The following is a 72,089-nucleotide window of genomic DNA, read 5'->3' on the forward strand; positions in this document are numbered from 1 at the left end:
AAGAAATGTTGAAATAGCTTCCTTCTGCAAATTAGGAATATTTATCAAAGTCTCCTGATTGCAGAGCTTGGACAAAAGGTAAAAAAAAACAATGTCCCTGACTAGTCTGGGAAAAATCCTAATTGAAAGTTGTCAGTAAAGTCGTAAAAATCTTCAGTATATTTCTAATGTGAAATCCCTATTATATGAATATAATTTCCCTTTTTGTCTACGTCCTACCATAACTGCAATAACATGGGACTACATCGCTTACACTACTTTGTGGTAAGAATGTAATTCCTTCTGCCACTGTTATTTATGTCCTACTTCAGCTGGGCGTAGGTAGTTGTACCTATCTCACAGTTAATTGTTGGCTGTGACCCGTCTGCAGGTTATCCATTGTGATTATGTTGATTTATTATAAGCATGATTTATGTGAACCTCATAAGCTTGCTTATTACATCACAGCACGGTTTTATTGGTGACATCATTCACATTGATGCGTTCATGTTTTTTTAGAGATACCATAATGTTTTCTATGGATTACTATTAACTATGCAATTTTTTAATTGGATGTGATGTTACTTAATAAATGTTATTAAGGAATATGATTTCACCTGGATTATTTCTTGGACATTTTAGTGGTGGAATCGAGCTATAAATGGAAGTGCATTCATTTTTACCCATTCACTTTCCCACAAATAAACTTGCACCTGTGGATCTGGCTTGTCACTCATTGACTGCATCCTGCAAATTGCATGACTCTTTCATTTTCACTGACTTGATTCAGTTCTCCGTGTAATGGTGGCAATTAAACTTCATCCTTCTTACGCAAAATACTTTACTTGTTAGTACAGCCTGTGCAGAATTTGTGTGTTCTAAGTTTAGCTACCATTAAGATCGCCTCACTCACTCGCTCACACACACAAGCTAAAAATGCTTGAACATTACCATCCAAAGTAGAGAGCCCTGGCTTTAATTGTATGCCTACACAGTATAGTGACGTCTGCATCGGTTAATACTACACAAGCTTAAATCAATAAAGGGCATCTGCAAGGTTATACACTCTTCTTCTTATACCTCTGTTTTGATTCCTTGCATTACCTTGCTCAGTTTCTGTGTTCTGCTCATGGCTGCCTCTTTTTCATCCTTTTTGTATCTACTGTTCTCTCAGCTCTTAAGCCTTCACTCACTGCCCCTCACCTGGGAAACGCCCTTACCTTTTGTACAACCCAGAAACGTTATCTCCTAACCGGATAATGGTGAAAAGCAGGGTTGCAGACCTGTCTGAGATGTGAATGTGCTTACAAAGGATATTTGTATTTGCTGTCTCCTAACCTTCAAATCAAATGTAACAAAAAACCCACCTTCTACATGATGCATTTTGGTAGCTGTAACAGGGGAGTTATCCCTGTTCAGGTAATGTGCCTCTAATCCAGCAGTGTGGTGGTTAACTGCTGGTAGTCAATTAACAAACACCACCTGCCTGATTAGATTGCTTAGAAAAGCCTGTCTTTTGAGACAGGAAGTGAGACTCCTTAGCTCACACCTGAGTTGAACTTGGAGACAAACAGTCTTGAGCCCTGCCAGAAGAAACAGCAGAGCTGCTTTCAAGACATAGGGGAAACTTCTAAACCTGAATGCTGACAAAACCTGAGGAAAGGTAGCAACGCAGGAACAGAGAAGATTTCCCCTCCAAACCACAAGGAACAGATAAGACTTTCATTTATGAGACTTTTTATATCTGCTTATTTCATGCTATATGTTTGGGGCTGGGAGACATGCTTATCTAAAGGGAGTGGTGGATTGCATAGTATTTCACTAGAAATACTCCCAAGTGAATAGAAGCTTTGTTTACCCCTTGTTTGGATGGTTTCCTGATATTAAGGAAACAGGCGCAATAAAAGCCTTATTTAATTTCACTATAATCAGTCTCCCTTGCATACCTCTGCGAGCGTCCGCCTACATATGGTGTCAGAAGTGGGATGAGAGGTGGTTCTTGAAGTTTGAAGGAACCCGGAGTTTGGCCTGTGAAATATTTAATGCTTTTTGCCTACAAACAGCCTGACCAAAAATCTCATGCAGCAGAGACAGAGTTAAATGGACACACCCAGGCAGGAAACTTACACTGCACTGAAACTTACAAAACCACAGATGGACTCTTTTCCCCAATCCCAAGAGGAGAGAGAGAGAGACTGCTGAAGCAGGTAAACCTTATTTGCCTATCACAATAAAGTGTAATATGGTCATTGAAATAGGGGGTTTGCCTTCCAGCCATAGTCAGGGTTCAAGAAGTGAGTTAGTCCTTAAAGGGATACGCGTTTGTTGTTTTCAAATGTTTAGCTGAAGCAGTGAATACAGATGGTGACCCATGAGCGGTACTGATTCTGCAAGTAAAGGCTGCCACACCGCATAGGACTACAAGTTGTTAATGGAGTATATGCAGAAAAATGTGAAAATTGATGCAAGACTGCTGAAGCACGGGAATTTTCAGTAAACAAGTGCTGAGGGTAAAATTGTCTACTAGAAAAAAGGAATTGCTGAACTGTGGAAAAGGTATCCCAAAGTGTGAAGAGTGAATGTCATAATACCCAAAGTTGAGACTGAACTCAAGCAGAAAATCACATTATTTGGCTGAAGCAGAGAGATTGCACCTAGCAAGTAAATTGTGTAAAGCAAACAGAAGTTTTTACCTAGCAACTACACATCCAGCATACCTAATGAGAGATTACACCTAGCAAGTAAATGGTGTAAAGCAAATAGACGTTTTTACCTAGCAACTGCACATCCTGTATACCTGATGAGAGAAAATGCGTGCGCAGTACTGCTGATATTGTAAAACTTACCCAAGAAAGAAAAGTCTAAAGAGATGCCTGTGAGAGCTACGACCTCTACAAGCAAAATATGCCCACCTGTAGGACAATTGGGGGTTCTAGCAAATACAGTGGCAACAGCTGCAATAGCGCCTCCTGAGGTCAGGAAGAAAACTACACCTGAGAGCCCCAAAATGGAGGACAAGATGCAGCGTTCCTGTAATGAATCCTACCCCACGGAAGAGTAGCCCTTCCAGTCTAATAAGGAGGAAGACATCTCTTACGGGGAACCCGAACCGAGTCACACCCACAAAACACCCCAAGAATGGTGGGGGTGCCTGAACTCGGCACGAACAGAAAAGACTGCTCTCTATGATGATGAATATGGTCGACAAGAGAAAGAGCGGGAGAAGCAGATCACCCAATATTTCTGTCAGCTAAAGCAACTGCAAGAAAAGCCTGGCGTATATAATGAAGCTGCTAAAGTGTCAAATAAAGAAGGAGACCCCAGTATTCCTGATGGGACGGAGTCATCCAAAACAAAAAGGCGGAAAAAGAAAAGAGGTTCTTCACTTACCGTGGAAGGAACAGACACGTCCGCAGATCCTGTGGAGGAAAAGGGAGACCGAGTTGCCCTGCAGCCTAGAGAAAATGGAGAATTCGTCCCGCAGTTAGCCGAATATCCAGAGGGCCCAAGGCAGAAGTCGTGTACCCCAAAGAAGTGTCTGTCCGGTGCCAAAAGTGAGGAACCCTCAACCAACCGTCCCGGGGAAGTGGAGCCGGAACCAGTGAGTGACGATCCCTTGACCAGCCCTGAAGATGCCCTGAAAAATGCCAGGCATGACTGTGATATGCTCCGTGAACAATTGAAACAAAAGGAAGATAGTTACACAGAACTACAGAAAAATAACGTGAGGCTACAAAAAGATGTGCTCACAATTTACTCTTTAGCCAGGACAGAATTGGACGATCTCAAGACTGAGCTAGATACTACAAATGCTACTATTTCCGCCATGGATGAAAAGCGGAGCCAATCTGATAAAATGGTGGCTACGCTAAAGCGGAAGTATGAGGAGGCACTGAAGCAGATGACAGTCTTCCAGCAAGAGGTTCACACTCTTCGCATAGAGCTGAATGCCTCACAACAGGAGGTCAACAGTGTCCGGACAGAGGTGGACGTATCTCAGAAAGAGGTTCAGACACTCTGCAGAGCACTGGATGCCTCACATCATGAGACCAACAGCTGCCGCACAGACCTGGAAGTTTCCAGAAAGGAACTACACAGTCTCACTGAGGAGTTGGACATATCTAAAGAAACGATTGTCAATCTTAAGACAGATCTCAAAGTCTCTCAGAAGGAGCTTCAGACCCTCAACCTAGAGAAGGAAGTCTCACGCCAGGTCTCACGCAAGTCTCACAAAGCAGATGTGCGTAAATGGAAGGAGGACTGCAAGGAGGCCCTGAATAGTACAGAGACTGAAAAAGGAGAACATTTAAGATTAAAAAGAGAAAACTTAAAACGGGAAGAAGAAAATTTTCATTTGACAGAAGAAGTCAAGGAAAAGAATGAAAAGCTACACGAGCTTAAGGAAATAAATAGACTTTTGGAAGGTGAGACGTTTGAAGCAGAGCACTGACTGCAGAACCAACTGTCAGGTCTGCGTACGCACCTCAAGAAGGCCAAGGAGAAGCAGCGAACTCTGCAGGAAGATAATCTGCAGACTGTTAAAGAAATACAAGTGCTGCAGGAACGTCTGATGACCCAGTATGTCCCCGCAAAGCAGCATGAGAAACTGAAGGCTACCCTGAGCATCACCAAAGCATCGCTAGAGGCCATGCTTAGAACCCAGGTGACCCGGCACAAAAGGGAGCACAAGAAGGTCCAGAAACTAAAACAAGTAACTGTGGCCCGAGCAAAGAAAGTCATAGTGCTTCACAATGCAATAAAAATGTGGAAGCAAGCTCAGAAAAAGCAAAGCGTGCAGATAAATTCCCTGAGAAGAGACTTGCAAGACGCACTCAAAAAACGGATCTCTCGCGGATGAGATTACAGTTCTACAAGGACAAGTATTGACCCTGACTAAGCGTCAGTATCCCACAGCCACAAAAACCCATGAAGACAAGGGTACAGTGAGAGCTGGGAATACCGCTCGTCTGAAAGACAAGGTTGCAAAATTTGAACCACCTAAATAAGCACTAGCAAAACCTTCAGCCACCCAACAGGCAATAAAAGAAGGTACACATGCTGAATCAAAACCAGAAGAATCCTTAGCTGATGAAGCTGACAAGATGGGAAATTCTCTGGAAGTGGGTGTGGAATTGCAACTTAACCCCAAAGAGGCTGAACTAGCAACCCCATTGAGTGGGAAAGGCAGAGAGACAGCTTCAAGAGCGGAAAACTCAAAGGGCTGTTTTTAAACGCTCTGCAACTGCTGCCATACAGTATGCCTACAATAAGACGAGCAGCCGACGCGAGGGAAATCTCATGACCGCGCACGTAACAAAAAGACTATACTTAGAAAAAGTCCTCCTCGAGCGACTGAGGAGTGCTGATCTCAAGCACCTTCGGGAGGAGACACGAATAAACTGGAGAAAGGGGCTCCAATCCCAGCGGGACTGAGGGTTTTCTTCCTCCATCCACTCTCATTCAAGTCACAGAGATATCTAGAATGAGTGGAAGGATGGGCTTTGGCCGTGGCAAGCCCGAGCTTCCCACAAACAGGAGGTATGTAACAGGGGAGTTATCCCTGTTCAGGTAATGTGCCTCTAATCCAGCAGTGTGGTGGTTATCTGCTGGTAGTCAATTAACAAACACCACCTGCCTGATTAGATTGCTTAGAAAAGCCTGTCTTTTGAGACAGGAAGTGAGACTCCTTAGCTCACACCTGAGCTGAACTTGGAGACAAACAGTCTTGAGCCCTGCCAGATGAAACAGTAGAGCTGCTTTCAAGACACAGGGGAAACTTCTAAACCTGAATGCTGACAAAACCTGAGGAAAGGTAGCAACGCAGGAACAGAGAAGATTTTCCCTCCAAACCACAAGGAACAGATAAGACTTTCATTTATGAGACTTTTTATATCTGTTTATTTCATGCTATATGTTTGGGGCTGGGAGACATGCTTATCTAAAGGGAGTGGTGGAATGCATAGTATTTCACTTGAAATACTCCCAAGTGAATAGAAGCTTTGTTTACCCCTTATTTGGATGGTTTCCTGATATTAAGGAAACAGGCGCAATAAAAGCCTTATTTAATTTCACTATAATCAGTCTCCCTTGCATACTTCTGTGAGCGTCCGCCTACAGTAGCCATGACTCGTAACTAGTACTCCCCACACCAACCATTGTTACCAGGTACTGCTCTCCATTACTACTGCACCTCCTAAACTTCGCAACATACTTTAAAGCTCTCCCAGGCAGGGATACTTTTGCCTATAAAGCTTTTATGTTCTAATTGTGTTATAAATCTCTGTACTGCAATGTCTGTTTTTTGCAGTGATGTATACATCGCTATTTAAATAAAATATTTGAACACAAGTGGTCTAATTAGTCTGTTACTTTGTGGATTCTTCTGACTTTGCTTAAATATAGAAAAATGTCTGGACTAAACTGGCAGTGTACTGCATCATTTACAGGAACAAAGTTGGCCTGCTACATGTACATTGTACATTGTGCAGAGCCAGATTATAAGGACTGACATCACTACTGATCTGGTTACAAATCTCGCTGTTTAGCCTGTTTCACCGGGAAGGATACGCACATGCCATTTAGAGGTTCAACACGTGTAAGAACACTTCATCTCTTTACGTGTTGATGTCTGTAATAAACCAATGAACCCTTAATAAGCAATAATAACAGTAAATCAGTGAACCCTAAATAAGTGAACCACAGGCAAGACAGCATATATAAATAGAGGGATATTGTTTTTCCAGGTGCATTGTCAATCTCTTAAGTGGAGTTTAAAAATGAAATTGGCATCAACATTCAATTCACAAGAGTATAATTCATCCTGCCATATACTTAACATGTTTTATTGTTTATTGTGGATGACATTAACAGCCTTTTGATGGCTTATTAGTAAAGATATTTCTTTGAGATGAACCGAGTGGCAATATTGTCTATCCCATTAGCACAAGACCACCATGGAAAACAATAGTATTTACAATGATCTTTTATTACAACATAAATGTTAAAAGACTTTCCCCAGTTGTAATAAAACAATACAAATTCAGTGTGACTACTTTCAGTTGACCATTGATGGGGAAGGAGCGGCTCAGTGAGTAAAGACACTGACTGACACTGAGTTTGAAGCAGGCGAACCTGGTTCAATTCCTGGTGTCGGCTCCTTGTGACCTTGAGCAAGTCACTTTATCTCCCTGTGCCTCAGGCACAAAAACGTATATTGTTAACTCTATGGGGCAGGGACTGTGTCTGCAAAATGTCTCTGTAAAACGTCACGTAAAACTAGCAGTGCTATATAAGAACATGCTATAAAAAGGGAAAAGTGCATCATGCAGGTCCTGGGAGCACTCGGCATATATTTTCTATTTGTTGAAAATCACATGTAAAAAAATAAAATCTGTTTTATTGTTTTAAAAAACGAAGAAAAAAAACGAGGGGTACAAAAATATTAAAAAAGGGTGGGATGGAAGGATAGGATAGTGGTGTGGGAGCAAAAACAAACTAGGACTTGGGAGGGTGGGGTCGAGGTTACAACTCCAGCAATACAATTTCCCATTTGGTCACATTAATTTTATATAACAATAATATACATATATATATATATATAGATAGATATAGATATATAGATATACGTATAGATATAGATATGTATATATAGATGTGTGTGTGTGTGTATATACAGTTAGGTCCAGAAATAATTGGACACTGATACAAGTTTTGTTATTTTGACTGTGTACCAAAATAAATTCATGTTACAGTTAAATAATGAATATGGGCTTAAAGTGCAATCTATCAGCTTTAATTTGAGGGTATTCACATCCAAATTGGAGGAAGGGTTTAGGAATTACATCTCTTTAATATGTAGCCCCCTCTTTTTCAAGGGACCAAAAGTAATTGGACAATTGCCTCAAAAGCTGTTTCATGGACAGGTGTGGGCTATTCCTTCATTATGTCATCATCAATTAAGCAGGTAAAAGGTTTGGAGTTGATTCCAGGTGTGGCATTCACTTTTGGAAGCTGTTGCTGTGAACCCACAACATGCGGTCAAAGGAGCTCTCAATGCACGTGAAACAGGGCATCCTTAGGCTGCAAAAAAAAAGAAAATCCATCAGAGATAGCAGGAACATTAGGAGTGGCCAAATCAACAGTTTGGTACATTCTGAGAAAAAAACGCACTGGTGAGCTCTGCAACACATAAAGGCCTGGACATCCACGGAAGACAACAGTGGTGGATGATCGTAGGATCCTTTCCATGGTAAATAAAAACCCCTTCACAACATCCAGCCAAGTGAAGAACACTCTCCAGGAGGTAGGCATGTCATTATCCAAGTCTACCATAAAGAGAAGACTTCACGAGAGCAAATACAGAGGGTTCACCACAAGGTGCAAACCATTCATAAGTCTCAAGAATAGAAAAGCCAGTTTAGACTTTGCCAAACAATATCTAAATAAGCCAGCCCAGTACTGGAACAGCATTCTTTGGACAGATGAAACCAAGATCAACCTGTACCAGAATGATGGGAAGAAAAAAGTATGGAGAAGGCTTGGAACGGCTCATGATCCGAAGCATACCACATCATCTGTAAAACACGGTGGAGGCAGTGTGATGGCATGGGCACTGGGTCACTAGTGTTTATTAATGATGTGAAGTGGAATATTCTGCAATGGCCGAGTCAATCAAATGGTCTCAACCCGATCGAGCATGCATTTCACTTGCTGAAGACAAAACTTAAGGCAGAAAGACCCATGAACAAACAACAACTGAAGACAGCTGCAGTAAAGGCCTTACAAAGCATCACAAAGGAGGAAACCCAGCGTTTGGTGATGTCCATGCGTTCCAGACTTCAAGCAGTCACTGCCTGCAAAGGAGTCTCAACAAAGTATTAAAAATGAACATTTTATTTATGATTGTGTTCATTTGTCCAATTACATTTGAGCCCCTGAATGTAAGGATGCGGGGATCGTGGCACTCACTGCGCGACCCCTCCTTATCTCCGAATGCCCCCGCTGCCGTGAGACGGCTTCCTCACCTCCCTCAACCTGCTCCCACTGTGCAGGGGCGCCCCCCTCGTTTCCGACAGACCAGCACTGCCCCGTGGTCTCAGGGCTCTGGCGGTCCCCTCTGGTCCCGGACTTTACAGAGCGCGCGCCGGGCAAGGATAATTTATTCACTGCACTAGCAGTGAAACCACGCCCCCAACTCTCACACAGGCTGCTGCTTAACCCTAAAGCTCCCCACCTGGCTGCCTATCATAGGAACCAATCCAGGACAGCTCCTCATGTTCCTCCAGGACTGCCTCCGTTCCCAAATGGTCAGTCGCAATATATAGTACCAGTCTTGCCTCTCTCACTTTGCTCGACATAGTCTCTGCTTGCAGACGTCTAATCTGGCTCTCCCTTTGCTCTTCTTTATTCAGGTTGCGACCCGGCTTGGCGGACGTCCCTCTCTGGCTCTGGACCCCGGCTCCCACTTGACCTTGCTGCTTCTCTCATCCCTCAACCACAGCTTGGACCTCGACCTTCCGGATCTTCTCTCTCCCTGACCTTGGCTAACGGCAGCGACTACGTCTCTTCTGTTCCGGTACCGGCAAGTATTGCTACACCTATTCCCACCTGGCCTGGCAACGCCAAAACACCACACTCCGGACACGCTCCTTCTGCTGCGGGTGCGTGCACATATACGTCCCCACCTCAGTATAAGGGACGAGTCTGGTCTGCGGGCAGCACCGGCGTAACACTGAAATAAAGGGACTGTGTATGAAAATGGTTGTAATTCCTAAACGTTACCTACGATATTTTTGTTCAACCCCTTGAATTAAAGCTGAAAGTCTGCACTTCTTTTGCATCTCTGTTGTTTGATTTCAAATCCATTGTGGTGGCGCACAGAGCCAAAATGATGAAAATTGTGTCAGTGTCCAATTATTTCCGGACCTAACTGGGGGATGACTGAAGGGGAGTGTCTTCAGAGTGGAGGGTCAGGTTCTGCCCTGAAGGACCCATTTTGCTAGGCCACAGCTCCCAGGTATTGCTACATTTATTCAAGGAGTCATTGAAGTAGGCAGATATTTTCTCGTAATCGAGCACTTTCCACATTTTGTTGAGGATTCTGGAAATGTCTGGAATCGTTCCTTTCCATGAGGCTGCTATGGTACACCTCGTAGCCGCTAGAATATAGAGAATCAATTTACGCTCCTATAAACTCTCATGAGCAGGGCCCTCAATACCTCTCTGTATCTGTGCATGCTTCTCCTTATCTGTATGTAACTGTTTATGTAATGATCGAATCGCTGTACACCCCACTGTACCGCACTGCAGAATATGTTGGCGCTTTACAAATAAACGATAATAATAAACTTCTGTTTGAAGGCTTGATATTATTACAAAGAAGTAGCTTTAAAGATGATAGGCTCTTGGTTCTACATTCCACATGGGTTTGATAGACTGTAATACACAGTGTGGTTGCTGGGACAGCCACTTGAACATAATTCTGAATGTATTCAGACTTTCTTTAGAACAGATGCAATGAGTGAATGAGGAAGGAGGGGCCTGACAGTCAGCAAGAATTAGTTCATAAAGCTTAGCGTTAAGGTTCACTTGGCATTAATGTTACTGTGATCTGCAAACTATCAACACACACTGAAGGAAACAGAAATAGAACTGCTTTGCTTGTTGTAAGTACATATCTCTTTTCATTTAATTGTGTGTTATTTCGATGTGGAACACAGAGAAATCCTTATATAACAGCTGAGTACGAATGGTGATTTTATTTTTGATTAACCTTATATCAAACAAATATTGCACTGTATTTTAAAAACAAATCCGTATTATTGTTTCTAATAGATTGCATCCAGTTGCAAGGCTGGTGTTCCCTAAATAAAAATGTAAAACGTATTTTTTAAGCATCTACATTTACAATTATTTTAAATAATGAGATACGTGATTGCTAGTATAGCTATGAAAATGCTGAAATTCTGCCTGGCATTGCTGCGTTCTGCAGCAGTAAAGAGTTTCAGTTTGGCATCTATTTCTAATTGATCTCTACTTGTAATAGAGGTCAATATAATTCTGCCCATATAAACATGTTGTTGTTTTTTTTTTGTAAAGGTATTCACATATTTAAGTGGATGTATTTGTCAGACTCTTGATTAGTTAAAATAAAGCAACAGGTGTCAATCTTAATAAGACTTTCCAAATTATATAAATATTTATATATATTATTCATATATATTTATATAAATATATATATATATATTCATATACATATTGCAGATATATATATATGTATAACGATACCGTGTGACCGAATATCAGAGGCAGCACTCCACGAGGTAGTCAAAAGTCTCTTTTGACTACCTCGTGGAGTGCTGCCTCTGATATTCGGTCACACGGTATCGTATTACCTATTTGGTTTATATAGGATTTGCACCCACTTTCATCTACCTGACGGAGTGCCTTGCTCTTATCTATTTATTTTTTATATATATATATATATATATATATATATATATATATTGCAGATTGCATAAACTATTGTGAATACTATGCATCTGATTCATTGGTATATGAGTAGGTCGTATGATATTGCTGAAACACATTCTTATTCTGTGAATGTCTTTCTCTCTTACACGCTTTCTCCATCTGTTTTCCCTCCTGTTGTTTTCTGGTTCAGAAGTATTCCTTCTTTTGGGTCTCTTCTCCCTTATCTTTCCCTTCTCCGCCTGCACTCTGTTTCTCAATCCTTTTGCTGTGAGTGAGTTAGTTATTTATTCAATGGTTTCAGTGGAAAAGATACGGGGCTGTAAGGTGTATTCTAGCCCTGGAGTTGTCTTATAGCAGAAGACTAGTAAATATTAGTAGTCCTGGGAGGGAATATGTTACTCTGCAAAGGATAAGCGACGTATAATGATTCTTCATATATTTAAGTGAAGTAACGAAGGTTGGTGTTCAACCTCTCAGTATCTTTTTTTAATTGGTGGTGCATCGCATTTTCCCACTTTCATCATTATTTAGTCAATATTAACCACCATGTTTTCAAGAATGTCCTGTGATACAGAAACAGATACCGAACAAACGCGCAGAATCAATAATTACAGACATGCATAAAGGGGCAGACCAAGCTGGGCTTTTAAAAAAAATTATTGTAATTTATTTTTACATAAGATGGAAGCAGGGGGTCTCTGGAGCTGAATCCCATTAATTTCAGCTTCAGGGACCCCCTGTTTCCTGAGATACTTATCTCAAAGGAGGTGCTGGTATCGCTACGGATTAAATGTCCCGTGCCACGTGGGCCAATAGGAAAGCCTCACTGGAAGACGTCACGGGCCAAAGGAAACGGAAGCTTTAAAAAGCGGCCATTGCGTGAACACCAGCTAGCAAGCCGGTATGACTACCGTCGCCCCCTACCGGGGTCTGTATCTTAGGACGCAGGGGGTTCCTGGAGCTGAAATGAATGGGGTTCGGCTCCGGAGACCCCCTGCTTCAATGTCATGTAAAAAAACATCGCCCAGATTGAATTGACGCTTTAAAGTGCAATAGAGCAGATTGCGAGAATTTTCTGATAGCGTTGTGAATTTTACGGGGATTAGGTAGTCTATTCTAGAAGAGATGTGCTCAGTAACAACATCCGGCTTCCTTAGTAAACTAGGGGATTGTGTTCGTTTGATGGTTCTTTGTTTGAGAATAAATTACTTCACTAACTGTGAAACTCATCCAGGTAATAATAGATTAAGAAGGAAAAATGAACCTTAAGTCTGGACCGTAAGGATAACCAAACTAGTTCAGCATAAATATCACAGTGATGGTTGTTGTAGTTACATAACATAACAGCATATAGAATTGTACAGAGCGTACAGTTTACTGAGGTGAATCTGTAGGGCTGTTCTATAAACAATATTGCCATAGTTGAGAATTGGCTTTAACATTTGTTGGGTGATGCTTTCTCCGGCCAAATCTTTTGTTAGACTAGTGTTTCTCAACCCTTTCCTCAGGGAACCCCAGACAAGCCAATGAATTACCAAGCACACATAGTATGCTCTGCCTGCCTGTGTAATTGGTGGGTTAACCCCAAAACATAACCTTTATTTTTATTATAAAATGTTTTACCAGGAAATATAGAGAGAGTTAACTCTCATTTTCAAGTATGTCCCGGACACAGACGTATAATGGCATTAGAAGTGAAAACGTAGCAGCACAACAATTGGGCAATAAAATCACGCTCACTTACATAAGTGACTAAGTGAAAAGTGGTGTAAATGTATCAAGCTCATAAATGGAGCAATGTGCAACAGTGCCAATGAAAAATAGAAATAACAATAAAAATGGCTACCATAAGTGAAATGAGAGTGAAAAAGGGCATAAAAGACAATACAAAACCTTGTCCACCCAGGACTACAAGAGAGTGTCTGCAGCTATCCACACAGATGGCTCAACATCTAAATGGCTACAGAAAAAGGACAAGTGCATGACTTTCATAGTGTAGTAAGAACAACAAATATATATTGCTGTATCAAAGGTATAACACGTACAAGAAATCAGATAATTCAGGCATATCATGTACAACTTGGACATTGAATCAAGGGTTAGCCATGCACCACACGCATCTGGTCTCCACGGGCGGTGTCGGTCTCTCACACGGACAGCCACAATCAGGGTGACACTGGTTGCAGAGGCTCTGGATAGATGTTGGGACTTCCGATTCTCAGCCTCGGCATCTCCAGTGTTCACAGATGAACAAGGACACAGCACAGCACCTTTTTTGGTCATCTTTGCACTCAGCGAGTGATCTCCACAGGCAGTGACTGATGACGTCACTGAAGAGACCCAATGACGGATCGACAGAAGTTTAAAAAGTCTGTAAAGTCGCTGCATTGCGGCCTCCTGGAGGAAAACAACCACTCCGGCACTGGGTACGATCGAAAAAAGAGTAGGAGAGGTGTTGATTATGGAAAGGCTCACCGCCACTGTTAGACAAAAACTTCCGGCCCATGAGGATATCTGGGAACCCTGGAGCTCCCGCTACAGGACCAGAGATCCAGCCCCAGCGAGACGGAGGGCTACCCCCTCCCCATAGGAGTCAAAAAACAGCCCCCGACACGACATCCCCAACAGCCAGATGGGACACCCACCCCCCCCTCCAACCCCTCCCCCCCTCCCCCTGCCTCCCCTCTCTGGAGGCACTCCCCCCTCTTTACTGACAACCGCTGTTGTCAATCTCTTTCCCCCCCAAAAAAATTGAAAAATGTTAGGCTATATCGCTTGTTGTACCTGTAATAATATCTAATTGCCTAATAAAATTGTTTGAAAAAAAAAAAAAAAAGTCTGTAAAGTCCGTAATAGGTAGACTACAGTAGTGGATGGATTGTCCTGAAAAAAAGGGCTCAGAAACACTGGGCTAGAAGTATTACCATGGAGCTGGCCAAATTGGGCATATAGTTTAGTTTACCAATGTACAAATTGAATTTACTTTCTGCTATGACTTATTTTTTGTTTTTTAACCGGCTTGAAAAACGATTCTATTTTTCATCATCTTTATCAATGTATGAAACTTGTTTATTAAATTTCCCATGACACAAGTTTCATTACATTCGTACATTGACGTTTGGCTTAAGGAGCCCTTTATGATGTGTTGTGTTGGGGGTAAAGGAGGTGCACACTTGTGAGGTATAATAGTGGAGTCTGAAGAGAAGTGGCCCTTTTTCTATGGGACACCCCGGGGTTTGGCTTTTGAGGGGCTGGCACTAGTTTTGTTCAGATCAGTTGCTCTTGCTGGTGGTATTTAAGATACTTAAAAAGAAAGAAGAATATGTATGTGTAGCGCACTTTCCACCACCCCTGGGAGATGTAGCTACGGTGTGTGTGTGTGCGGAGCGATACCTGTGGCTCACAGGAGACCTGAGCCTCTGCTGCTGGGAACCTGGGGTGTACCTGGATCGATATTCAGTAGCTCCTCCACCTGTACGGGATTCTATGATGTAGAATGACTCCGTTACAGGACCCGCATGCAATAAAACACACACGTAGTGAGACTTCCGGTGACGTCACCGCGTATGGATACCTGAGGAGAGAGCTCCGGAGCCTTCCGTTGAATAGCCCAGCAAAACAGCGCTAATCGGAAGCCATTCTCCCCCCAAAAACAAAAAAAGAGCAGGAGAAAGTCTCAGGAATGAGCAATAGACCAAAAAAAGCGGCTCAGCAGAGTGTTTCAAACTATTTTCCGCCGAGCCAGAGGTCCGCAGGGAGCTGCGGGCCTTTCCAAGATGGCGACGTGACAGACATGATGGAAAACCCTGGCGGTGCAGCTGAAAGGGAAACGGACGGAGCAAACACAGAAATCAATAAAGAATACCTCGAAGCTCTATTTACCAAAATGAGACGGGTTTCAAGAAGACCTGTCAAAAGCTGTGCACACCCTTAGATCGGACATGAACCTACTGGCAGCGAAAACGGACACTTTAAAAAACAAAGTGGAAATACTGGAGCAGGCCCACTCCTCGGCGGAGGATGAAATTAACCGGATGCAGTTTGAAATCAAAGCACTCAGGGAAAACGCCGAAGAACAAGAGAACCGGGATCGCCGGCAAAACCTTCGGGTAAGATACATACCGGAGGCAGTAGAAGCTGAGATGCTACGTCCCTACTTAGTAGACCTATTTACATATCTGGTTCCAGATCTAACACCAGAAAAAATGGAAATGGACCGGGCCCACAGAGCCTCGGGCCCCAAATCTACAGACCCCAAGAGGGTGAGGGACGTCATAATAAGACTGCATTACTATCAAACAAAAGAAAAAATCCTAACAGCCAGTAGGGAAAAGGGTAATGTGCAACTTCGAAACACACATTTAGAAATATACAGCGACCTATCCAAGGCTACAATAGATAGGCGACGAGAATTGAAACCCCTGACACAGAAATTAAAGGACAATAAAGTGAAATACAGGTGGGGTTTCCCCTTCAAGATTGTGGTTCAAATGGGGGGAAGTTTCATACCTTAACATACCCAGAAGACAGCTCGCGATTCCTGAGAGTGCTGGGTCTACCCCACACAGATGACGAAGCAGCCCCTGAGGATGCAGAGGACGAACGGAACCAACAGCCGCAGACGAGAATGCCGAGAACCTCGCAGCGAATAGCCGCACAGAGGATCCCGGCTGGTGAGGAGTGAGGGATTTCCACTACCAAAGCAACCAGCCCCCCCGCGACTCCCAGCTGATCACTACGATCGCTCTAGACAACGAGAGCTACTCAGGCTGAACGGAGGCACCATCTGTCCAGGGACGATCCTGGGCCCGCTCTGAAGGTACCGGGGGCCTGGAGAGACTCCCCCGCCCCCGGTGCCCCTTCCTCTCCTTTCCCGGCCAAAGCCCCTACACTCCCCATTCCAGGCTTCTTACTTCCCGCTCATACCGATGCCCGCGGACGCAGCTCTCGCCGGCCATGCCTTCACCGGAGTTCAGCTGAGCAAACCAGCAATCGAATGCATGCGCGTCCCAGTCTCGCCCTCTCACCTTCTCCCTGGGGAGGGGGAAGCGGTGTTAGAGATGTGCCCCGCGGGCGTAGGGCTGCCGCCGCATCGGCGGGTGTGGGTCGGCGGGGGAGGGGGGGTGGGAAGAGGGGGTCTGGACTCAAATTAATTCCCCGATATAGAGGGGTGTTGGTGGGTTTGGGGGAAGCTCGGAGGGTCCCGCAAGGAATTAAGCGAGACTGAGCTCTCGGAGATGTCCCAGAAGGACAAAAGAAACAAACGGGAGCAACCAAAGGAGAAACTAACGAGGACTCAGGTTGTACAATGTTCATTTATATGTTTTGAGACCTCTCCCTTCAAATGGTAATTGAAGTTAGGCTACAATATGTCTATGTCCCCTATAATTAAGTTAAGACAAAGTAAAGTTGGTATTAGGTAGTACATGGTAACAAAACACTAGAAATATTAAAATCTGCCCTTACTGCAGAACAACTGTAATCCTCTAGCCCCACCTTGTGGCGAATTTAAGAATCGAGGATAATGATGGAACTCTCGTGAAGAGAGAACTAGAAGGGAAAGAAAAAGGGAAATAAATAAATCCCAGGGGCTCACAGTGTCCAGAAACAGCTAATCTCTACGCTAGACAAAACCACTTAACTCCCAGATACCAAGGTCCTGAACTATATTAGATTACACTGTTTCAGGTTTAACTTCAAGTCTGAATACTAAGTTCATCAGAATGGGAACATGGGGAAAAATCCATTACAGAAAAATCTATGACAGTCTTATCAAGTTGAATTTATTGCAAATGTTAGAATATGCTTTATCTGGGTTATAATGGTAATCCCTGAGCACCACCTTGAGGCGTACTCTGGAAATGTCGACCATGCTACGATGTATACATAAAGAGGGAACTAGAGGTAATAGACAAGTCAATAAATAATTTACAGATTCCCATAAGGTTTTAAAAAAATAACTAAATTCTATGGTATGCCCAAGTATTTCATTCCCTGTTGCCAATATCCTGTTTTGTATTTATACTACACTGTTGTTCTACAATCCCCTACAAAGTTCTGATTAGCTATATGATTACCCCCGGGGGGTTCCAGGTGCTCCCAAACGGGTGCCGAGGCGCGACACATCGAGAAGTCTCCAGTGGGCACTATGCCCAACTCTCTCACCCATAGCGCGGTGAGGGTCACTATGTTGGGGCGCAGTTATCACCCACTTTCTCTTTTCTTTTTCTTTTCTACTACTCTTCTTCCCCCTCCTCCCCAGCTGCCCACTCCTCCCCTCCCCCTCCCAGTCCCCCCCAGTACGGAACAACTAGGGTCCAGAGGAACCAGAGACACAGATGCCAAGGCCACACAAGGACGACACATAGCCAAGTATACAAGGGAAGAGTATAGGCCACCCCACCACCCTGGGAAAGTGGAGGGTCTACAAGGCCGCACCCAATTAAAAAAAAAAAATGGCCAATAAAACACTAAAACTAGTATCACTAAATGTAAAGGGACTGAACTCTGTAATGAAGAGAAAACTTGCCCTACAAGAAATAAAGAAAACAAATGGAGATATTCTATTCCTCCAAGAGACCCACTTTAACACTACATCCCCCCCAAACACGTTCAAAAGAATCTATCCCCAAGCATACTATGCGTCCTGCACAGCAAAAAAAAGAGGGGTAGCTATACTCTTCAAACACAATATTCCATTCACATTAAACACACACTTAGTAAAAAGATAGCAGTTTTACTTCAGGTAACAATAATGATAACTATATATATTATTGATATATATATATATACAATAATGATAACTATATATATTATAACGGAGTATTGGAGGGTACGGCCATGTGTGGCCTTGTTAGTGTATATATATATATATATATATATATATATATATATATATACACACTAACAAGGCCACGCATGGCCGTACCCTCCAATACTCCGTTCCCCTCCCTGGAGTCACAGTCCCCAAAGTATGAAAAGAGGCCCTTGTGCACCCAACCACCCTGGTGTCCGCAAAGTCAATACCCCACCCAATGTGTGGTACAGCGCTGCCCATTATAGTGTTTGTTGGTGCACGTGCTACGTTGGGTACCTGCCGGGTGCATCCACACCCAGGCGCGCAGATGCTGTAGATGGGATCGATGGATCCAAGATGTCCTCCGCGAAGCCTCCTCCTCTACGTTGGGTGGGTTCCGCGTGGAGTGTACCACCATGCAATGTCTCTGTTAATGGAGCAGGGGTCTGAAGACAGAATGCAGCCGCTCGTCTTTGTCCCTATTGCTAGTGTTACAGGGGCAGTGTCCTTATCTATGGGCCTGTCCCTGCAGCAACCACAAGCACAATCTGCCCTACTATTCTTAATAATGTTCTGCCCACAGGCTTGCCCTTGCAGTACTCAAAATAGTGGCTCTTTGGGTAGAGTCTCATGCTTCACCACCTCCAGGCCTGAAGGTGATATCATTCCTAAGATGATATCTCTGTTACAATCCCTAAGGATCTCTCCTGTTTCCTCAGGAGTAAACTCCCCCTCTTCCCACCAGTGATCCACTGTACAAGCATTCATTAGCAGGAACCTGGTTCTATTCATATGTGGCACGTACCCCTGGAACAGTGGATCCCAACATTGTACTACCTTCCCACATTATGACCAGGCACAAAAGCACATTCCTCAGTCACAGAACCCTTAGTTGATGGTGATCTAGAACTGACAGATTTACAGGACCCCTCTCTAGAGGACACAGAATAATCCGACATTCCCTGGGCACATCATCATCAAACCCAACCCACACTTTATTGTCCAGCTCAGGTTTTGAGGCCATGTCAGTGTCCTGGGCAGCATTCGATGGGGCCTTAAGTCCAGAATTGTGTCCCAATGTCTTAGGCACTTTGCGCCGACCTCGGACCAGTACCGCAAGTACCTTGTGGCCAGTTAGGCCCTCAGTAGCCTTACGCTCTCGGGTCTTGCCACGGACACGGCACTGCAGCAAGAAAATGTGCGCCATAGCCTTACTCACTGGAGCGCTGGTCACTGCTTCCGTATCCGCCCCGGCAGACGAATCCTGTATGACAATTTTTGGTTGCACCGGAAGGGTGGTGGCATCTGCAGGAAAAGAAGTACCGGCCGGAACCTCCAAGATGGACGCCTCCACGGGAACCAGCTGGGCTGAAGCACCCTAGTCATTTAGCGGGGCTGTTGTCTCCGCAGGAACCTGTGGATCGGATGCATCCTCACCGCTCTTCTTTCCATTGCATACTCTGAATACATTGGAGACCTAGCCTCTCCTGATTAACCCCTGCTACTCTGGATGGGAAGAAAATCATCAGTACAGGCCATATCTAAGTTTCCTAGCGTTTCCTGATTAACCCCTGCTATTCCAGATGGGATGAAAATTATCAGTACAAGCCACATTTAATTTGTAAGTGCAAGTACTTTATTATAAGTACTTTAGTAGGTACAGTATATAACCTTTATTGATATATTGTTGACTTCTTTTACATTTATCTGGACTATCCTCAACAACTCCGTCAACGCGATGCAGGACACCTTTTTCTTCCCAGTCCTTACAGGAAAACTCTTCTCTCTCCCCCTGAATAACTGCATACTAAGGCAGGAGTAAAACAACGGTGTCTTAATTCTCACAGCATAGATACAGTCTCCTAATCCCTTGAACAAAACCCAAGAAGCTTGAGGCCCCAAGAGTTCCTCCTTAGCTCCCTTAACCCCTGATGGGATAAGGGGTAGGTGCTCCGACTCCCCAGAGGGTGGGAAGGACAGAACATGAACCAGAGCCCTTGCTCAACACAAGAACAACCTATAATTTGAGCTGCAGCCCCTTTTTATTACCAGGGGAGGATCCCAGGTCTTAGCCCCGGTAGGTGGCAGCACCTCAGCCGTGAGTCCACCCCCCACCCCATGTAACTACTGGGCAGTACTTACTGCAGAAAGAGTAAGGGATTAACCCCAACACTGCCTGCACTGGTAGCAGGGCTTATATGTTAAGACAGGATTTTATATACCAGGGGCTACGTGGCTACATGTGATTTTTCATATACACTCTAAGTGGTAACTCCGTATAAGTGGGGTGGAGAACAGGTCAGACTAGTCTAACAGGCTATACCGGTCCCTATTATCTATAAATCCCCACTTGGGGAAAAACAACTGGTTTATTTTTTTCCACTAAATTCTGAGTGACAATATCATCACATACAATTACCAAATCAGATGGATTGAAAGGTTTATTCTGAACACCTTGAATATATAATTCTATTACTTTGACTCACATGGGACTTTGTATACTATGTATATAAACTTACTCTTCATAGGTTCTGTAGCACTGTTTTTCTGGATTTTTGTTCTATATTGCTCTCTATACATAGTATTAAAAATAAAAATAAGCAGAAAAATTATGAGATGTACATCTTGGTAATTCTTTTGGTTACATATATTTTGTCCTGTGGAAACGTTAACTTGGGTCACTGATTTTACCGGTAGATACAGGTCCCGCCCGCTACAGAGAGGAAGGGGTTAACTTTATGGAACACACGGTATACATGTCTTAGAAGACGGCTTTTCCAAGTTGCTATTCTTATGATATATGATATATACCTACATCTACTTCTACAAGGAATACCTTATAGCTGAGCACGGTTACGGGGGAATATTTTCCTATCTATCACTTGGGTCATTGCTGGATGCGGTTGACGGCTTCCAGCCATTGTTTAGTGAGACTTTGCCTCACTTAATATGGGTGAGGTGTGGTGAGCCCAAGATGTTGCTATAAAATGCTATTGTTCAACAGGGTGCTGAGCCGCAACTGATAGGTGTGAGGTGTAAGCAGTGGAAGAGTGTACAATGGGCTTGAAGGTGGCTACCCCAATCTGTCTTAATATGTGTTGTAAGAATACTATTAAAAAGCTGTGTCCGTTTCCACCATACAGTACCTGTCTGCATGGTGTTCTTTGGGGGTTTTGGGGAGTTGGGAGGGGGTGGAGCAGACGGAGTGTTTGGGGAGGTCCTGACTCAAAGGCTCACAGATAAAGTACTTTTCAGATAAATTCAAATGTTTAACATTCGATTTCAGATGATTACGTTTGTTTAAAAAAGTCAATTACATTGGTAATTTTTTCTTTATGAGTCAATCGCATTCTATACTCCTATAATGCAGCAATCCTCTCCAAAATCCATAGGGGCCTATGGTATAAGCCTCGATAAGCCACTTATCAAGACCTTAGCACGAAAAAGGCCTACTGCTATTCAGTAAGCCGCAATAATTGGCCGGTAAAAGCCTTTATCGGCTTTTTAAAAAATAAATAAATAATCGATAGGCGAGCCGCGATAAGCCACTTATCAGCAGTTTCTCACATTCGTGCAATTCTAGTAGCCGCGATTAGGTTATCACGGCTCTAAAGTGGCGAGTTTCTCCCAAAATCCTCATGCCAGGAAAAGTTGGCGTGAGGCTGGTGAGAAGCTGCAGAGGCGGCGATACAGGATTTAGAAAAAAAATGCTTTTTTTAAAAATCGGATTGATGCCGGGAGTCTCCGGAGCTGATACACAATATTAGCACCGGAGACCCCCGGCATGAATCCCATGCAATAAAAATGCATTTACATGCAACTTCATTACCTTAGCAGCTAACTGCTACGGCAATGAAGGGTTTAACCCCTCCCGCTACCCAACAAGGGCCAAATACCCCTTTCACTCACCCCCGCTACCCACAATAAACACAAATAGCCATCTCCTCTACCCCCACATGATTGATACCAGAGTCCGTAGGTGTCCTCAGGTGGTCCCCATGGGTGTCTGGGGGCCCTCAGGTGGTCCCTGTGGGTGTCTGGGGGCCCTCGGGTGGTCCCTATGGGTCCCCACTGGCCTGCGGTACCAATTCTGTGGCAAAAAAAAAAAAATATGCAATACATTGAAAGAAATATACCCCTCTCCCCCCAACACGTACAGTACAGTAATGGACAAAATAACTATTATCCAGACATGGAGAATAGCTCATTTGCCCATTATAAAATAAAACATTAGCCAGCATAAATAAAGTAAATAAACCTTTCTACTTATCCCTGCCATCATGAAGGGAGTCCTCATCAGCATACTGTAGGTCCATGTCCTCCATTGCCAGAAAGAATACAAGAAAAAATACAATCTAATAGCCCCTAACCCCTTAATCACCTTAGTGGTTAATAACTGCTAAAGAAACTGAGGGGTTAACCCACCCTCCCCCACTATCCACCTGGGAGGTCTAACCACCCACCCCGGGACCACTATACCCACCCTGTACCCATTGATTGGCATAGTGATACATCATACCCATATAATATGGGCATGATAAGCCACTATAGCAGTCAATGGTCACCCTAATAAAAAACATGAAGGCCAAAAATACACAATAATAAAAGATATACACAAGTACCTAAACACTCCAATTCAAGAAATAAATGCACTAGCCAACCAATTAAATAAAAGCACTAACCAACAAAACAATTAATTAATTTTAAACACTAGCCAACAAAACAATTAATGAATTTAAACCAGTAGCCAACAAAACAAATAAATAATTTAAAACGCTAATCAATCCTAAAATGTACTAAAAATAAGCCATCCAAATTTCAAACAACAAAAACAAATAGAAAAAATTACAATCAATTAAAAACAAGCGTTTGGCAAAAAATGCATTGGCTGTCACTGTATTTATCTGTACCCTAAAGGGGCATAGATGAATACATTATCAGTCAATCGGCAATCACAAATATAAAAATAAATAAATACAATGAAAAAAAACTGAAATAAAGACATTTACATACATTCAATATTTCTCTTACCTTTAGAAGTCTTCACCCTCCGAATCCCGTTGTATCTGCAAGCTCTCGTACCTCGACGTCATCACCCGCGATCCAACGCCATCCACCTTGGAGACCAGCATCAGGTTAAAAAAAATCTTCTATCATCGTCTTCTTTCTTCCTCTGTCATTATTTTCTTCTTTTCTTTAATCTTCTTTCTTTATCTGTCAATCCAAGGCCCCATGGTAAATCCAGAACAGAATGTTCTCATGTCGGCTTCTGTAGGTAAAATGAGATGTACAGGCCTTATATATTGCCAGTGATGTCACATTTTATGGTCAGATGTTACAGCTCCAATCCGATTGGACGCTGTATCATGTGCCCGCCTCTTTTTTTTTTAAGGAATTTATGTCATCTCCAAGGGAGGTACGTCAAATCTTTAAAACCACATGGCTATATCACATGGTTTTGCAGCCAATGGGATTGAAGACAATCCCATTGGTTGCTGTACCATGTGATAGGTCACATTTGTTCAAAAGGATGTGAAGTCACTTTAAGGGACGATGTCAGAGTGTGTTTTTCACATGTTTGTTATATATATATATATATATATATATATATATATATATATATATATATATATATATATATGTATATATATATATATGTAGCGCACTTTCCCCCACCCCCTGGGAGATAGAGCAGCTACAGTATGTGTATGGTGCAATACCTGGCGGCTCACAGGAGGTCCGAGCCTCCGCTGCAGGGAGCGTAGGGTGTATACTGGTACGGTGTCCTTCAGCGCCTCCACCTGTAACAGATTCTATTTGTGGAATTACCCGTTACAGGACCTATATACATATATACTTAAACAATAACCACACACACTGGATAAAACATAAAATAACAGCTTTATTGCAGGACGAGAGTATGGCTACTGGTTACAGCCTACACGCCAGGCCTCGCACGGCCATAACCACCTGCCAAGTGTCTCACACTTCTTTCCACAGTCCCCACAGTACCTGACGGGGCCCTCGGGCACCAACCCACCCTAGTGTCCACAAGGATATAACCCCTCACCTTATATGTTGTCAGCGGTGTCACTACCGTGTGTGTTGGTGCACTTGTGCGTAGGGTACCTGCCGGATGCGTCTTGCGGTGGTGTACATGGACCCAATGATGATCCGCAACTTCGGTGCTTCCACCTCCACGTGGGGTGGTCACCTCAAGGATAGTTTCTTCCGTGGGGTGGTCTGGTCCCAGACCACCAAGGGCCAGGATGCCGCTGTGTCCTGGCTGTGTACTTCACTACAAACTACAGGGGCAGTATCCCTATCTATGGGCCTGTCCCTGTAGCAACCACAACCTGAGGGGAGTTGGGCCTAGCTGGGGCCTATCAGGGGTCTCTGGCAGGCAGGCATCTGCACACTCACATCCTACCCCTTCGGTGTCCAGCTTCCAACTAACTAACGTGGTGCAAGCGTGCCAAATGTATCTTCTTGGAAGCAGGGAATCCTCTCAGCCCTATTGGCTGTGCTTAGGCACCTGACTGCCTGCCCGCCCCTATGCCTGCTGAGGGCTGTAGTCCCCGCAGAGCCTCTCTGTCTCATCGCCGCCGTTTTCCACTGTCTGCTGCGCATGCGCGAGCTGAAATGGCTGCCACCTGACTGCGCATGCGCAACTCTGCACAAGATGGTGGCGCCCTGCAACGGGAGCCACCGAAACGCGATCTCCTCCTCCCCTCCCCCTGCACACGGTGAACGCACCCCTCCGATGCCAATCAGAAGGTAGATAGGGGCAGGGGAAACACAGAGAGGACACGGGAAAGCCCAGAGTGGGAACCTATATATATATATACACAAAACATTTTCAAAACAGGTAGGGGCATGCATCCCACACCTTTCTGAGCGGTTGCACTGATTTTAGTTTAGTACTTAACTCATGCACATTTCAAGGGTATGTGTAACAGTATCAAAAACTCTACTGGCTCATAGTAAATCCTTGTACATATGTCACATATTGTCTTTTTCTAACTTAATATGTACTGTTGGCATACAGTGTGTATTATCCTAAACATATCTTAATTTTGAGACCTGACATCTTTTATCAGATCTAAAAGTTACTAGAAAAGACTTCAACACACCCTTCGTCCTACTGCAAACAGATTAATAATGTAAATTCAAAAAAATCTATTCACAGATATAAAAAGAAAATAAATCAATATTGATATAGTGATATGCACATTAAAACCCTGCCAAACAAGCTGTCACACTAATATGCTTGCTCCATTTATATTTGAATGTAAAAATGATATGATTATATTGACTTACTTACAGGGCTGCCGACAGCTTTCCAAGGGCCAATAAGTCTCCACCCGGGCCCTGGGTCGTTGAGCGGGGTGGAATTTTTCCGCTACCCCCCAATCGGCAGCCATGTAAGAGCCGCCCCTCCTCTTTCTCTGTCTCCCTCTCTCTCTCTCTCTCTGCTCAACATAGTGGGAAGAGTGTGACACACATAGGGGAGAGGGGAAGGGGGAGTGAGTGATATTGAGGTTGTAGGCGGGTAGTGGGATATGACATGGAAAGGGAAGCTCGGGGCATCCCTATCGGCACGGTCCTCTGCGTATAAGGCAGGTGAGGGAGGAGGGAGCCCTATTGCAACGCTTCCTCCTCCTGCCTCCTCACATGTTTGCTCTGCTATCAACTTTTTTTGTGCAGTCGAGCGCTTTTCCTTTTTGTTTTTATGTCACAGGCAGCAGCCAAGCTCAAATTAAGTGTTCAGTCCAAAAAGACAAAGCAGATTTTTTTAAAGTGGATTTTCCCACTCTATACTAACTAAGACGTGCACTCTCATTGATTTTCAAGAGACTCTCACTGATCTAGAGAGTCAGCCTCACTGATTTCTGCAATCAGCGTTTTTTGATAGGCTTCATTGGAGTCTCACTTTTAAGAATCAGTTCTTTTCCATTAAAATAAAGTTTTCTGCCCCCCAAATCTCACAGATGTTGGTGCTTGAAGGCTGACATCGCCGGTTCCTTAATTGAGTTGTACAAACTGTTTGATGCGGCACGTTAAAGCTTTTGGGATTTCTCGGAAATGAAAGAAAGCAAAAAAAAACACACTTTTTCTGTCCAAAATGAATGCCCGATGACCTTTAGCCAGGGGTGGCAATTCCACACGGACACTGGCCAGAGGGAAATTTGGCAAACGCCGATTGGCTGTCAGTTCCACTTGGCGGTTGCTAATAGGTGGCGGTGAGTGACAAGTCGCGCATTGATTGGTCCGCACAGGTGGCTGGTGGTCAGCATGTAGTCACCTGTGCGGTCCACAAGGTAGAAAAGCTGAAGAGTGCTAAGAAACGCATGTGAGGATTGGGTGCAGGCTCCGACCCCGGCAAGCTCCAGTCACGTGATTGGCTTCAGTTTCTGTCCTGCCTGTGGAGCAATCCTGCGCCTGATTCGCTGGTCCTGCTATTTAGGCTCAGCCTCTTCCTCCTGGATGTTGGCTGAGCCTAATCCTTGTGACTTGTGCTAGTCACATTCACTGTTGTGTAATGGAAAAAAATGAAAGCAGCGCTATCTACTAAATTATAAAAACTAGTGTAGGGTTAAAGATTACTGTGTGAAAGGGTGAAACTCATATAAGTGAAACACACCAATTTTTCACAAGGTAGTAAATATTCCAAATGGGATGATGCTTAAATCCGGCAGCCAGAGTCCAAAGAGAGATTTCCACATCCCTCCAAACAGTAAACAGGAAAAAAAGAAAAATGTCCTCCGGCGCACAAACTCAAGCAAGAGAGATTTCCAAACATGGGAGAAATACAAGGAAAAAACACAGAGAAAACAGTATATTAATAGACAGATTGCTGTGATTGACTAATTAGTCAGACCAGTATAGTCATATATCAGCCTCGATTTTGTCTCTGTCAATATAATTATTGCTCAAATGAGTAAGTAATGTCAAAGCAAACTCAATCTGAAATATAATGAAAATAAGGAGCTGGAAGAGCTTTCAACATCTATCAGGCCGAAAGCAGAGTTGGTGGAGTTGGGGACAGGCTGCGGAGCGGTCTGCTGCGCTCTGCATCACAAACACTGACTGGCACTAAGTTGGAAGCGGGGGAACCTGGTTCAATTCCCTGTTTCGGCTCCTTGTCACCTTGGGCAAGTCACTTTATCTCACTGTGCCTCAGGCACAAAAAAAAACATAGATTGTAAGCTCCACAGGGGACCTGTGTCTGAAAAATGTCTCTGTAAAGCGCTATATAAAACTAGCAGCGCTATACAGAAAATGCTAAAAAAAAAGCCCTCTAGTGGCGAGCAGAGCCAGAACACCGCTGAGGTTCATGGAAATGGAGATGGAAACACAGAGTCTGTGTCACCGGAAGGGAAAAGAGGGCATCCTGGGAAGAAGTCACTGGGTGAAGGTGAAAATAGATTAAATGGCCTGTTGGCTAAAAATGTATCCTGAGAAAGAGAAAACGAAATTGTTATGGGGAGTTTTTTTGTGGGGATTTTAGATCCTTTCAGGGGATAATAAGTTTGAATGGTAGTTGAATAACTTAAAATCTGCAGTTATGCATGGTAGTATTGATGAAGTAAAGTTAAATAGAGAGATACAGTAGATTTAGGAAGAGTAACTGGTCCTTTCTATTCACAGCCATTTGAGGATTTTAGAGTATCTCCAGGCACTTAGTGGTATCGGCCGCCTCCTTGCTGACGCCCTCTATCTCCTTTGGAACCACAGCGTCAAATGATGCTGTGAACGTCATCAACGTGACGGCACATGGTGCATTGACGCTGGGGTTCCAAAGGAGACAGAAGGCTGCAGCAAGGAGGCAGCCGACACATGTAAGTGCATTCCCATTAGTTCCGACAGACCAGAGAGCGCGGCAAATGCATATGGGGGCGGAAATTTTAGCAGCTCACAAATGTTACCAGCCTAGACCAGGGACTAACAGGCCAAATGGGAAATCCACCACTGAGTATCTCCATTGGGTGTTGTTACCAAGAAAGGGAAAGGGGCATATAGATTAGGATGATAACTCAGTTATTATATCCTGAGGGGTTATCGGTAAATGATGGAATTGACAAAAAGTTACGTCATGTGTCGTACGCCACTTTTGATCAAACAGTGAATTTAGTTCATAAGTGTGGAAGGGGAGCATTTATAGCTGAGGTGGATATCGACGCAACATTTAGGTTATTACCTATTAATCCATTTTATTTTAATTTATGATGTTTTTTATTCCAGAACCTTTTTAATTTTGACCAATGTTTACCTAGGGGATGTGCTTTGTCATGCTTTTATTTTGAGTTTTTTCTTTTATACAGTGGTTTTTAGAATTCGAGACAAATTGCAATCAGTAATTCACTATTTACATGCCTTTTTGTTTGTTGGGCCTAAAGTGAGTAAGCGATGTGTTAAGCTTTTATTAACATTCCAATGGTTTGCAAAGAAATGTGGTATTCCGCTGGCAAAAGAGAAGACAGTAGGCCCCGTTTCTATTATTATCTTTTTAGGAATCTAAATAGATTCCGTTTTGATGGAATTTAGATTACCAATTAAAAAGAAGATTGTGAAATTGCGTGGTTTCATTTGTTTAGCATTGTAAAGGAGAAAGATGAAGTTAAAATAGTTACAATATGTTATTGGGCATTTGAAATTTGCCTGCAGGGTAATTAATGCCAATGGGTAGAATTTTTGCCAGGCGTTTATAGGGTTGCCAGATGGCTTCTCCAAAAATACTGGACACAAAGGTGAAAGGTGCGATGCACCTTGAAAAAAGTTGGCGTGGAGGTATGTTATTTATAAATGAGCTGAACGTTACATCATTTTTAATAAAAAATTCCACTCCAAGTACGCACCAATTTCCACCATTTCATATTCTATTTTGGAAAAATAAATTGAGAAGGGTTCTGGGGAGAGAGCGCCTTCCCAGAATTGTTTTATGGTATAGAATATGAAATGCATACCTGGAGTGAAATGTGACAAAAATTACGGTCAGATAATTTATAAATAACATACCTGCAGTCATACAGGCCTATGGCGAGCAATACTGACCTTAATGATCCTCTCCCACAAATTCCAATATTTTTGCACCCCTGGTCATCCTCTCTCATCCCCCCTTCATCCTCGCTCCATGCTGTTTCCTCCTCTTCTTGGCCCCACCCCAGGTTCCTAACACCCCACCCCCCTCTGATTGGCTGCATTACCCTGCAGTAGCCAATCAGGATGGAAGAACCCACCCAGCCCCCTAGCAACAGCCCTTTTTTCTCTCTGTTCGGGGAAATTCCATGGCCCCAAGCCATTCAGGTCCCTACGTCTAGAGAGGTAATACCGGACACATGCATGTCCGGTATTACCTCTAATTGTTCACTGGACAGAATGACCAATACAATACCGGTTCAATACCGGACACCTGGCAACCCTGGCGTATATCAGCAGCGACATCAGGGTTAACTAATCCTCAGCATCACGTCAGATTGAGTAGGCCTTTGAAAAAGATCTGAGAGTCTAGGATACATTTTTATTACATTATAATAGTCATTCTTGCTGTCAGGAAGAATTTATTTCAAATTCGATATTGAGGTGTTCACTGTTGCTGCAGGAGCAGTTGGTTTTGGGGCTTTTAAAGGACCAATCTAAGATGGCAAATTCTCTTTCACATTGTTAAAAAATATAATTATATAGCATTGAAGCAGGAGGTCTCTGGAGCTGAAACCTTTCATTTCAGCTCAGGGGGCCCCCTGCCTCCAGAGATACTTATCTATGAAGTAGGAGCCAGTAGCAGCTCCTTGCTGAGCAAGCAGAGCTTTAAAGTTTAAAGATCCCGCGTCACATGGGCCAATAGGAAGCTGCACCGATGACGTTGTGACTTCCTATTGGCACGCAGGCCACGAAAAATTTCAGCAGTGGACATACTATATTGTGAACCCTGCAGCAGAAGAGAGCTGCTACCAGCATCTAATTCGGAGGTAGGTATCTCTGGAATCAGGGAGCGGAAATTATTGGGGTTCAGGTCCGAAGACCCCCTTCTATGCTATATATAAATCACAAAAACATTTGACAGCTTGGATTGCCTCTTTAAAAGGGACAATGATGTGTAGGAAAGTGACCAGATCATTGGGTAAAGGAGAGTTTAACAAATAATCTTATGTTGCTAGAAATGTTTCTCATAATTGCAGCTGTGGAAGTTTGGGGGGAGGTTTTAGCAAATAAGAGGGTTATGTTTTGGTCAGACAATCTGGGTGTAGTTTTTGCCATCAACAAATTAACGGCTAATTCCCACTCCTTTGGTTTGTTTATTACATTATCTGGTTTTAAAATGTCTGCAAGTGAACATATGATATAAAGCAAAGCACGTTCCATGAGTTTTTCATGTTATTGCAGATTTTTGTGTCTCGTTTCCAGTTAGAAAAGCTCTGAAGACTTGTGCCGAGTGCGGAAAAAGAAGGCAGAGTTTGTCCCGCTTTCTTATAAGAGGTAGTTATACTGGGGGAAAAAATGGGGGGGGGATGGGGGGGGGAGGGAAGAGGAAGTGACCCCTGCTCAGCAAAGTCTAGTAGTGCTATGGTGCTATTCCCAGGATGTATATAATGTAGGAACCAAAGAGAAAAGAACCTGGTTATCGAAAGCACTCTGATACCCTAATATATTATGTAAAGTTAAATGGTTAAAATAATTTTTATTGATATTGTAATTAAAATAAAGGGGTATAAACAAAAACACGGTGAGTGCAGAGTAAGGTGTCCTTGGTCGGTTGTACTAGTACATATGGAGCAATGAATAATGTTCACTTGTTGATTCTTATCCTAAGAAGTAATCCTTAGTCAGATATCAACTATTGAAATAGTTGTCCTCTTAGCTTCCAAACTCTCTGTTTAAGCTTTGAGGGCTATTGGACATAGATGACACCACTAAATATTATAGTCATTTATGTTGTGGTGATGAAAGAAATATAACCATAATCGTAGTTCTGCCCATAAGTTGCTATAGTGTAAGTAGAGCAACTTACTCCTTCGAAGGTAAGTATTGTAAATTAACTTCTGACCTATGGACCTGTACTACAGTAGCTTAAAAGAGTAATGGTGTGACTTCAGTTACATTTCACTGTAGTCAGCTTTAAATGTTACCAAGGAATTTAAAAAGTGCAAATAGTGATGTCTCAAATCCCTATCGAACTCATTCTCAGTCTTAGTTTTCTGTCTCCCCAGTATATGATCAGTATACTGAGGTATATGTCACTATGTGACTACTATAAGCTGTAATAGCTAAATGCTAGACTCTTAGACAAAAAAAGTTTTTATTAAACAGAATTGCTATCTGAGTATTACATGTGAAGCACAGCCCAAGGTAAGAGTTTTCCTGGTGTAAATCCTTATCCTATCCCCATATTCACTTCTTATATAAAGTTGCAATATAATCCTTGTTGAAATAATTATGTACAAAACTTAAATAGTAGATACCATCAAACACTATTTGGTGCATACCCTGTTAGACTTCTATCATTTGAGTTAGATACTTTTTGGTTTAATAGGTACTGTGACCTTACTTGCTTTTGTATTGCCTTTACCACCATGTTCTTGTGTCGTGGTTCAGTTATTTTTAGTAAAGTTATTTATTAAGGCGTGCGCCCTTCTCAGGACTTCTGAACACCCGCAACTTAAAAATAATAGTTTAAAACAATATTTAAAAAAACACCGAAGATACATTTTATCTGCATCCCTTCAACACTGAACAGACTGAAGCCCAAACACTGTTATATGCTGATTACATGATAGAAGATATAACCTATAGCTGTTTTTACCATCTCCAATGCTGATTGGTCCTCATGGTCAGGGCCACTGACAGGGGGGAGAGCCGGGACATGTGTTGCGGGCCTGGTAGTTGTGGGGGGCCTCCGGTCAGCAGGCACTTTAAGTTGTGCCCACGGCCAACTTCTGCAACCAGCTGCTAGGCCTCTGGTTGCTGCCTCTGGTGCCCGGCTCTCCCCAGCTGCTGCCTCCTGTTCCCATGCCATCCTCTCTCTCCCGCCGTTGCGCCCTGGAAGCTGGGCCTGACTTCTGGGTGCACCAGCTTTGGCCGTGCACCTGCGGGGGAGAAAGGACGGCATGGGAACAGGAGGTAGCAGCTGGGGAGAGCCGGGGCTCTGGTTGCGGCTGGGCCCTGGCTCTCCCCAGCTACTGTCTCCTCTTCCCATGCCATCCTTTCTCCCTTGCCAGTACGTGTCCGAAACTGAGTGCACCCGGAAGTCGGGCCCAGCTTTTGGCGCACACCAGCAGGAGAGAGTGGGCGAGGGAAGAGGTGGCAGCAGCTGGGGAGAGCCAAGACCTGTGACGGTAACCAGAGGTAAGTGTATTTGTGGATGGGGGAAATTGTATTTGGGGGGGTATTGTATTGTGGGTGTGTTGGGGGTATTGCATTATGGGTGAGTGTGGAGGGTATTGTATTTTGTGCGTTTGTGGAGGGTATTGTATTTTGTGGGTTTGTGGAGGGTATTGTATTTTGTGGGTTTGTGGGGGGATATTGTATTTTGTGTGGGGGGGGTATTGTATTATTGTATTTTGTGTGGGGGGATATTGTATTTTGGGTGTGTGGGGATATTGTATTTTGTGTGTGGGGGGTATTGTATTTTGTGTGTGTGGATATTGTATTTTATGTTTGGGGGTATTTGTATTTTGGGTGTGTGTGGGGGTATTATATTTTGGGTGTGTATGGGGGTATTGTATTTTTGGTGTATTAGGGGGTATTGTATTTTTGGTGTGTGTGGGGGTATATTGTATTTTGTGTACCGGGGGGATTTGTATTATTATATTTTGTGTGGGGGGGTATTATATTTTGTGTGGGGGGGTATTATATTTTGTGTGTGTGGGGGGGGGGATGTTGTATTTTGTGTGTGTGTGTGGGGGGGGGGGTATTGTATTTTGGGTGTGTAGGGGGGGTGTTTATATGGGTATTGTGTGTATGGAGGTAGGAGGGATTGAGTGAGAGGGGGTAATTAATTTATACGGAGGGTTGAGAGTGAAAGACAGAGGGGGGAAGAGAAATACATAAGGAGCGAAGGGGGATCCCCCCTTGCGAGGGGGGGAGCATAGAGCTGGGGCTTGCAAGGCTTCCGCCAATGTGTGGGGGGAGGGAGCGGTCGGAACGCCAGTCCTGGGCCCCGAGAAATCTGTCTGGCACCCTGCAGACAGATCGTTGCAGTTTGTTGCGCTTGTGAACACAACAAATTCTGGTTTGTCTAGTATCAAATTATATATTTCCGACCTGGATTCTCCATTTCCTTCTTAATGTGTATTGTCCTTGACATGTCAGTACTTGTAGAGTTCTCTCTATTTCCAGTAAAAAGCCACCCCATGCAGTTGAAGGGTAAATATGTTCTTATGAATAAATCTACTGTCACTATAGGGCAGATCTCTTTAACATGATCCCAGTTTGTCTATTGACCACAACTATTTCAGATGAAGAATAGTCACAATAAAGAAACAACTTCAAGTTAGATATACTGTTTGCAAATCTGACGTGTACTATTTATTTTTCCATTATGCTTTTTTTAATATATCAAAACAGGTTTGCTTGGTCAGGTTTTTTGCTATTACTTTGCATAACTACATAACTACATTTGCATGACTACAGCTATGAAATGTGTTCTTCTCGTTTTTACTCCAAGCTTCTCTGGAGCACAAGTTGCTAACCTGCAATGAAACATGTCATCAAACAAAGTCTTCCCCGTTTCTCAGGTAAAACCGCAATTTAAAGTATCGTGGATTGCAAATATAATAAGTAACACACATTCCCAGCTAGCTCAAACTCCCACACTCACCACATCATGAATATATATATTTATGTCAAAAAGAGTGCTACTGGGCGTGGCCAATGCATACAACAAAAGACAGGGGTGCCCAATGCTACATCCAATTGACAAAATATATAAAGTAATAAGTATAAAGTTTAACTACTTCAATAATAATAATAATAATAATAATCACTTGGTTATTTAGTTAAACTCTTTGGCCAAAGCGTTACAAGCCTGCATACCACGTCATGGTTTAACCATATAATAAGTACCAAGATCCCTGTCTGTTACATGTTATTCTCTGAAAACTAAAATGAAATGAGGTTTTAGTATTGTTTCAGATTTTTTTCATGAAGGTATAAATAAAGTAAGGCATGAATTACTTGATGGCGTGCCATATTAAAGTTGGTTTAGTTTGTTTTATGGTTGAATCCAAATAGAAATGAAATGGTTGTAATTAAGTTACAGTATCTTGTTTTTTTTATGTGTTGATGATATATGTTCTTTAGAAATCAAGGTCTCTAGTTCAGGATGATTGTACTAAAATGAATATCTGACAGTTCGTGGTCCAAAAATACTTAACACAGAAGCTAATGTTGGGTGTTCTTTTGTTTAGCATCTCTTTAATGTAACCCTCCCTGCCCAAACTCCTAGGGAGTTTACATTGGATACTCTATATATTTGGCTTCCTCAGTGTATTACTGTACCTTATCAGGGTGCTGGGTCCGTGCAGCTGGGCGGTAATGCAGAAAAGATGGGCGCCAGGAACTTTATAGTTATGAACAAGACAGTCTTTACTTACATTGCATAGTAATATAGCTTCTTCTCTAGATGCATTACTATATTCTTGGAGAGGCACATTCCATGAACAGTTGGTTAGTTGCTGGGCTATACATCACCATCTTCCCCGGGGTCCTTTCCATCCTTCATGGATTTTATTGCCTTTTCCCCTTTTCCTGGGAGAACTCGGGGTACATCGTTGGTGATTTCTTCTAACTCTTTCTTTGCTGGATTATGCCCTGTGTTATCATACAATTTTATGTTGAAGTCATCAACACTTTTCCTGATATTTGGCTCTGCCTATTCCATTCTTGTTATTGCATCTTGGTATTGTTCATTTCTTGTAGTTTTCTCAGCAACTGCTTTGTCATCTGATATTATCCTGTTTTTTTGTTAGCGATTCCTCCAGTTTTTTCTGCGCTTTTAAGTACAGTATTTATAGGTTCTTCATAATTGTTTGTTGAAGTATCCCCATGCATTTTGAGCAAGTTGAAGCAATTTTTCTGCTCTAGTTGAAATTCTTTGCTGTTAGAGAGTGTGTGTGTACCTTACCCCTGACCCTATTAGAGGGTCATGGAAGAGCAAGGACTTCTGCGGGGGCCCTTGATCTGTAGTGTAGGTCCAGGGACCATCCTCCAGCTGGATAACAAGCCAGAGACTGAATAAGGCAGAAGCCTACTGTGTATGTGTGGCTTAACAGAATAAATCCGTTCCAGTTATTCATGCCTGGTGTGTAATATTTCTGGGGAAGGAGAGGGAATTGTGTTCTACCGTAGGAGATTGCCTCCAGACGATATTACTGTTATCCCTGTTATTACTGTGCATTGTGTTGTGAGTATTATTTGATGCCTTCTGTGGGACAACAGTAAAGGAGTTATATTATACCTAGTTGTGAGTGTGTTATAGGGATATAACATAAAGGTATACGAGTTCCTATAAGGAGCCATCCTGCTACCCAGGATTCTCATAGGTGGAGGTGCTGCACAATAGATATATATAGAACACACTGTCACCCCAGGCTCCCTATGAGCGAAGGCCCAGGCCTTCTGTACGCCTAACAGGTAGCACTAGTACCGTAATTACCACTGTTTCCATAGGGATAGGGGAAAGGGTGTTTTATATATATATATATATATATATATATATATATATATATATATATATATGACTATTAAGGTTATGGTGAGTAAAAAAGTGACTAAAACCCTCCACAGTAAAGCATAAAGCAACTGTAAGCAGCATGCATTGACTAAGGGTTGCTCATGTAATGTGAGCATGAGATAAAAAGTGGCACTGTGTGCTCATTTGCATGTCATTTCCCATAATCCCTTGCTGCAGTGGAAGTGCTGTTTGCTGGGTGATAATGGTGAAAGACAGGGTTGCAGACCTGTCTAAGACATGCAAATTAATTTACAGTTGCTATATATATATATATATATATATATATATATATATATATATATATATATATATACATGTAGAGGTATCAGTACCGTGTTAGCCGAGCTTCAATAATCAAAAAATAAATAGATGATACCGTTCTGTGGCTAACGAAATGCTTTTATTTGTGCGAGCTTTCGAGATACACTGATCTCTTCTTCCGGCGATGTTACAATGAATGAAGCAAGGATAACTTAAAAACAGTGTCTCTTGGAATGTTATCTGTGCTGTTCCTTCCCCCGTGTGGATGTGTTTTATGGCTAGAGGTGTCAAAGGGTAACTGAAAGCAAGTGAAGAAATCGAAATTTTATGAGTCATTACTGACACTAGCGAACTCTCTTCCCATGAGCGCTAAAGGCCATGTCTGTACATACTGTGCTATATGTATGCACACACAGCTGTCTCTCACACATACTAATACTCCTTATTTTTCCATCCATATACACCAATAGGGACCACACAGTATCCACACACACTTTTAGTTGTGCTACAAACTCTCACATTTCCACACCCACCCACACCATTTATATCCCTCTCACACCTTGTGTAGAGCACTGTTTATACTGTGGGCTCTCCATTCATTTTTATTCACACTGATACACATACACACTCTTTCTTCACTTGCTTTCAGTTACCCTTTGACACCTCTAGCCATAAAACACATCCACACGGGGGAAGGAACAGCACAGATAACATTCCAAGAGACACTGTTTTTAAGTTATCCTTGCTTCATTCATTGTAACATCGCCGGAAGAAGAGATCAGTGTATCTCGAAAGCTCGCACAAATAAAAGCATTTCGTTAGCCACAGAACGGTATCATCTATTTATTTTTTGATTATATATATATATATATATATATATATATAAAACGAGAAAGTATCTGTAACAGGGGACTTATCCCTGTTCACAAGTGTGCCTCTAATCCAGCAGTGTGGTGGTTAACTGCTGGTAGCAAATTAACTAACACCACCTGCCTGATTAGAGGTGGTAGAAAAAGCCTGCCTTTGAGACAGGAAGTGACTCCTTAGCTCACTTGTGGGCTGAACTTTGGAGAACACAGATCTCTGGAGCTGACATGTCTTGAGCTCTGTCAAGAAGAAGCAGCAGAGCTGATTGCAAGACACCAAATAAGACTTCTAAACCTGGATGCTGATTTTCTGTGCACGCACGGGTGCGTTTCCAGGAGAGCAGAGAAGCTTACTCTACAGCAGCTAACAGATAAGACTTTCATTCTAAAGAGACTTCTTATATCTGCTTATGTCATGCTATGTGTTTGGGGCTGGGAGACCTGCTTAACTAGGAGTTGTGAATTGCATGGGATTTCACTAGAAATACTCCCAAGTGAATTAAGCTTTGTTTCCCCCCCCCCCCCTTGTGTTTAGATGATTTCCTGATGAAAAGGAAAAGGCACAATAAAGCCTTATTATAATTTCAGCTTATAAAAGCCTCCAATTGTGTACCTCTGTGAACGTCCGTCTACAGTATCCTTATAGTAAAGCACACAGGCATACCATGAATAGAATTAGGAATTATGAATACAACATTTATTGATATAGGAATAAAACAAGGGGAGAAAAATATAAAAGAGGAGGGGGACTCACAACTGACAATACATATATTCCATGAGGCAAAGGCACATAATTGGGGCAAGAAAATCACCAATGTTTGATAACATAAACAGCCAAAATGTATGGAAACTGTTCCCACCCTTTGCCCTTATAGTTTCCCTGGGATATCGTTCAAGTTTGTAGTAGCCTTGCTGATCCTGGACAAATGTAGATTTGTTGTAAGTTGTGATAACTTTAAAGGGACCAACATGAGAGGTCTTAAAATATATAGTTATGGTGTACAGAGCTTTTGAAACCTTGCAGGTTTCTTCTTCAAGTATACACAATAATGTTATCTATGAAGAACTCCAATGTTGGTCCCCCAAATGTTATCACAACAAATTTACAGTAAGATATATGGCTGCAGTGGAAACACTGTATGGTAAGAGATAATTATTTATTTATAAAATATTTTACCAGGAATTAATACATTGAGAGTTACCTCTCGTTTTCAAGTATGTCCTGGGCACAGAGTAAAACAAATAATTCATGGTTACAAGTACAGTTACGTAAATGAACAAGGTATACATTATATACAAGACATTGCGTGCACAGTTAAAGAAAATATATATTATGAGCGTATGAAACAGTTACAGACCAGATTAAAGTGTGAGACAGCCTTAGATTTGAAAGAACTTAAGCTGGTGGTGGATATGAGAGTCTCTGGTAGGTTGTTCCAGTTTTGGGGTGCACGGAAGAAGAAGGAGGAACGTCCGGATACTTTGTTGAGTCTTGGGACCATGAATAGTCTTTTGGAGTCTGATCTCAGGTGATAGGTGCTGCATGTGGTAGGGGTGAGGAGCTTGTTCAGGTAGCTGGGTAGCTTGCCCAGAAAGTATTTGAGGGTGAGACAGGAAAGGTGAACTTTGCGCCTAGACTCTAGTGATGACCAATCTAGTTCTTTGAGCATTTCGCAGTGATGTGTGTTGTAGTTGCATTGGAGAACAAAACGACAAATTGAATTGTAGAGGGTGTCAAGTTTGCTAATTTGGGTTTGAGGAGCCGAGCCATATACTATGTCTCCATAGTCAATAATTGGCATTAGCATCTGCTGTGCAATACGCTTTCTGACCAGGAGACTTAGGGAGGATTTGTTCCTGTAAAGTACCCCTAGTTTGGCATAGGTCTTGGTTGTCAGGGTATCAATGTGCATCCCGAATGTTAAGTGGGAGTCAAACCATAAGCCCAGGTATTTAAAACTAGTGACAGGTGTTAGGGTGGTGTTAGCGTTGGTTCTAATCAGGAGCTCAGTCACTGGAAGCTTTACAAATTTAGTCTTGGTCCCAAATACCATTGTTACAGTCTTGTCAGTGTTTAAAAACAGTTTGTTTTGGGAAATCCAGTTAATGGTGAAAACAAAGGGCTGCAGACCTGTCTGAGACATGTGACTGTGCTCACAAGTAGTATTTTTACGTAGTGAGATATACAAATGATTGTACATTTAGTTATGGCTATTACAAAAAGCTAATATCTAAAATGGCTAGTGTGTTGATGTGATTCCAAATCTACGGTTATTGTTTAATGATTGGTTTAAAAAAATCTCAATGGCACCCATGTGCAAGAGTTCACCAATCAGTGATTTCACATATTTCTGTAAGTGGAAAGGATATGACTGTTAAACAAAAGTATTGTTGAATTATCAGTGGCTGAAAGATGATCAGGATTTAATGACATAAATCTTGAACTTATTTTTGCACTGTTATTAATGTCCAAATGACTCATTTTGTTTTATTGTTCCATGTGTGCTAGGATTATGACACCTTCTCCGTTTCAACGGAATGGAACTCAAGGACATCTGCACATTCTCACCAGGAAAAAGGTAAATGATAATAGCAATTATAAATAAATGTGAGGGCACGTCCAAGAAATATACTCAAGTTACAACGTAATGTACACATAAAGCCATAAAACACTGAGGCCCAGATCCACAAACTTCATGTTAAGAATAGCGGTGTATCTTCAAAATGTTAAGTCGTGTTTTATCCAGTATAAAGCATGGCGTTAACTGTAATGTCTGTTAGCTTTAATGAAATGCAAATGATATGCAAATGAGGCAATATCATTACATTACATATCCACTAATGACTGTTAAGATTAACGTGGGGTTACACCTTCCGCCGCCTTACAAGCAATTATTCTAAAATGTACACACAGAGTATATTTCGCCATGGCGAAAACATCTATATGTTACATCAATTAGTGGTAGTTGGAAAATTCTGGTACAAAGTAACAGCATACTGTATATTCAAAAGGGTTTTCAAAATCAGTACAAGTAGAGAATAAATAACTCTCCTTTTGGGGGAGGAAGAGATAAGAAAATACCAAAGGCACTCAACTCAATACTTGTACTAGCAAAGAAAGTTATAATGAACTAATGGTTAGATAAATCCCCACCCTCAATCAGAGATCTAGAAAAGGAAACGTAACCCCCTGTGCCTACAAGCAGCACAGGACATTGCTCCTTTAACTGTTATGCTATACAGGACATTGCCCCTTTAACAGTTATGCGCTCTAATGGACATATGACTGGGATCAGCCAGTGAGAGAGTGAAACATTGAGTCTGGGGGGGACAGCCATCTTGTGATGCACAGAGCTGGATGGAGTTCAGGAGTGTGAGGGTGCTTGCAAATGTACTCTGCAAGTGCCTGACAGATCCTGGGAGTGAGGAGACTGGTGGAGTTGCTGGCCAGTAGAAAAGCACAGTGACCCACCTGAGTGAGCACTGCCCAGCTCAGGGGGAAAGGATCAGGATTCAGACAGCCCAAGAGGAAAGACCCAGGGTGCTCTTATCCCAGAGGAAAGAGATTCCCTTGCACTGGAACAAAGGTTTTGTTTTCACATTAACTGTAAGAATCACAGGCCTGCAGCTAGTATTTTTCATCAAGAGCTCCAATGAAAGTGTTATCGTACAAATACGCTGTCTGATCAACAGGGTATGTGAACTCAGTTGCAGTGACTTTAATACATATAAAATCAGAGGCACAGCATTAGTAGCCTTTAATAGGATTGTAGGAATACCGTGTAGTTATGTGGTGGCCCTGATCATTAGGGTCACATGAGTTTTGTAGCTGTGTGTGTATCCCTGTTCAAAGTTTTAGATATAGAATGATAAAGTTTGTTATAATTCCTTACAGTTGCGTTCTGTCTAATTACTCCTGCCTCCCACTCTGTGTACCACCCACTATAAGATTTAAACCCCAATTTATTGGACTTAGGCCCCCAGCTCAGTGACAGGTTCTATAGTCTGACGTAAAGTAAAGCGTGGTTACAGAAATATATAATTTGATAGATTTTGATACAAAAGATTTCATATATAATGGGGATCCACTGGGTGTAAAATTTGCAGAAAATGGACACCAATTTTAAAATATATACCGGAGGAAAGAAGGTGTATTATTATGGGGTCAAAAGAGATATATCCTGCGGGTAAGGAGCAGCCTACAGAAAGGGGAGAAGAGACAAGATGACTTTGATATACAAGTTTAAACTTGATATATATTGTCAAAGTGAATAAAATGCTTTGGAAGATTAACGTGAGGACCTAAAGGTACATTAGGTAGGTCATAGCTAAACTTGGTGTTATTCACATCCAAAACCTGAAATCGTGCTTTTACAGGATCTGAATGGGTGTAATACTACAGTTAGGCATACGTTAACTAGCATGGGGCTATTCCCAGCATTATTTCCCCATCCTCTCCACTTTCCTTCAGTCATGCATATATGCCCCACACCCTAATCCATATTAATATTTTCAGTGGTTTATTAGAGTTCAGTCCTGGTACATTGTATTATACCATGTCTCCATAACACTCAGATTTAACCAAAATATAACACTTATCCTGACCTCGAGTCACCAGCCTTCCATCTCTGCACATGGCTCACAGCCTTACCGTGCTGTTTTCACATTCCAAGGCTGTACTGAAGCACGTCGCCACAAATTAGGAAATATGCCAACACTATTAGAAGTGTTAAAATCATAGTTAGTGTCAGCTCTTTTGCAACTAGAAATAACTTAAATGAGCTACTATTACTACAATAATAAAGACAAATATAGAGATATGTAGATATAATTGTATGTGTGCTTAGTTATCTCTCCTATCCACAAACACCATGTTATGCTACAAAAATGTGTCGTTAAACCATACGCTAAATAGACTAAAAAAGTGTGTTTGCATATAATTAGCTTTATGTCCTTGTTGTGTTAGGTAACGTCCCGTTGTGAGCCCTGACTTAACAGAGCTTTGCGGATCTGGGCCTCAGTGCTCAAAGAGTCACTTCCGAAAACTCAACCCCAAGGCTCTTTCAGGAGGGAGGGGGGCAAAATGATGGAGATCTCGTGCACTGGCTTGATTTTGGTTGAATATGCACAAACAATTTAAAAATATATATTCTACATTTAAAAGGTGACATATTGCTGAGATGTATTAGTCAGATGACCAAGCATTATTATTTGTAACATTTTTGACAAATCGATATTTTGCCATCAACAGGCAGCATATGCTGGTCCCAATGGTTTAGCTTGTAACCTTTTCAGTCTGGTAAACATGACTGCTTTATTTTCACAGATTGCAATTGCTGCCCCACTAGAAGATTTTTCGGCATCACTGGACTAGTACTTCTGATCTTGGGAGTAATAGCTGCTGTTACCACTATAGGAATCATTTATGGAATACCAGAAAGGCAAAGTATGACAGCGCTTACAGTGTTGTGCTCTTTCTTCTGTATAATGTGTGAGCCAAGCTTAACTAAAGGGAACACATACAGTATATATCCTACACATTATTACACGTTATATTACACATTATGTATGTATGTTTGTATATATATTTTTATAGCACCAACCACATTTGCAGTTCTTTAAATTTTTTACAAACATTACAATACAACTACAATACAGAGAATATTATATTACACATGTGATAAGTGCATCAAGTCATAAATGTAATATTGGCAGAAAGGAGTTCCTGCCACAAAGAGCTTAGAATCAGCATGTGGGAACACTAACACAAATAGTAGGATTACATTTAAGTGCATTGGATAGAGTGTGGATACTGTATTTAGAGAGAAGTGCAGTTCTAATATACGGTGCACTCACAAACACTCACATACAGGTGCTCTGTTTTCAACTGGTAAATTGAGCAGTACTGTATTGTAAAATGCCTAAAAAGGTGAAAAAACAGCTTTTCAGAGGAGGTCCAAGACAGGACCGAAACGCCGATCCTATTATAAAACCCCACTTTGATCTTTGTCCAAGACCTCTGGAATGCCCTTTCTTTGCCTTTTTTAGGTGTTCTACAATGCTGCTCCATTTACCAGCAGAATACAGAGCACCCATGGCAGCTGTACTGTGCGTTTTTGTGAGTGCATCTTATATCAGAACTGCACTGTGACTGTTAGCCAGCTATGCACTGGAAGGATGCACCCAACAAATAAGGTTATCTATTGTTTTTCTACATTATTATTATTATTAACGTTTATTTGTAAAGTGCCAACATATTCCGCAACTTTTGATTTTTGCACAAGTCCTCTGGAGTGCCATTTTTTTGCCTTGTTTTAGGCTTTCTACAATTTAGTGCATATCGGCCATCCACATCGTTATTTTCATTTAAATGCTTAGTTAAACAGGTGAGAGTTCAGATGGGTTTTGAAGTTAGAGAGAGAATGTGCTTGGCAAACATTGAGAGGGAAATAATTCCAGAGGTAGGGTGCAGCATGTGAGAAGGGTGGTAACCAATATTACAAGGAAAGAAGCAGCAAGATTTAGCAGTAGCATTAGGTGAGGGCAGAACAAAAGAGAAGAGTCAAATATGACATCTAAACAATGGGCTTGGGGAACTGGGTGGATTGTAGTGTAATGAAAAAGCACACAATGGTACTTGATTTAGGTGGCATTATGAGCAGCTCGGTCAATAACATACTGAATTTAAGACGTCTAGCTGCCATCCAGAGATTGCTGTGAAACAGTTGGATATTTGACGTTAAATTCATTAATATAGTCACAAAAGAAGAGTGTATTGAGCAAAAAGAGTATTATAGTATTATCTTTGGTAATATTCTGCCATAAGGCACCTTACAGCACTGGATGACATTAGACACCTTAAACTACATCCGATTGACTTGAATGGGCTGTAAGATGTCTTCCAGCGGCATAAGGCCGGTTCTATACTGTGTGCGCGCGCTACACCGTGCGCGCACACAGCAGTTTTAGTTGATTGAGGTTAGTCAGCCATTCTATAATGGTGCCGCGCGCGCACACGGCAGGGAGCGTGGAACCGGCCGACAGAGAGGAAGATTTCGCACTGCTACCGCCGCTGAAATGTATGTATATGTGTGTATATGTGTGTATGTATGTATGTGTGTGTATGTAAGTATGTACAATGTTAATAAAAACGTTATTAAAGTATTTCTTTATTTCAAAACTTATTTAAACACACACACATACATACACATATACACACATACAGTACCTCACTCGCGCACAGTATACACACAAAAAGTGTGCGGCACGTGCACGCGCCTTCGCACAGGCACACGCGCCCGCACACAGTATAGAACAGCCCTAAGGTATATAGCAGAAAACTGCTTATAGAATATTGAATTGATATACCAATGCTGTGGTCACTATTCAATATGCCGTGAAGCCATCTTCCCTGTGTTGGGGAAGCAATCAACTCCATTCAAATGAATAAGGCCTCGTCCATAGTGATTACGACCGCACGCATGACGGCTTGCGCGGTGTGAACAAGAGCCAGCTCCTCTATCAGGCTGCCCATAGTGCGCGGGAGCGTGTGCACGATGAAGCTCGACGGCACAGCAGCGTTTCCAGTAGACAAGACATTTGTGTTTTCACGCGACGGCCACGTCACATGACTTTTTAAAAACCAATCAGAGCAAAGCTACATGAATCAACACTTTTCTGCCTGGTTACTGCCCGTTCATAACTTTTTGTACTGTACTAAAATGGATTCCACCACAGAACAATGGTAATGTTGTTAAAGCTGTAACTGGAAGCGGTGTCTAATTTCAGAGCCTGGTTGTTGCATCTGAGATCTGCTTACACTGTGCAGCTATCCTGAAATGTCCTTCTTTTTTGATGACTGGTTTCCCTTAGTTGTCCCTCTAGTAACCCTGCCCTTTATCCCTGGGGTAGTTATGTAGTCAATTGCTCTGGTGCAAATGTAGAATTTTTTTGCAGGTTGTATTAGTGAGTGTTAATGCGCAGAAATAGTTCCACGCACGCTGACCTCCAGGATATCTTCAGTCCAATTTTCACTGGTTCCCCGTGCAGCTCCTCCCGCCATCACCGTGGCCAACTCCAGTGAACAAAAACACAAGGAAGAGCGAGGAAACGTGTAGATTTTAAAACAAATCTTTATGTAGAAAAGAGCAATGAAAAACTCATATATACAGTAAAACATTGTAAACTGGCATAAGAGCGCCCATCATTCAAATCTCGGATTATGAAGCACCCTCCCCCCCGTCATGTGCGTCATCACAAAGAGAGACAGGTGTGCGCCACTGCACTATGGATTTAGCCTAAGGCTGCGTCCCTGCTAGCGCTAAGCGGGCGACGCTTGCCGCGTTAACTTACATATATATAAATATGTAAATTCCCGTTCACGCAGAGCGCACGCTCGTGCGCGGGCAAACATGCTCACCCGTGCTCGGCGCTTACCAAAACAGCCTTAGGCTGAGTCCCCTGTGCCGCTGATCGCGCTCATGCTTGGAGAGCGGTGATGTCACCAACTCTCCAAGCATGAGCGCCGGGTGTCTGTGCTATTTCGCAAGCACGGGTTGGGGGATGGGGGGAACGTTGCAGGCAAGCTGAGCGCGGTTCAAAGACAGTTTTTTTTGTTTACGCAAGCGCCAAGCGTGGGTGAGCGTCCGTGCCCACTCCGCGTGAGCGGGGACATACAAATTTAAATAGCCAGAAGCATCCTTGCCAAGCACCGCGCGGTCAGTGCGCTCAGCAGCACAGGAGACTCAGCCTTAGACTCACTATATTACCTTTATAATTTTATCTGGCAGCGCCTCATTCATTACAGATTATATTAAAGGATCTTCATGACAGGGGCTCGCGGCGTATGTAAATGTCCTGTCCCCATGTGGACTGGACACTTTCACTGGTGTTTTGGTTTTGTCAGAACTCTTGTTTTGGATTTTTTTTAAAGTTATGAAAAAAAAAAAGAATTTAAAATAAGCAGAAAAATTTGGTGACATTTTTGCAAAAATTTCGAACGGCAAACTTTTCTGCAAAGATTTTTTTATTAACAAACTCAAAATTTGCCCAGTTCTTTAAAAAAATTATTATTTTTTTTAAATCCTGGGATTCAGATTGTCTCTTTTTTTGGCTCAAATTTTACGGGGATTTAAAAATATGTTTCGAAGTTTTGACTGGAACTTCTGAGTGAACTTTACTGTTTGCCAAGATTCGATTTGGAACCTGCAAACTTTCCCATCCCCAGTTCTATCTGCATGTACTGTATTAAAGTGCTTATACAGTTAGTTCTGTGTAAGGATTCAATGAGAGTTTCTAGTTACTCATTATGGTGTGCACCATTCCGGTTTAGGAATGTCATTTAAAATGATATAACTGAAGAAAGGAGCCGACACCTCTGCATTTTTATCCATCAGATTCATTTACTCGTCAGTGTAAAACAGCTTCAAACAAGATTGGTTTCCTCTGTGACGACCGAGCCACTTGCATTGCAGCATCAGCACTTTGTGATGGGAAGGTGGACTGTGTCTATGGTGAAGATGAATCCAGTCAATACTGTGGTCAGTATTAGAGATCAGTAGGTCTACATCTTGTATAAAGCCGCCTCCTTGTGCACAATACGGCACGTGGTTCTAAACCGTTCCATATATTGATGTCTTTGTCAAATGCAGAAAACATTTTTTTCTCACTTTGTTATATGTAAGTTTCTTAGGCAGAGAGGTTTTGCATCATTTCAGAACTAGCGGTTTGATTAATGTATAAACCGTGTGCGATAATGATGGGAAGATACTATAAATGTTCTCTATTTCATGTTCAGTAATTCCTCTGTACGTGTTAAGTTTACACCAAAAACACTCTCTTGAATTGCTTGCTAATTCAAGCCGAGCACATTGTGTGCAAAATACATGGATAGTAATGAATTCATATTAAAAATTACATTTTAACTCTAAAATAGCCAGTTATGGATCTCAATATATAGGCATTTCTTTAATAGGCTATTTATCACAACTGACTTATTTCACCGATACATGAAAATGGCTTGCTAAAAGATGTTCACTATGAGAGGCAGTGTTGCAGGCCCCTTTGGCAGAGAATAAGTAAAGACTTGTTTCCCTATGACTTACTAGCGTGTAGCCGTATGATTTATTAATGACTCAGGGAGTCAGGTAATTATCTTATTGAATCCTGATGCAATAGTCTTCTTCATCATGTATGACTTGGAAACAACAATACACAATTGTGGTATTACTTAAGGAAAATGTAGAACCGTTAGTAATACATCCACATTCAAAACAGGTTTAGCTAAAACGGTGCATGGCATCCACACCACATGTTCTTATTGGCACAATGTGAAGGTGCACTGCTCACTGCCAGGGTTAGAAATCAATTCTCATCGCACTTTCATGGGAGTCATTCTTCCCTCCATTCATCCCGGCTACTCCACAAGTTTCAATAGAGATTTTCAAAGTGGGCTTGGCAGTCTGAAGTGTAAACACTAGCCTGTCTGAGTCCCAATGTCCACTCTCCTTGTGACCATGGGCAAGCTATCTAGGCTCTTCAAGGCCTCTTTCTACCTGCAGATTCTATATACAAAACTGCATGCATTGTTAATGCTGTATAAAAACATTATTATTATTGTTGTTATTCTATTACTCGGGTACTGTTCAGTTGAATGTATCACTACGCCTTTCTAATATACTGAAGGGTTTTTAGCTACATAACGGAAATTAAATAAGTCTTAGGATGAATTGGAGTGACTCATTTATGTTCATGAGTTTAAGCAACATGTACATTTTAAACCTAAACAGGCAATTTACCCAATAGCCTTCCGGAAAACTTGGTGTTCAGATGCACAAACAAAAGATCTTGGACATACATTGACAACATTTGTAACTCAAGAAATGACTGTGGGGACTGTTCAGATGAATCAGGTAAGGGCCATTAATAGCAAGCTCATGAAATATGTTGCTGCAATATTATTGTGCATAATGTCATAATAAATACTTGACTATAATTTAAAGGGATATACAATGAAAAGCTTTGTATTTTATTTTAGAAAACTGCAATAAAAGATCACATTGTTTCTGTCATTTCACTCGAGCAGACCCATTACCCTATATACTGTAGCATTGATTTTCTTCCTTCATGTTTCTCTATGTTAAACCTTGTTACCCCTCATGTTTTTTCTTATTCCACTTCTCCTTAAATCGCCAATCTCAGCTTGTATGGCACTTTCATCCATGTCTGGTCTCGTAACTTTTTTAGGCTGCACATTTTATTCCCTGTGCTAAAATGCAAGTACTTGAAACACAAGGCATACAGTATATGAGCAGAAAATGGCATCCCGAGGAATTACCCAATCAGAGTATCTTAAGAAATGCAGCTTGTAATTAACTTCCAAAGAAGCTAAAACAACAAAGGCAAACATTTGCTTTTAGCTTGGTTACATTTGTTTTAAGGAAGCCAATTGGATTGTTCTTTTTTTTATTTTATTACAAACGGTTGTTTTTAGCCAGCTACACAGGACTGCACCTTTAAAAGATAGAAAGCTACTGTACTAAACTAAAAGGGGTTTACGGCAGAATGCAACTAATTCCAGTTTAGTAAACAAGGCGTTATTTTTTAGAGTGAACGGCGTATGGTTTGACGTGTCACTGCCCCCACAATCGTTATGACTGATTTGTCAAATTATATTGGAAACCACAATGTTAACTTATTTGTGCATTAATATTTTGCAGCACTGCGTTGTCCTGTCTGCTCTGGATGGAGATGCAACACGGTTTTCTTTGCCGATTGCGACTGCATACCAAAAAGCCGTTGCCACGACACAGTTCAGGATTGCACAGACTGGAGTGATGAGGTTTCATGTTAATATTTCTGCTACAGTTAGAATATGCACTACTCAGATGTTTACATTCATTCATAATGTGTGGCACTTCGACATTTATTATGTATGCCAAGGAATTAAAAATTATCAGAATTTGGGGGGAAATAAATGATTCTGAGAAAAATGAACAATTGTTAATAATTAGCAATTATCTTTTCTTTTACATTTACTGTAATTGGTATACTTTCAGTTAATATTAATAAACTAAATTATTACAAAAAAAACTGCTTTTGTCTTTTAAATGTGTGTAGAATACTAACATGTATGCATATTCGATTCTTGAACTAATAATATTTGTACTGTATATACAATGAAGATAACCATAGAGCCACAGTGAAGAGGCACTTAGGGGTTGTGATGAGAGGGAGAGAAGGAGAGAGGGAGATCAGTCACTCCATATTAGTGAATTATGTGGTGTGTTGTAGTAGCTAATTGAAACTCAGAATGCTCTATCTGTTGAGTCAGTTGGATATTGTTCATGAACTTTGGCTTACAGCCAATTGAGGACTTTATTTATGAATACGCCTAGTATATACTCTTCATTGAATATTGCTGTTGTTATTATAAGGCCCTTGTTTTCATGTTTTTCCCAGATAGCCTGCTCTTTGTTGCGTCTCCGGACAAGTTGGCATTTGTCACTGGAGGCCAATGCTTTTAACACAAAAATACCCGAATCCTTTGATTGAGCAAAACGTGAGATAAAATAAATTGTAATTTATTCACACAATGAACATACACAGCTTAATTTACAAAATAATACGAAAATACACTTGCTTAGTTACGATGTTACATCTGGTTACAGGAAAGATCTTAGATGGAATCTCAGGTGAATCTTCAGGCTAGGGCCTGTTTCCAGACACAGGGGAACCGGATTAGCAGGGTGCCTTAGAAGCCTGAGTCTAAATTATGTATTGCTTACTCCCTGGATTTCCTGCCATGCATTTTAAAGCCTAGTACTCACACTTTAAGTGTTACCTCCTGTTCTGGAAGCCTGAAGGAAAAATCCCCTTATGTCTATAATGTTGAAACAGTTACACTAGGGTAACTTTAATTCATCAATTTTTATAAGACTTTATAAAAGTTGCATGATGACCTTTTTAATGGTTTTACCCCAGCAGCGCTCACCTCAAAAACTCGGTGCTCTAGGACGTTCCCAGCCAAAGTTACCTCACTGCTTATGCGCTACGCAAAAAGGCTGCTGACTTTTAAAACTTTTTTCCTGTCTGCGGTTGGCAGTGAAACACTGACAATGCTTATAACTGATACATAACAGGGGAAGACATATACAATGTATTAATGTGGTCCCCTTATATCTAGCGGGACACACAGACAATTCTAACACATTTACAGGCTTGCAGCCAGCAGTGGGCTGCAGAGCTGACGCTTCACATTTACCCCATATGACTGAGGGGAACTCTGTTGCATGACTTATACTTGTGATCCCCTTATACCTAGTGGGACACACACAGACCGTTCTAACACAATTACAGGGTGGCAACCATTAGGGCTGGGACCCGCTGCGCCCGGCGGTGCGGGCGGCCTCGTGAGCGTTCCCCACCAGCAGGGGAATCCTCCCGAGCAGGTCCCAGTCCCCCATAACTGCTGGCTCACTACAAGCTGTGACGCGTCAGCCGCCAGGGGATGCAAGAAAATTGTGATCCCGAGCGGTGATGCGTCACGTGGTGTGGCTGTGAGCCAATCAGCGGCGGGAGCGGGAGCTGTCACGCAGCTTCCTACACAAGGTTGTGTGTGTGTACACTACCCCCCCCCGTGCCCTTTTTTATGAGGCTTTGCTTTAACCCTTTGGCTGCCAAAACGGGCTCCACCATGTGTTGCAGGCCCATCTGGCGGTGAGCGGGTTAACCCCTTCAGTGCTGGAGAGGCCCAGTGGCCGGCGCTGAAGGGGTTTGCCCGAAATACCCAGGGTGATGATGCGTTTTGTCTGCACCTATTCAGCCGGCACGGGGAAGTTCTCCTCCACCCGCTTATGCAGCTGTTTGAAGCAGAAGCGCATGCCCGGTTGGCATTGCTCCACTGATCCTCCCACTCCCGCCCGCTCCGGCTCCCGGCTCCCTGCTCCCTACAGACTGCATATCGCGGTCTGTGCCTGTCAGCGCGCCACCTGTCTGCAGTGCTGGCGTGCTGACTGAGGGAGCGGGGCCTTAGCCTTAGTGGGCTGCAGAGCTGACACTTTACATTTACCCACTATGACTCAGGGGAACCCTGTTACATGGCTTACACAGCTGATACATAGCATTACTCTCACCCCCTTATCCCTGGGGGGAGAGACACCAGCATTTTGAATACATTTGCAGTATTATCACGCTTGCTGGGTTGCAGAGCTGACACTCTACCATTCCCAATCTGGCTCAGGGGCACCCAGCCGGGCATAATACCTTTATTTATTGGCCTGGGTACCCCCTCACTGTCACAGTATTCACAAGACATTGTCCACTTTTGTGAACGATTGTGTTCCTTTCTGTATTTGCTTTCCCTTTCCCCCGAAGGGTTAAACTCCAGTACTGTGGTTCCCCTCTTTGGTCAACTTCCTATCCCCTTATAGCCTTTATGATCATTCAGTATTTCTGCCCACTAGTTTTCTAGTAATTATGTTAAGCTCTTTATTATTTGCCTATGGATTTACCCATATTGACCCAATATGTAGTAGTTACCGTGATCCCACATACTCTTTACTGTTGTTTTTTTCTGATAGCTTGTGCTTAGTGACTGCACTGGACAGCATGGCGGCCGTAAGCGCAGCCTTTCTTGAAAGCACCTCACCCCAGGCCTTCTCTAGCAGTGGGTTTCTCCACCTTCCTCCCAACAGAGTGTCTAACCCTACACCTCTATAGCACATCTTCACCCCCATTCTACCTGTAGGGTTGTCGTGCTATGCATCTGGAGCTCCATTTTCCTCTTGTCTACAGTGATTGACAGCACCAGGATACATAGCCCCACCACTCCACTCATAGGCGCAGAGGCCCTCTGCACACTGTGAACCCCTTGTGACAGATAAAAAAGCAGAAAAGCGCATACCTCATAGTCCAGTATTGTTAGGACCAGTAGGTCAGGCCAGAATCTGCACTTGTGTTAAGCATCCATATTGTCTGTTCATAACTAGTTAAGATTCTGTAGTCAGCCTTTTGCTGAAATATAATTCCTAATGCACTCAGTTTCTGCCAAATTACATATCCCTTCTTCCTGCTCAGGATATTGCTAAGATACTTTTTATATTGTCAGTCTCCTGCTCTTTTAGTTAGAATATAATAGACTGGTTCTCTGAAAGAAGCAAAATAGTATAATTAGTTGCTAAAGATTCAAGGTCTCTTTTGATAACAGACAATGAATAAGCTATGTATTCAGACATTGCTTATATTGGGAGAAACACGTCCCAAAATCATGCCACTAATATGTCCTGCCCCTAAATCACGCCTCTAATCAAAGCTACGCCCAAGACACACCCAGGTTACGCCTATGTTACGCCTATGTTACGCCTCTAACCAATATCTTCTTTTTCCTGTATAAAAGTCATTACCCTATGAGTAATAAATTGAGACAAAGGATTTGAAACCTGGCTTGCGTTACGTTTCATTTCTTTCGTATTCCCGGGCCTGTAAGTTCAACAAAGATCGGAGATAACAAGTGACAGGGCGTGGAAGCTTCCCGGGAAGTCTGCTGCAAACGGTGCAGATTGTGAATCCAGTCACAAGGCCTGCAGCTTTCTTGGCAGAGGAAAGGTTCCTCTCAGTTCTGAAGCCTAGGCAAGGAAAAAGGTTTTCCTTCAAGTATTAAAGGCTTTACTTGGCACAAGAGTTAAAAATGCACTTACAAGATCATTGTGCATAAAGAGCAGAAGGTGCAGTGATTGCTGCAGTCCAGGAACAGTCTGTGTTTGGAGTCGCACGTTCCTGCTTGCGTGTCCGTCTGACTGACCCATCCGGTGGCACAGCAGATCTCCCCGTGCCTCCGCATCAGATGGACGATGCGCCGCCGCGTCACCACGTTGTGATGTCACTGCTTGCCAAACGGTAGTGGTGGTGGTTTCTGATTGACTATTGCAATACTGTGGGCGTAGCAGGAAATAGTGTGAAGGAAAAGGAGAACTGGTGGAGTGTGCAGCACTAGCTCCAGCTCAAACAACTCTCCGTACCCAATCCTGTGACTTCCGTTCGGAAGCAGTGACGTCACAACTTGGTGACGCAGTGGTGCATCTTCCATCTGATGCGGAAGCACGGGGAGATCTGCTGTGCCACCGGACGGGTCAGTTGGGCAGACGTGCAAGCAGGAACGTGGGTCTCCACACACAGACTGCTCCTGGACTGCAGCAATCACTTCACCTTCTGCTCTTTATGCACAATGATCTTGTAGGTGCATTTTTAACTCTTGTGCCAAGTAAAGCCTTTAATACTGCACTATGAGGTGAGCGCTTTTCTGATTTTTTTTATCTCTCTATAGTTTACTTGTGGAACGCCTGGGTTGCTTCCAGTTGAAGATAGCAGCACCCTCAAGATTGGACTTTTAAATCTCCATGGTTTTTATTCATTCATATTTATATGTGTATTTAATGTGGAATTGATTTTGTTTGTACATGTTTTTTAAGGCTGTACTCCCCACATAGTTTATTGAGCGCCCGCAGCTGACTATTGTTTTCTATTTTTATAGAGAACCTAATATCAATATTAAAAACATTTTAATTATACTATTATAAACTATTTATCAGCTATTTAAAATATTTATTTAACCCCTTGTGACAGTAGGGCTGGCCGGCCTTCATAATTAAGGTGAAGCCCGGCTGGCTGCCACTAAAATCTGTGTGTAATGGGCTAGGTGTGTCAGCTCTTGGGATCAGTGAAATGTATTAATGTGTTCCCCTGTAACCGTGTTCCATTAAACTGTCCCCTGTGGGTTTCTAAGCTAGGGCTGCCCTGTGTGCAGGGACACCAACAGGGGGGGACAAAGGGCACTGGGGTACCGGGCCCCGTGGGTCAGGGGGGCCCAGCGTCCCGGGCCCCCTGCACGGCCGGACACCAGTTAATTAAATAAAAATAAATAAAAAAGTTTTTAAAAATGGCGGCGATTTCCCGTGCATGCATGCGCAGGCCAAGTAAGGTGTCCAGCCTGCTGCCTGCGGGCCCGCTCCGCCCCCCCCCCCCACTCCCAGAGGGGGAAGCACAAACCCAACATGGGACGGAGTGAGAAGCTCCAGCCCCCCCTGCTCCAGTCCCCCCACTCCCAACATGGGACGGAGGGGGAAGCACAAACCCATCTTCCTCCGTGTGCGCCTCCTGCTCCAGCCCCCCCGCTCCCTCCCAGCGGCCAACTTCCTGCGCGCCCTCCGAGACCACCTCTCGCGCGCCCTCCCCCAAGCCCACCTCCCGCCCCAGGCAGCTGCCGCGGGGATATCGGCGGCAGGGGGGGAAGAGTCTGGCAGGAAGCTGCACCCACCCGGTCAAGGTAAGTCACCCCACCCAGTCACTGTCACCCACCCAGTCACTGTCAGTTACTGTCAGCCACCCACCCACCCACTGTCACTCAGTCACTGTCACCCAGTCACTGTCTCCCACCCACCCAGTCACTATCACCTAGTCACTGTCACCCAGTCACTGTCTCCCACCCACCCAGTCATTGTCACCCACCCACCCACTCACTGTCACCCACCCACCCACTCACTGTCTCCCTCCCACCCACTCACTGTCTCCTTCCCACCCACTCACTGTCTCCCACCCACCCAGTCACTGTCACCTAGTCACTGTCACACAGTCACTTTCACCCAGTCACTGTCTCCCACCCACTCACTCACTGTCTCCCAGTCACTCACTGTCTCCCAGTCACTGTCTCCCACCCACTCACTTTCACCCAGTCACTGTCTCCCACCCACTCACTCACTGTCTCCCAGTCACTGTCTCCCACCCACTCACTCACTGTCTCCCACCCACTCACTGTCACCCAGTCACTGTCTCCCACCCACCCAGTCACTGTCTCCCAGTCACTGTCTCCCACCCACCCAGTCACTGTCTCCCACCCACCTAGTCTCTGTCTCCCACCAACCCAGTCACTGTCTCCCACCCACTCACTCACTGTCTCCCAGTCACTGTCTCCCACCCACTAACTGTCTCCCAGTCTCTGTCTCCCAGTCACTGTCTCCCACCCACTCACTCACTGTCACCCAGTCACTGGCTCCCACCCACTCACTCACTGTCTCCCAGTCACTCACTGTCTCCCAGTCACTGTCTCCCACCCACTCACTGTCTCCCAGTCACTGTCACTCACGCACCCAGTCACTGTCTCCCAGTCACTGTCTCTCACCCACCCAGTCACTGTCACCCAGTCACTGTCACCCAGTCATTGTCCCCCACCCACCCACTCACTGTCACCCAGTCACTGTCTCCCACCCACCCAGTCACTGCCACCCTCCCACCCACTCACTGTCTCCCACCCACCCACTCACTGTCTCCCAGTCACTGTCTCCCACTAACTATCACCCAGTCACTGTCACCCACCCACCCAGTCACTGTCTCCCGCCCACCCAGTCACTGCCACCCTCCCACCCACTCACTGTCTCCCACCCAGTCACTGCCACCCAGTCACTGTCTCCCACCTAGTAACTAACCCACTCAGTCACCCAGTCACTGTCACCCATCCAGTCAGTAAATGTCAGTCACTAACCCACCCACCCAGTCACTAAACCCAAGGTCACTAAACCCACCCACCCAGTCACTAAAAGTCACTAAACCCACCCAGTCACTAAACCCACCCACCAGGTCACTAACACAAGGGTCACTAACCCAAGTGTCACTAACCCACCCAGTCACTAACCCACCTAGTCACTAATTCACCCGCCCAGTCAGGCACTAAAACCCAGTCAGTCACTAACCCACCCACTCAGTCAAGTCACTGTCATTCACCCACCCACCCACCCAATCACTATCATTCAAAGTCACTGTCATTCACCCACCCACCCACCCAGTCACTGTCATTCAAGTCACCCACCCACCCAGTCACTGTCATTCACCCACCCAGTCACTGTCATCCACCCACCCAGGCAGGCAGTCACCTGTCTTTTATTGAAAATATAAAAATAAACAGGTTGCATTGTAATGTTTTTTCTGTATCACAATAAGAAAACAGTTAAGTAAAAGTTGCGCGCTAAAAAATATTTTTCCGTGTTAAGTGCGCTATGGTTTTGGGGGGGGGGGAGTGTGCTATGGCTTCGGGGGTGGGGAGGGGGCCCTGCTCCTTTCATTTGTCCTGGGCCCCATGATTTCTGTTGGCGGCCCTGCCTGTGTGGTTAGGGTCCCTCATAGGAAATAGCTGCAGGATCGGGACTTTGAGAACAGGAGTTTAAGGGTGGATGTTGGGGGGCAAATAGGGTTAACAAACTGTATAAGGGGTTGCTGACCGGTTATACCTGGAGTACTGTTATTTTACCTGCAAATAGTGCATGATTTGCAGATATGCGTCTGTAGATAAAGACGGTGTGTTGTGGAGTGTTAATGCAACTCTATGTAATATATTTGCCCTGCCACCAAGTTCTACAATTGGGTTTTAAAACACAGTGCAGGAGCCTGTTTTAAAACCCAGTTATAGAATCCAAGTTTTCAAGCCAAAGTTTTAGAAATGTATTTTCTTGTAAAAAGATATGTGTAATTCAACTCTGAGGGCAGTCCTGGTAATTCGATTAGCCAGGGTGTCTGCATGGAGATGTTGGATCAAAGGGAAGGATGGGAGTAGCGAAGTGTCGGGCCAGAAGCAAGGCTCCCCGAAGGGAGACTCTTTGTTCTCTGAGATACTGTGGAGCCTACCTAGCTGGAGGTATGGGGCTGGCAAGGGGAAAGCCGTTGCTCGTAGGCACGGTTCCCATTGGCTAGTTGGAATTTCCAGCTCACCAGCTACCTGAGCCCCTCGGTACGCCCCCTTCTCTGATAAGTGCAACCAGCCCTGCCCTGGTGGTTGCACTACGATCCGTGCGTTGGTTAGTCAGCAGTCCCTGTTCCATGTTAGATATAGGACACCAAGGTCTATGTAAGGGGACTACCCGATCAGAAAAGTCTCTCTCTGTCTCTCAGACTTACAGACAATCTTGGGACTAGGTCTAGTGAAGTGCCGGCGGGCTTTTCAAATGTGCTTTTCTCGCAATAGCAAAGCACTAGGCATTGAGGTGCCAGAGAAGCCTCGTTTAGCTGAGGACAAGTTCGGTGGAACGAAGTTACTTGATCTAGGCCAAGTCCAGTGACGCGATCGGCGGGAGCTCAACATAGAAGTGCCGGAGCAGCCCAGCCAATTGGAGAAGCACAGGGAGCAATTATCGCATCCAAGTTCTCTGGACCATGGTCTGAGAATTGGACATAGCTGAAACCAGTGGGGAGACCGAGGTAGCTCTCCCGAAAAGAGTACCATATATTCCTGGAGGAAGAGCGGACAGGGTAAGCCTACCTGAAGCAAGCACCCCACACCTAGTTGAGGCAAGTTACTCCCCCCCCCCCCCAGACCCTCAGTTGGTATGTATTTACTGTATTTTGTGCAATTCTTGTATTGCAATTCTTGTATGTCTGCGGGCTTGCCCGAATAAACCCAATGTATTCAATAATGCCTAGTGAATTGATCCCGGAAGGATCACTGGACAGAAGCCCCCGTCCCCCACTGAGATCCCACTGCATCAAGACCCCCCCTCACCACCTGCTGACCGCCTCACAGAGAATCTCTCCCCCCACTCACAGCGGGGTGTGTGTGTGTGTTTGTGTCGGCTTTTAATTTTTACATTTCTCGTCCATAATGTTCCTGCACAAAAATGTGTATTTTGGATAGATTCCACCCTCTCTTTAGTTTCTAAATAGTACTGGTGTATTGCATTAAAAAAAAAAACCCTGTAACTCAAATATAAACCCAGCGAAAATAGCCAACACAAACTATGCTCTAAAAAGTCCCAAGAATAGCAAAAATAGAATCTGTCCCTTCTATGTCCTGCCACACATTGGGCATCAAATGTAACAGCCCTATTCCGAACATAGGGTTTACATAAAAAAAAGTTGAGACTTTTTGCTAAGTCTCAGTGATTCAGAAAATAGCTGGAGGTTCAAGCAAGGCATGGCATTGGCAAAGAAACCATAAACCGGCAACTATTTATTAAATAATCTTTGCAGTTGAACAGTAAAAAGGATCATAAACCAAGAATAAATATCACATACAATGTTTAAATGGATATGAATTCACCTTCTATAGGAAGGAGATACAATGCGTGACAAGGAATTGGAGCGGGTGGTGATGTTCCACAGAATGGAATGCATTACGAGAGCGTACACCTCTGTAGTGCTCTATACCCAGATCCTTATAGTCTGAGAGCCTTCAGAATATATTGCTACTCTTGTACCAGTGTCCTCTGAGGGGTAGATTCCATCCTTTCTCTTTTGTTTCTGAATAGTCCTGGTGGATATAAATAAAGTAAAACCAGGAACTCAAATATAATAGTAAAATTAAAACACCAAAAAAAGAACTCCCTGGAAAACCATAACAACTATAATACTGCTTCCCTTCACTTCTATGGGAGTGAAAGCACTCATCCTCCACTAATTTAACGTGTTGTTAATGTTAATCTTTTCACCAACATCTATGTGGCCATTACGAGGGGGGAAGTTTGGGGGTGTAATAGTCAGCCCTTATCAATCCTCTGTTCGACGAAGAAATCCCTAATGATCTTCCAGGTACTGGTTGCTCCAACAAATTTTCTAATTTAATTATCGCATTTTAATTTTGTCATCTTGGTCTTTTGACATGCCTTGGAATCCAGTTGACTATCTTCCCTGTCTAACGATGGTCATTTCTTCTTGTGATATATCCGGTTCAATGCCATTTTAATTTCTTCACCCTTGTGATGTCACATACATTTTGTTTGATTTTAAACCATACATTCTTTTACCTAGCATTTTGGGTAATGCTTGGGTATTGTCCCAATGCGTAAGTTGTCGGCAGCTTCTGAATTGTGTTTGCATTTAGGTTCCAAGTTTCACATCCATACAGTATGTGAGCACGTGCAGGATACGCTGGTCAAACACTTTTCTTTTAAGGCATAGCGGAAGGTTACCTTGTAAGATTATTTTGTTTCTTACAAAGCGTTCCATCCCATCTTCATTCTATTAATTTCAATTTAAAGAATCCTTTCTACTGACACTCGCTGGCCATGGTAGACATTGTTTTTGACTTCTAGTTCTATTCCATTTATGTCGATCTTTGTAGAGCGACACATTTGTTGATCATCACTTTGGTCTTGCTGATATTCATATGGAGGCCCATCTTCCTTTCTTCAGCATGTTCTCAGATTTCTTGCTGGAGGTCTTCTCAACGTATCTTTTATTTATATAGTGCCAACATTTTCCACAGTGCAGTAAAATGTGGGAGAGCAGACAACATTGTATGACAAGAGTACTTATATGTTAAGAGAAACTGACAAGAGGAAGGCGGTCCCTGTCTTAAGTAGCTTACAATCTAGAAGAAGGTGGGTGGAGGCAAGCATTCTTAGCAAGGGTTTAGCTATCAACATCAGAACCCTGAGTATGTGGTTCGCGGATAAAAGTACAAGTCATGAGTGTTGAATAGGTATGCCGAGCTGTTAAAAGTTCCTTAAGTATGTGTATGGTAGGGGAGAGTTTGATTGTGTATGGTAGAAAATTCCAGAATAGGGATGCAGCACGGGAAAAGTCGTGGAGGCGGGAGTGAGGGGAAGTAATATAAGGGGTTCAATGGTGGAGCATAGACTGTACTTAGGAGTGTACTTGGAAATTAGCTCATAGATGGAGAGATGTGTTATGCATAGTTTTATAGGGGGGCACTCTGGGGGATATGGTTAGCCAGTGTAGTGACTTGCATAATAGAACAGCAGAGATAGTGGGGTAAATAAGCCTGGGAGAAGCATTTTGAATGGACAGGAGAGGAGACAGGAGAGGAAACAGATGGCAGAAGGGGAGACCAACTAGAAGCAGGTTGCAGTAATCCAATTGGGATATTAGGAGTGCATGAGTAAGACATTTTTGTGGATTGTTCAATGAGGATGGGATGTATTTTAGCAATATGGAAACATGATAGGGAGGCATCAAGAATGATACCTAGGCATCTAGCTTGGGGTTATAGTGGAAACATCTATTGCCAGTGAGAAATCTGGTATAAGTGTCGAATTATTTTATTTATAAAATATTTTACCAGGAAGAAAACATACATTGCAAGTTACCGCTCATTTTCAAGTTTGTTCTAGGCACAAAATGAGCTAGAAAACATAACAATTTACAGTTTCAAACTTGTTCAAAAAGTAGGAAACAGCTGAAGTCTTGAAGGAGCTTAGACAGGAAATGGATTTGACTCTTGTAAATTGTTTCAGCAGTGGAGTGATTGGTACAAAAAGGAAGGGCAACTGGATTCTTTATTGAACCGTGGAACCATAAGCAGGTTTCTGGAGGCGGATGTAAGGAGAGAAGTGCTGTGTACAGTAGGGGGTGAGAAGCCTGCTCAGATAATTGGGTAACATGTCCAGAAAGTATTTGAAGGTGAGACAGAAAAGCTGTATGTTGTGTCTGGACTCATGGGATAGCCAACCTAACTCAGTTAACACATCACAATGATGGGTGCTGAAGTTACATCGTAAGATAAAATGGCAAATTGAGTCCAAAGTTTGCCTTTAGAAAAGTAAAAACATTAGCTACACATCTTTCTCCCAGCCTAAATAGCCTGGAGGTGGAAAAAGCCCCTTTCAAACAAATTCTAAAAGGCTTCAAATAATGTGCACTTGCAAAACATGTGACTTTGCCCTTCTGACTAAATCTGTGGTTGTTAAAAAGATGAGGTCTAATTTCACGATCAAAACCTTCATTCATTGTAATACGCAATTTGCTGTTTATTACTTATGGTGCAGATGCGGTAAAGGTATGTAGGAAGGACAATCAGACCATTAAAACAAAGTATACTAGAACATATCTGTTCGATTAAAAATAAAGACAATACATATCTGGAACCGAGACATTTTATGCAATATCCGAAGGGAGGACTAACAAATTTTCGGTTTGTGGGAGTGGAACATGTCAACGTTTCTATTCGTGGAGGTGACAGATTAAAGGGCATATTCTAGTAGCTTCGATAACATTTCTGCCATCTCGAACAGTTTGGCATGACCCCATCGAACTGTTTGTTATTTGTGTTATCACGGTATTCAGAAAGAATCTGAAAACATTTCCACAAGTCTCAACCCGTGAGTTAGGAAAATGCCAATACCACTCGGGACAGCAGCGATGAGATCTCAGCCTCTCTCAAAGTTCTCCCCCGTACGATCTGGCCACAGTCTGGAAGAGCTGCACAGAGAGAACCGCCTCTCCCTGCACAGCTCTCACAGGCCATCGCAGTGTTTTTATTTCAATAAGTGAACTGTAAGAGGGGGTCTCCGGAGCAGAACTGCATTGATTTCAGGTCCAGGGACCCCCTGCTTCCCGAGATACTGGCACCGGTATGCGGTGCTGGTATCTCCTGTGCATTTAAATCTCACGGTCACGTTACACGGGAGATTTAAACATTGAAGAGGGATACCAGCACCCCATACTGGTGTAGCCGTTTCCCCTTAAACAAGATGGCTACTGGTGCTGCCCTTAACCTGTTGGCTCGCAGGGGCCTAAGCCTCCGCCACAGGAGCCTAGGGTGATATACTTATACCTTTTGGTGCAGCGCCTCCACCTGAAAGGGATCCCAACGTAGTGGGAGGAGCCTCTCACAATAAACACACACAGTAAAATAGAAAGGCCTTTACTGGCACACATACAGTTAGGCCAGGAAATAATTGGACACTGATACAAGTTTTGTTATTTTGGCTGTGTACCAAAATAAATTCAAGTTACAGTTAAATAATGAACATGGGCTTAAAGTGCCGTCTATCAGCTTTACTTTGAGGGTATTCACATCCAAATTGGAGGAAGGGTTTAGGAATTACATCTCTTTAATATGTAGCCTCCTCTTTTTCAAGGGACCAAAAGTAATTGGACAATTGACTCAAAAGCTGTTTCATGGACAGGTGTGGGCTATTCCTTCGTTATGTCATCAGCAATTAAGCAGGTGGAAGGTCTGGAGTTGATTACAGGTGTGGCATTCGGATTTGGAAGCTGGTGCTGTCAACCCACAACATGCGGTCAAAGGAGCTCTCAATGCAAGTGAAACAGGGCATCCTTAGGCTGCAAAAAAAAAAAGAAAGAAAATCCATCAGTAAGATAGCAGAAACATTAGAAATGGATAAATCAACAGTTTGGTACATTCTGAGAAAAAAAGAACGCACTGGTGAGCTCTGCCACACAAAAAGGCCTGGACGTCCATGGAAGACAACAGTGGTGGATGATCGTAGGATTCTTTCCATGGTAAAGAAAAACCCCTTCACAACATCCAGCCATGTGAAGAACACTCTCCAGGAGGTAGGCAAAAATAGCGAGCCCAGTTCTGGAACAGCATTCTTTGGACAGATCAACCTGTACCAGAATGATGGGAAGAAAAGAGTATGGAGAAGGCTTGGAACGGCTCATGATCCAAAGCATACCACATCATCTGTAAAACACGGTGGAGGCAGTGTGGTGGCATGGGCTTGCATGGCTTACAATGGCACTGGGTCACTAGTGTGTATTGATGATGTGACAGAAGACAGAAGCAGCCATATGAATTCTGAAGTGTATAGGAATATATTGTCTGCTCAGATTCAGCCAAATTCAGCGAAGTTGATTGAACGGCGCTTCACTTTACAGATGGACAATGACCCAAAACATACTGTCAAAAGCAACCCAGGAGTTTTTTAAGGCAAAGAAGTGGAATATTCTGCAATGGCCGAGTCAATCACCTGATCTCAACCCGATCGAGCATGCATTTCACTTGCTGAAGACAAAACATAACGCAGAAAGACCCACGAACAAACAACAACTGAAGACAGCTGCAGTAAATGCCTGGCAAGCATCACAAAGGAGGAAACCAAGCGTTTGGTGATGTCCATGCGTTCCAGACTTCAAGCAGTCATTGCCTGCAAAGGATTCTTGACAAAGTATTAAAAATTAACATTTTATTTATGATTGTGTTAATTAGTCTAATTACATTTGAGCCCGAAATAAGGGGACTCTGCATGAAAATGGTTGCAATTCCTAAACGTTTCATACAATAATTTTGTTCAACCCCTTGAATTAAAGCTGAAAGTCTGCACTTCCATTGCATCTGTGTCAGTGTCCAATTATTTCCGGACCTAACTGTACAGATGCAGCAACGAGTATTAGAACTCTGCCTGGTTAGAGTCTGGGGCAGTCTCACAGTAAACGCCTCAACATTGCCTCAACATTTCTGTGAGATTCTTAATGGCCCATAGGATTAACACAGCAGGGGGTCCCTGCAAACTGAATGGGACTGCTGGAAACCCCTGCTGTGTTAATCCGATGGGCCATTAAGAACCTCACAGAAATGTTGTGGCAATATTGAGGCATTTACTGTGAGACTGCCCCAGAATGTCCCAGGCATTTCTCAGGTAAGTGTTCTAATACTGGTAGCTGCATCAGTATATCTTATCCTCTAATAACTCTTACTATGTGATTAATAGTACAACTACCCATACGCAACGCATGGCTGTTCCCACCACCATGTACCCCACACCATGTCCTGAGAAACCCAGTCTCTCAATGTCCCAGTGTCCACACCCCAAACTCACAGTGGGTGATCGCGCGGCCCACTAAGTTGAGTGTAGTATAGTTGGTGCACTTTCTGTATGGGTACCTGCCGGGCACGCAAACAAGGATCAGAAGGGATCCGTGATCCAGCGATGTCTTCCACGGTGCGTCCTCCTCCGAGTGGGGTGGTATCCTGCTGGAGTGTCCCACAGTGATGATAGTCTCTGCTTCAGCTCGGTAGTCTGGTCCCAGACCACCAGTGTCAGGACCACGCAGTGTAGCTACTTCGTCCCTGATTTATACTAGCTAAAGGGCAAGGTTCTTATGCAAGGGCCCATCCCTGTAGCTGCCACAAATTAATACTGGGAGTCGGGGCCTAGCTGGGGCCTAGCTGGGGCCTAGCTGGGGCCTAGGGGAAATCTGGCCAAGTGTAGAGGGCACAGACCTTTGCACACACACGTCTTACTCCAGCTCCAACTCTCTCCTCCTCCTCCAGCGTGCGAATCACTATATCCTCTTGCAGGAGACCTAGCCGCGCGATTTGCTCCCTGGCATCACATGGTGTACTTGGTGTACTTGCCCCTGAGCACTATGTGGCTTGAGCACCACCTCTGTGCATTCGCGAGCAACTAAACATGGTGGCACCCTGCGAAGGGAGCTGCCGGCAAACCCGTCGCCTCCCGCAATCGCCCTCAGCGTGACAGAGGTAAGGGAGGGTAACAGAGGACCCGGAGCCAGAGGGGGATCTGGCTACATCCTCCCCATGGTGAAAACATAAACGTCCCCACTTGAAGGGCAGCGTCACACATATTTACAGTATATAATAAAAAATGCAGAGTATACTTTGTACAACTTATCACACAAACTCAAAACAATGTTATAAAGTTCGGTAAACATGTTAATAACGGAGGCCAGCTTAGCTTTAGCCGGCGGCCGAGACATAGTGAAGTGCCCCTAATTGATCATAAGCCACTCTAGTGGGTGGACGCCTCACTCTTTGACTCCGGTGAGTCTCGGTCTCAGTAACTTCCTCAGATGAGAGATGTTCTGGGACTTGAGGTCCCGTCTCTCGGGTAACAGATTAATCAGCCGGAACAAAATCTCTGTTGGGCACAAAGCTGGGGTTGCTGGGGTTGAGATGACGGCTTGCTGAAGCCGCGGATGAGGGTACCTGGGGTTCAGGCCCATTACCCGGTGCTCCTTCAGGAAGTGCCCACCAGTCTCTGGTTTGGTTAGCAGCAGTTTCGTTCCCAGATTCAGAATCGCTCTCTGTTATAGGGCCGAGAGTGTCCGTAGATTCGTTGAGCTCAGAGTTGTTTACGACAGTCTCTGGTTCTGAGCCAGAGGCTACATCACCATACCACTTGTGGTATGGGCAACAAATGGTTTTGGTGGCTTCGGTGCCAAACCTTTACCCTGCCATGGATGTCATGTATGCCTTACACAGGGAGGCCCGGCATCTGGGACTCTACTTCAAAATAGCCTTCTCTCCATCGGTCGGCCAACTTATCCTTGCCAGGAATCCCCAAGTTACGCAAGAGAACTGCGTCTCCAGGCTGCAATTCCTGATAGCAAACTTTATGATCGTACCTCCGCTTATTATTGGCGTTTAACTGGGCTGTGGCCCTTTCAGCTAACAGTCTACATCGCGCCAATCTTGTAGTCGCTTCACATAGCGGTAGTGCACCATTAATGTACATAGTGCTTCACAGAAGTAATACACGTGGTAATCATATAAATAATATAAATAACAGGTCATGGGAATAAGTGATTCAGACATAAAAGTAACATTAAGGGAGGGGAGTCCCTGCTCCGAGGAGCTTACAATCTAATTGGTAGGTAGGGAGAACTTACAGAGACAGTAAGAGGGAATTCTGGTGCGTCTGCAGGGGGCCAAGCTTTATGTGTCGTGTCCAGTATTATCCACAGTGGTATTCATATGCTTCTTTAAGCAAGTGTGTCTTAAGGTGGGTCTTAAATGTTAATAGAGAGGGTTCTTGTCAGGTATTGAGAGAAAGGGCATTCCAGAGGTGAGAGAGACAGGAAGGCCGGACAGCAGGAGGTTACAGTAATCGAGACGGGAGAGAATGAGGGCCTGAGTCAAAGTTTTAGCAGTCGAGTAACAGAGGAAAGGGCGTATCTTTGTTATATTGCGGAGGAAAAAGCGTCAGGTTTGAGATACGTTTTGAATGTTAGGGGTGAATGTGAGAGAGGAGTCGTGTGACCCCTATGCAGCGTGCTTGGGCTACTAGGTGAATGATGGTGCTTCCAACACTAATATGGAAGGAGGTAGTAGGGCCAGGTTTGGGAGGAAGTATAAGGAGCTCTGTTTTTGACATGTTAAGTTTGTCGGTGGATGGCCATCCAGGATGATATTCCAAAGAGACCTTCAAAAACTTGTCTGTACAGCAGGTGTAAAGTCAGGGGTTGAAAGGTAAATTTGTGTCGTCAGCAGAGGTGATATTTAAACTCAAGAGATGTGATCAGGTCACCTAGAGAAAGTGTGTACAGAGAAGAGGTCCCAGGACAGAGCCCTGGGGTACCCCTACAGTGAGATCGATAGAGGAGAAGTTGGTGTTAGCAAAAGAGACACTGAAAGTACGATGGGAGAGGTAAGAGGAGATCCAGGATAGAGCTTTGTTACGGATACCAAGAGTATGGAGAATGTGAAGGAGAAGAGGGTGTCAAATGTTGCAGAGGTCGAGTAATATGAGCAGAGTGTAATGACCTCTGTCTTTGGCAGAATGGAGGTAATCAGTTATTTTAGTAAGGGCTGTTTCAATCGACTGAGCAGTGTGGAAGCCAGATTGTAGAGGGTCTAGGAGGGAATGGGTTTTGAGAAAATGTAGCAATCGAGAGAATACAAGACGTTCCAGGAGTTTGCAGGCAAAAGGCAGGAGGGAGACAGGGCGATAGTTAGGGCAGGTAGGGTCAAGCTTGCTGTTTTTGAGTAATGGTATAACGGTTGCATGCTTGAAGGAGGATGGAAAGGTACCAGAGTAGAGGGAAGAGTTAAAAATCTGTGTGAGTATAGGGATTATAGAAGGAGCAAGAGGTTTTAGGAGATGGGAGGGAATGGGATCAAGAGGGCAGGTTGTAGAGGGAGTAGAGATCAGCAGTGACACATCCTCCTCTGTGACAGTGGAAAAAGAGTGAAGGAAGGCAGGAGAGTTAGGAAGCGATGAAGGATGGGAGGAAACAGAGGGCTGTTCTGACGTATGGATTCCACCTTTTTCTTTAAATAGTCAGCAAAGTCCTGAGGTGAGATGGAGGAAGAAGAAGAGGCAGCTGAGGGTGGTCTGAGAAGAGAGTCAAAGACAGAGAAGAGTCGGTGTGGGTTAGACTTGTGCGTGTTGATTAGTGATGAAAAGTAGGTTTGTTTAGCCTGAGAGAGGGCAGAGTTGAAACAGGACAGCATACATTTGTAGTAAAGGAAGTCTGCGAGAGTGTGAGATTTCCTCCAGAGGCGTTCAGAGGAACGAGTGGAGAAACGCAGCATGCGCGTGTGGGAATTTAGTCAGGGTCTGGGGTTAGAAGGGCGAGGACGGCAGAGAGAAAGTGGGGCATATAGATCAAGAGAGGAAGATAAGGCAGTGTTGAAGTTCCTGACCAGGTTGTCAGGGTCTGAAGCAGAACTGAGAGAGGAGGCGCGTAAAATGAATAAAAAGCTGGTAGGTTAATAGAGCGCAGGTTTCTGCAGAAACGAGGACTAGATGGAGGTGGAGAAGGGGAGAAGTGAGAGAGAGAATGAGATGAGGTGATGGTCAGAGAGGAAAGGGGAAAATGGAGAAATCCGTGAGAGAATTTTTTTATAGATCTCATAGATAAGAAAGTCAAACCGCGCTCTTGCTTCCTAACAGGATCTCGTAGTGGATCAACTCTTCCCTCTTGCAGCTGATGTGATGTGAAGGCACCCCTCCTCCACAGGTCCCGTCGCAGGATGGCTCCAAACGCGGGCAACAGCAGGGAATAAAACACAAAAGCGCACCGAGGGTCAAGATTTAATTAAAACATGTTAGTAGTAGTAACAATAAAAACTTACATATAAGGGTAAGTACATCCAGTATTAAGGTGCAGAGGAAACAGTCCTGGTGGTGTCCTGGGCATAGAGAGATGGTGCAGAGGCTTACAAGGTAGACCCACGTGCTGGGGCTGCCTGGCTCAGCACCATATAGTTCTTACTTCCGGGTTGCAGCTTCTTGCAGGACCCGTGAATAGTAGCCCGCCTCAAATGCCGGTTTCCCAGAGAAACTCACTCCGGCGTGCCGAAGGGTCTCTGGTTGTTGATGGGACAGCTGGGGGTAGGTACACCTGTGGGCTGACTTCTAGCTGCACCGTAGGGCTTTCGCAACGCGTTTCACACAGTGTTGTGCTTCATTGCCTGATGAAGCACAACACTGTGTGAAACGCGTTGCGAAAGCCCTACGGTGCAGCTAGAAGTCAGCCCACAGGTGTACCTACCCCCAGCTGTCCCATCAACAACCAGAGACCCTTCGGCACGCCGGAGTGAGTTTCTCTGGGAAACCGGCATTTGAGGCGGGCTACTATTCACGGGTCCTGCAAGAAGCTGCAACCCGGAAGTAAGAACTATATGGTGCTGAGCCAGGCAGCCCCAGCACGTGGGTCTACCTTGTAAGCCTCTGCACCATCTCTCTATGCCCAGGACACCACCAGGACTGTTTCCTCTGCACCTTAATACTGGATGTACTTACCCTTATATGTAAGTTTTTATTGTTACTACTACTAACATGTTTCAATTAAATCTTGACCCTCGGTGCGCTTTTGTGTTTTATTCCCTTTTTTATAGATCTCACTTTACTTTGCTGGTGTTGCTGATACCAACACCTATAACAAAGGATTTTGATGACATTGCACGCCTCACGTCGACACATAATTAAGTCACGCGCCACCGAATATATCGCTGGAGTATGCAGATCAAGCCAGGACAAATCAGAAGGGAGGAAGAAGCCCTGGATGATGCCGCCTCCTGACCAGGATGTGGAGGCTGCAAATCGACGGACGGTGCGGGATGATGTGCACACAACAGCTAGTGTGTACCAACACAGGACACCTGTTCTGGGACTATTTGTTATGCCATTAACTCTTGAGAAAGGCCGAAACGTCAATTTCTTGACAGAATAAATTCAGTTTATTTTTAAATCCGCAGGGCCTTACTTCTCTTCCCTGCTATATAAATAAAGACATTCATAGATAAAAAAAAAAAACACAGGATACGGCAAACCTTGCGCTATTAAAATATTACTGCAAATCTGAATGACACCATTATCAATTTCTTTATATAGTGTATGTTTAGAAATTTATGGGAGCTGTGATTGGATCCATTGTTGTTGGAACTTTGAATATTGTATTCTATAGAGGATTAAACACTCTAGATCGAAGACCGTTTGTAACGTACTAAAATAGCCGCATAACAATGTTTACATAAGGACGGAACACCAGAAGTGTGTTGTAACAATGATACCCAATATAGACATTAGAACAACTGGTATGATGTACCAGAAGACCATAAAGCAAATGATGTGATTTACCCCCATGTCTACCCAAACCATCCTTAAAATGTCATTGTTTTCTATATCTGCCCTTTCCAATACAAAACTGCAAAAAAATTGTTACAATTCTGACAAAAATAAAGTTAAAAAAAAAATCACTCTTAATTGGGGCATAGCATGACTCTAATTTAGAGATTGAGAACAAGAGAAACTTTCAATATGTCAAACCAGATATTCACTGAGCATGGATACGAGGGGACAGTTTTGTTGTTGAATTCAACAAATGCTGTATGACAGCAGGTAGGTGATCAAAAAGGAGGGAACTTTCACAAGTGAGAAATCTTTTTAGACCTGACAGTCGATAACAAAAGGTAGAAACCGGGACAGTTAAAAGGGTTGGGGAAGATTTTTAGATTGCAACCGTGTGTGCTCTTTCCTGGCTTTGTTAGCAATAACAGTTGCCACATGTAAATGTGCAGTGTATACTTTCTGCTCTGATGATTTATGGTTTACAAGAGATTAGCATGCCAACATTGGCTCACCTCTATTAATAAAATGTAATCCTGTAGCACAAATCTAACGCCATGTCACCAATAGAACTTCATGTCAAAAGTTAGGTTGCGGAGCTCATCCTTCAATTAATATTGCACACACATACTGTAGGGTTAAGCAGAATGTATTTGGCTTCTGAAATATCCACCTGCTCCAATCTGTTTGACAGTGTCCTACAAAATTCAATGACTAAATATTAATATAGTAACTGCTTAAAGATTGCAAGTATTAAGGGAAGACAAGTGGAGAACTTGATTTAAATAGAATCTAACATTTTGAACATGTTCTATATTTTTAGTGACCATCACCTGCAATTCTACCATATGTTCCTGAAATAAATAATTGGAGAAGTTAACACTAACTGGAACCATCAAATGAATTGAAAGCAGTAACATACTTGTAGATTTTATTCTTACAATTTAAGTCAGTACATAACACCGTTATGCTTCTTTGCTACAGTAGTTGTGCAAATATTTCCTTAGAAGTACAATGCTACAAACCGTGTTTGCTTAGAGTAAACAAAAGTAGTTGAGGATTGCAATAGAAAGCAAGGAAAAAGGATTGTAATAGAAAGTAAGATCAACCCTAAAAAAATATTTAAGTACCTTAATAACAAAACAAAAATGAGAAAAGGAAATATAGGACCCTTTCAGTGTGAGATGGGCAGGCAGATTATTGGAGATAAGGGAAAAGCAGAGGTATAATAATGAACAATTGTTTAACTGAGGAAGTTCATAGGCGGCTTGAAAAAGTTCAAGTAAACAAGGCACCTGGCCCTGATGGCATACATCCAAGAGTTCTCAAGGAGTTTAGCTCAGTAATAGCCAAACCCTTACATTTAATATTCAAGGACTCCATTTCCATTGGCTCAGTACCACAAGATTGGTGTAAAGCAGATGTGTTGCCTATATTTAAAAAGGGACCTAGGTCACAGCCAGGAAATTACAGACCTGTAAGCCTGACTTCAATAATGGGGAAATCGCTTGAAGGTTTAATATGGGATTATATTCAGGAATAGACAGTGGAAAACAAAATTAGTAATAGTTATGAAGGACAGATCATGCTAAAGTAAACTTATTTGTTTCTTTGAGGAGGCAAGTAGGAATTTAGACAAGAGTAATGCAATTGATGTGGTCTATTTAGATTTTGCAAAGGCTTTTGATACGGTTTCACACAAGACTTTGTTGTACACAAAGCAAACGGAACTCAGTAAAAATTTATGCACCTGGATTGAAAACTGGTTGAATGATAAACAGAGGGTTGTCAAATTTAACTTTTTCAGGTTGGGCTAAAGTCGCGAGTGGAGTACCTCAGAGATCGGTACTGGGACCCCTGCTTTTTAACTTGTTTATTAATGACCTTGAGGTTGGTATCGAGAGCAAAGGCTCCATCTTTGCTGATACTAAATTGTGTAAGGTAATAGAATCAGAGCAGGATGTAATTTCTCTCCAGAAGGACTTGGAAAGACTGAAAACTTGGACAGGTAAATGGCAGATTAGGTTTAATACAGATAAATGTAAAGTTATTTATTTGGGAAGCAAGAATAAAAGGTGACTTACAAATTAAATGGGGATAAATTGGGGGAATCCTTGATGGAGAAGGATTTAGAAGTGCTTGTAGACAGCAGGCTTAGCAAGTGTCCAAAGTCACGCAGTAGCTGCAAAGGTAAACAAGATCTTATCTTGCATTAAACAGGCAATGGATGGAAGGAAAGTAAACATAATTATGCCCCTTTACAAAACATTAGTAAAACCACACCTTGAATATGGAGTACACTTTTGGCCACCACTCCTTAGAAAAGACATTATGGAACTAGAGAGTGCAGAGAAGAGCCACCAAATTAATAAAGGGGATGGACAATCTAATTTATGAGCAGAGGATTAATTAGATTTATTTACATTAGAAAAGGAGTCTAAGAGGGGATATGATAACTAAACTATATACAAATATATTCGTGACAGTACAGGGAGCTTTCAAAATAACTATTCATCCCAAGGGAAGAACAAAGGACTCGGGGGCATCGCTTAAGGTTGGAGGAAAGGAGATTTCACCAGCAACAAAGGAAAGGATTCTTTACAGTAAGGGCAGTTAAAATGTGGAATTCGTTACCCATGGAGGCTGTGATGGCAGATACAATAGATTTGTTCAAAAACATGTTGGACATCTTTTTAGAAAGGAAATGTATACAGGGATATACCAAATAAGTAAACATGGGAAGAATGCTGATCCAGGGAGTAATCCGGTTGCCAATTCTTGGAGTCAGGAAGGAATTTCTTTTCCCCTTATGAGATATCATTGGATGATATGACACTGGGGTTTTTTGTTTGCCTTCCTCTGGATCAATAAGGTAGTATAGATATAGGATAAAGTATCTGTTGTCTAAATTTAGCATAGGTTGAACT

The 72,089-nt window shown here is 43.2% G+C and overlaps 1 protein-coding gene across 2 annotated transcripts; it reads left to right on the plus strand.

Annotated features, from left to right (window-relative positions):
- The first annotated feature begins 10,412 nt into the window (after nt 1–10,412).
- LOC142490010 (low-density lipoprotein receptor class A domain-containing protein 1-like) lies at nt 10,413–49,146 on the plus strand. Of its 2 annotated transcripts, none has more exons than XM_075591782.1 (8): nt 10,413–10,643; nt 30,653–30,724; nt 33,912–33,981; nt 39,615–39,684; nt 42,432–42,551; nt 46,501–46,644; nt 47,893–48,015; nt 48,823–49,146. In XM_075591782.1, the coding sequence occupies exons 3-8, from the start codon at nt 33,949–33,951 to the stop codon at nt 48,954–48,956; spliced, it is 624 nt and encodes a 207-aa protein (XP_075447897.1). In that variant the 5' UTR covers nt 10,413–10,643; nt 30,653–30,724; nt 33,912–33,948; the 3' UTR covers nt 48,957–49,146. The 2 variants fall into 2 exon arrangements, with proteins under 2 accessions (XP_075447897.1, XP_075447887.1); XM_075591772.1 differs by having other exon boundaries at nt 10,415–10,643; nt 30,632–30,724.
- The last annotated feature ends 22,943 nt before the right edge of the window (nt 49,147–72,089 follow it).

Source organism: Ascaphus truei, chromosome 1 (genome assembly GCF_040206685.1).
Source record: "Ascaphus truei isolate aAscTru1 chromosome 1, aAscTru1.hap1, whole genome shotgun sequence".
Taxonomy (NCBI): domain Eukaryota; kingdom Metazoa; phylum Chordata; class Amphibia; order Anura; family Ascaphidae; genus Ascaphus; species Ascaphus truei.

Excerpts from the sequence above, each read along its gene's own strand:
- LOC142490010 (XM_075591782.1), top strand. The coding sequence starts at position 33,949 with ATGTCATCAAACAAAGTCTTCCCCGTTTCTCAG. Across the intron at positions 33,982-39,614 it reads AAGTCTTCCCCGTTTCTCAG|GATTATGACACCTTCTCCGT; the intron begins GTAAAACCGCAA and ends CATGTGTGCTAG. Across the intron at positions 46,645-47,892 it reads TGAATCCAGTCAATACTGTG|GCAATTTACCCAATAGCCTT; the intron begins GTCAGTATTAGA and ends AAACCTAAACAG.